The sequence below is a fragment of the Haliotis rufescens genome, unplaced genomic scaffold, assembly GCF_023055435.1.
Source record: "Haliotis rufescens isolate VD_foot unplaced genomic scaffold, xgHalRufe1.0.p SCAF_14, whole genome shotgun sequence".
NCBI classification, from domain to species: domain Eukaryota; kingdom Metazoa; phylum Mollusca; class Gastropoda; order Lepetellida; family Haliotidae; genus Haliotis; species Haliotis rufescens.
The window spans coordinates 3,512,765-3,584,853 of NW_025963824.1; the positions used below are offsets into that span (position 1 = coordinate 3,512,765).

At 41.4% G+C, this 72,089-nt stretch overlaps 1 protein-coding gene across 2 annotated transcripts; it reads right to left on the minus strand.

Annotated features, from left to right (window-relative positions):
• Positions 1 to 26,762: 26,762 nt before the first annotated feature.
• LOC124122186 (neuromacin-like protein) lies at positions 26,763 to 54,059 on the minus strand. 2 transcript variants are annotated; one of them, XR_007220681.1, is made up of 3 exons: positions 53,909 to 54,059; positions 42,906 to 43,140; positions 26,763 to 27,041 (listed from the first exon to the last, which is right to left on the minus strand). XR_007220681.1 is itself a non-coding variant. In XM_048395649.1 (3 exons), exons 1-3 carry the CDS (start codon positions 52,610 to 52,612, stop codon positions 27,035 to 27,037), a joined length of 246 nt encoding a protein of 81 aa, XP_048251606.1. In that variant the 5' UTR covers positions 52,613 to 52,690; the 3' UTR covers positions 26,763 to 27,034. The 2 variants fall into 2 exon arrangements, 1 of the variants encoding a protein (XP_048251606.1); XM_048395649.1 differs by lacking the exon at positions 53,909 to 54,059 and adding an exon at positions 52,609 to 52,690.
• Positions 54,060 to 72,089: the final 18,030 nt, after the last annotated feature.

Genomic DNA, 72,089 nt, shown 5'->3' on the forward strand with positions numbered 1-72,089 from the left:
TCTAATTCACGCTTATAAAAGTGTCCTATTTCCGAGCGTAAAGTGCCAGCGGCTTGTTTCAGGGTCTGTTTAGCGCCGGGGCCATAGAGGTCAGAGGTCAGGGGACCCGGGCTAGAAAGGCCGCAATAAACACATTCCTTGTCGAAAGAGGCGACTAGGGGTCCGGGGATTTGTATGTCATGGTAACCCATGAACGTTGTTCCTGATGTGTCACTGGTCTTGTCCAGACTAGATTACATGCTGACCGTCCTGTCGCTGGAATGATGTTGAATGCGGGGTAAAACAACAGTCAGTTGGGTTTAACTCAGTCATTTCATTTACATGTATATCACGGCGTGTCAAGAGAGTCTGAAATAACCGCATACCCGCCGGCTCGTGGCTGGTAACTTTTCTGTCGGGCTGCATGAAATATTCCACCACCTGCCCGACTGCCTGGCAGATAATTGTTCAGTTTTATTATAAACCCTTGTAGATTCTCAGTAATTGTTTGCATTAGTTATGTCTTATTTTTGTGATTTTTCAATATTTATTATGTCTGAATGTGGGCAGGAATCTTTGAAGATGGACAGGCAACCCTTATTAATAACCTGTCCGGCTGTCTTGTTGGTTTTTAAATTATTTCAAACGCTGCGCGTCAGCTTCATGTGGATGGAAAGCCCGAAGTGATGTAGGTCTCAGACGTTTACCACTTTGGTGGAACCAACGAGCACGGGTATGGTGCTGACAAACCTAGAAGCATAACTGGGGCTGGATTCGAACCCACGATCATGAGTTTCTGGCGTGCTAAAGGAAGGCAATTCTTCACAGCGAGTAGAAACGACTTAGACGACAGGGCCACACTAGGACCCCTCAAACACTAAGCCATGTGGACGTTGATGAAAATAGATTTAAATAAAAATAAACGATCAATAGTGGTAGTAGTGTTCACTGTCCTTGTGGAAATTTTCCGTGAAATGGTAAAAACAGCAATATGTTTTAAATATTTAAATTCTTAACAAGACCGTTGGTTCATGGAAACCGATAACATGTTTTAATATTTATCTTTGTCCAGTGTATTAAGAATGAAAATGTCGACTTTGTTGCTTTTAAGAACACAATAAGAAGTATCTATGACGTTGAATATCATATTGCACGTAGAAAAAATCACTTCTCTGCCTTTCACAGATAATGGGCCTTGTTTACTCAAATTGTAAAATAACGTATTCACTTGATGTTGCAACATAATTTGATGTACCATAAATACCGCACCTTCTTAAATGTATACATAAATATGCCTACATCAGTACCATGCTGTGGATTATGCCTGAGGCCTGCTCCGTACCACATCCTTTTGCGAATTACCGTTATACATGAATTTGTACTGTTATTCGACTATATATGTATCCTGTCGTACATGACTGAATAAAAAAAACGAAAAAAACACCAAAAATCATGTTGTAATAAAATTAAGATTAATCTATTTATCATAAGAGGAAGAACATAGTCTGTGTGAAAGTGCCCTGTTTGGTGTCTTGATAGGAACATATCTCCCAGTCACATCCCCGGTTTGTCCGTGTAACGGTAATCCCCGTAACAACAGACGTGATGGGCGACGATGTATGGAAATCATATCTGTTAAAAAACTACCTGGGAACAGCCTCTACTTGTAGTTCAAGTCAACCAACATATGCAAAATGATATGTTTTATACAGCCTAGCTTGGAATCAATATTAGCACATATAACTTCCTGTGTTGTGTGTGTGAGGGGGGAGAGGCCGGACACGCACCTGTCAATATTGATAGGCCACCGCAGGCCACAACAAAGGGCAGGCAGTATATTTGTACACGCCATCACTTCCTACTTACACTATCACCTATGTCTTTTGTCCTCGTGTCAACCCAGCTTCTGGACCACTGTACGTTCAGGCTTACATTGCCTTACACGTATTTGCTGGAGACTGACTTTCAGTGCTTTAAGTTGTCACTGACATTTACTTCTACTCTGCGTCCATTAGGTCGATCAAGTTTTATTTGCTCTTTTCATTCCTTGGCGCAGAACGGGGCCGTGGAAGGACAGGGTGTGAAATATTTAACGGATAGTTCGTGAAGAGCATGAGATGTGGTTATACGTCTCTGAGGTGTTCAATCCTGCATTCCCATACACACATTTTTGTTCCATATTTACATTGATGTTGACTTCCCCCTGTAATACTGCACTCATTAGCTCAATCAAGTAACATGCAAATTTGCCCTGTGTTTTTCTTTCGTTGAAATCGTGGTCGGATCACGCTGAGACATAAATTCAAGCGATAATATTTATGAGGGAAGAATTTAAATTTTAAAGGCCATGGTTTAAATATTTGACAGTTACGACTTAATGTATGGAGGCCATTGTTTAACATTTGATAGTCACGACTTAATGTAAGAAGTCCATTGTTTAACATTTGATAGTTACGACTTGATGTATGTTGGTCATTGTTTAACATTTGATAGTGACGACTTAATGTATTGAGGACATTGTTTAACATTTGATAGTTACGACTTAATGTATGGAGGCCATTGTTTAACATTTGATTGTTACGACTTAATGTATGGAGGCCATTGTTTAACATTTGATTGTTACGACTTAATGTATTGAGGACATAGTTTAACATTTAATAGTCACGACTTAATGTATTGAGGACATAGTTTAAAATTTAATAGTCACGACTTAATGTATTGAGGCCATTGTTTAACATTTGATAGTCACGACTTAATGTATTGAGGCCATTGTTTAACATTTGATAGTCACGACTTAATGTATTGAGGCCATTGTTTAACATTTAATAGTCACGACTTAATGTATTGAGGACATAGTTTAACATTTAATAGTCACGACTTAATGTATTGAGGACATAGTTTAACATTTAATAGTCACGACTTAATGTATTGAGGCCATTGTTTAACATTTGATAGTCACGACTTAATGTATTGAGGCCATTGTTTAACATTTGATAGTCACGACTTAATGTATTGAGGACATAGTTTAACATTTAATAGTCACGACTTAATGTATTGAGGACATAGTTTAACATTTAATAGTCACGACTTAATGTATTGAGGACATAGTTTAACATTTAATAGTCACGACTTAATGTATTGAGGACATTGTTTAACATTTGATAGTTACGACTTTATGTATGAAGGCCATTGTTTAACATGTGATAGTTACGACTTAATGTATTGAGGCCATTGTTTAACATGTGATAGTCACGAATTAATGTATTCGGCCATTGTTTTGTAAAATGGGAACCATCAACCGCGTCCCGTCAATTGATACTTCCCAAAGTCCCCTCCTTGTATTGAACCCATACGTATATAACTTCGTCTTAACAAATACATATCCAATAACCAGTAATTAAGATTTTTTTCAAAAGCAAATTACGCGTCTAACTCTTGGTAGCCGGTGGGGATCACTGGATTGTCTGGTCCAGACACAATCATTTGCAGGCCACCGTCATATAACTTGAACATATTGGTCTCGTCCGGCAACGATATGGAAGTTCTGCTCGTAGTTACAGCTATCAGCTGGACATCGGGGAATATTGTTCCCGTTAATATCTACCTTATCTTAAAAAAGTAGTTCCTCGTGACCTGTGCATGTTTATCGGATGGGGACACCAAGTCTGTGAGATTGATGTTTCTCATCGTTAACACAATCATCCTTCCTGTGAAAATTGTATTTCAGGGTGACCCGAACTTGATTCCAAACATGGCAATCCTAGCTTTTGTTCGAAGTTCACTTAATTTAATTGATATGAATAGTATGACAGAGCTTTGTATTCACTCGTCACTGTGTTCCGTGTCTCTGGAAGGGTTGGTGACGAATGTACTATGACATCACTCTCCTAAGATATTGATGATCCGTTGTCGTATCATACCACCAGCGTCTATTGACATATCGACGGCGTCTAGTGTCTTATCACCAGCGTCTAGTGTCATATCATCAGCGTCTAGTGTCATATCATCAGCATTTAATGTCATATCATCAGCGTCTAATGTCATATCATCAGCGTCTAGTGTCATATCAGCGTCTAATGTCTTATCAGCGTCTAGTGTCGTATCATTAGCGTCTAGTGTCATATCATCAGCGTCTAGTGTCATATCGTCAGCGTCTAATGTCACATCATCAGCGTCTCATGTCATATCATCAGCGTCTAGTGTCATATCATCAGCGTCTAGTGTCATATCATCAGCGTCTAATGTCACATCATCAGCGTCTAGTGTCGTATCATCAGCGTCTAGTGTCATATCATCAGCGTCTCGTGTCATATCATCAGTGTCTAATGTCATATCATCAGCGTCTAATGTCATATCATCAGCGTCTAATGTCATATCATCAGCGTCTCATGTCATATCATCAGCGTCTAGTGTCATATCATCAGCGTCTAGTGTCATATCATCAGCGTCTCGTGTCATGTCATCAGCGTCTAGTGTCACATCATCAGCGTCTAGTGTCATATCATCAGCGTCTAGTGTCACATCATCAGCGTCTATTGTCATATCATCAGCGTCGAGTGTCATATCATCAGCGTCGAGTGTCATATCATCAGCGTCTAGTGTCATATCATCAGCGTCTAGTGTCATATCATCAGCGTCTAGTGTCATATCATCAGCCCCTCATGACATATCACCAGCATCTACCGCATATCACAAGCGTCTATTGTCATTTTATCCTGTAAAAACACTAGCGCCCCGCAAAACTAGCATCTAAAATTAACAGTACCTAGTCTACTTATACTTTAGCAACAGATCTTATGAAATCATTCAGAGTGTATTTTCACATCGTGTTCATTTAACCTGTAACTTCTCTGGGGACACGCTGACCATCACAATACAGCTGGAAGATAGTTTACAGGGAAAAAAAGGGTTCAAAGATTCTTTTCATAACAGATACCTGGGAAATCTAACCTTTTTTTAAAGGGAACAGAGTCGGCTGCTGTATTTGCGCTTTTAATGTTTCGGAATATTCCGTGTGTCGCCTTCAAGCATTGCGTCGCATGAAGATAAAAGTGTTGCAAGGAGCTCGGAGATTCCTGGTGGAAGCGGGCGCGGCCATGGGTGTTTACCCCCAGACAACACAACACTGCGCTCCGACAAACACCTAGCTGCTGGCCTCACCACAACGACACGACAACGCAAACACTCTGGCCGGTAGCCTTCAGTTGCATCAGGAGCCCAGTCCGGCCGAGAAGACACGGGCCGCAAGGTGCGCTGTTTGTGGTCAACATGGCGGCTGTACATACTGTAACGTTGTGTTGGTGCTGGGTGTGTGTGGAAGTAATAACCGGTCAACAAGCCAGCGGTTTTCGCGTTTCCTTGTTAATAGTTTCAAGGTCAGGGCGAAATTGGTCAGTTGTTGTTGTTGGTGATTACATTAACAAATAGCCAGGAGGCTGGACAAAGCATGGTTTTTTTGTCTGTTGTTTAACGCCGCTCTCGGCAATATTTCAGCTTTATGACGGCGGTCTTTGAACAATTGAATCTGGACCAGACAATCGAGTGATTGGTATCATGAGCATCGGTCCACGAAGTTAGGATACGATGACATGCATCAACCAAGTCACCCGATCCCGTTAGTCACCTTTTACGACAAGCACAGTCGCCTTTTACGGCAAGCATGGGTTGCTGAAGACATATTCTACCCCAGAGCTTCACGGGTCTCATTGTAGCAGGATAGTGGATTTATGCGTCCAATATTTATCAATTAAACATATCTACGGGGAGGGGTGGGAGTGTAATACTTCATCAAAATTACCAGCGAGACTGACCACTCGATGCTCTTACGGCAAGCGTAGTCATAGCATGGGTTGGTGGAGACCTATTTACCCCGGGTCTTCACGGGGCGTGTGGTCAGAGGGTACACGGTTTTCAGGAACTAACCCCATCATCATCTACATTTTCATAGTTGTTGTTTTCACATGGCTTTCTCGTGTTATAAAATTTGACAATGATTAGAGAAATGGTGTGAGTGTGAGTGAGTGAGTTGGGTTTGACGCCGCTCTTATCAGTATTCCGGTATTCGCGGCGTGTCAGCTTAATGCATGAGGAAAGCCCGAAGTGATGCAGGTCTCAGACGTTTACCACTTCGGTGAAACCCACGAGCACGGGTATGGTGCTGACACACCTAGAAACATAATCGGGGCAAAACGGGATTCGAACCCACAATCATAGGTTTCTGGCGTGCCCAAGGGACGCAACTCTGCACAGCGAATCGCGGCGCCTTAGACGACTGGGCCACCTGTTTATGTAGAAACCTTATCAGAAATATGCTGCACGCATCGGATATATACACCAATTATACGATCTACACGTATACACTAATTTTTCGATAGGCATTACTTAGAAGTTGACGGGTGACAAAGCAAACACACTTTATGGACAACAACTTCTTTAATATTGTAAGGCGACGTTTCGGTATAGATCTTTATTCCGTTGTCAAGCGAGACTGGGTATAGATGGTGTTGATTGCCACGTCTCCGTGTAGACGACGGATGCTTGACATCGGTAAAAGGATCTATACCGAAACGTCGCCTTTACAGTATTAAAGAAGTTGTTATCCATAAATTGTGTCTCCTTTGACGTATCCGTAGTTCTCCGTATACAACACGTGTGAGATTAATACAACATGTATCGAATGAACACATCTACATTATACAAAACGCATCGGAGAAATATATCACGCATCATATATACATCTGTGCACCCCGTTTCGGGTGCACACAATATAAACGACATGGCATGCACCCCATATTGTAACAGGATATTTTATATAAAGCTTTCAGGATTAAGGTTTTTCGTTTCAAGCAGTTTTTTTTATCTTTATAAGTTGTAGCATATATCGTCAGGGCTTGTCCATTTTATTAAGGGTAGACAGGTTATTCTATTCCTGTTCCTCTGTCTCAAATCTTCCTTCCGATTCTCAATACAATAACTGTCCTTTGAAGAACCGGGGTAGAATAGGTCTTCAGCAACCCATGCTTGCCGTAAAAGGCGACTGTGCTTGTCGTAAGAGGCGACTAACGGGATCGGGTGGTCAGGCTCGCTGACTTGGTTGATGCATGTCTTCGATCCCAAATGCGTGGATCGATGCTCATGATATTAATCATGGATTGTCTGGTCCAGACTCGATTATTTACAGACCGCCGTCATATAGCTGGAATATTGCTGAGTGTGGACGACAAAGTAGACACAAAACATGGATAACAATAAGTTTACCATTATAAAAAAACAACTTTCTCTCCTCGCGTTTTCACACTGTTTGGTCAAACTACTTAGATCTCCGTACAGACAAGACATTGACAACATGCAGTTCAGGAATGTCATAATCTTGCAGTTATGATGTGGGTTTTTAGACACAGTGCACATCCATGACAGTGTATAACTCCTATATCGCCGGGGTGGGGACAGTCGGTGTTGTGTTTGCTGTCATAGACCGGTCCCTGTTGACGTCACAGCCACAGTTAGGCTACAGAGGTGGGCCGACTGACAGGGTGTGCTCGGCGTTTTGAGCTAATATTGGTAGAGAGGACTTATCATATTCATATTGACTCTGTATTTCCCCTTCCGTTATTGACTGGTGAGATAGAGCTGGTGTGTCTGTGTGTATACACACTGTATCTCCTGTTCTCACTGGCGGCCACACCAGTGTAACAAGGAGAGAGAGAGAGAGGGGAAGAGATTCAAATAAAACTGTTTTCTATAAAATTCGACTCCCCCCCCCCCCCCCCCCCCTTCCCGGCTGACTTCGGCACTGGATCACTGGATAGAGAGGAGAGAGAGCGAGACAGAGAACGACACAGAGAGATGGGGAAAGAAAAAGACGGCAGAGAGACAGTGATAGAGATTAAGAGAGACAGCGATAGATCGAGTGGTAGCGAGACAGTGAGAGTGAGAGCGATAGACAGTGAGTGAGTGAGTGAGAGAAAGAGGATAGAGAACGATAGAGAAAGAAAGAGAGCGAAAAAGAGAGAGAGAGACATTGAGTGAGTACTGGGAGAGAGAGAGGAAGAGGAAAAGAGAGCGAAAGCGAGAGAGAGCGACTCAGAGAGAGAGAGAGAGAGAGAGAGAGAGAGAGAGAGAGAGAGAGAGAGACTCTCGTTCGTGTTTAGTATGTTAACACTGGTCTATAACACCACCCCCAGTCTTGTATCTGTATACACCGTACACACTAGACTCATGTCACTACTATAATTGTGTCCACACTGTGAGTGTCCGATTTCTTGATGGAAGTGGTCAAACACATCTTGTGTGATCTTCGCTGTGGCCCAAACGTTATAAACATCGCCCAGCGCTCGAGTAAAAATTAAAGTTTGAACAAGATTCAAAGTTTTTTTACTTTTTGTTTGCCACGGTTTATCCAGGGAAACCAACTTTTGTTAACATGTATACAAATATTGGGGCACTCATTTAATGGGAAAACTTCCGCTTAAATAGAATGCGTTTTTTCGTACTTCTTTTGTGTTTAACAAATGTTACTTAGCTAAAATTAAACATGGTGCTTTAACCAGGTACTTCCTGCTCCGACGTCATAAACACAACATTAAATTGAACTCTAGAACGTTTTGTGAGATTGATATATTTCTTGATTTTATTTCGTTTATTTTAATGATGTTTATTTATTTATAACCCCGCAACTAATCGTCAGTAAAGTGTTTGAAGAGATGGGCTTGTTATAGTGTATTACGTTGTCACTATAAAACGCCTTGGGACACGTAGAAATACATATATACCACCTAGGGACACGTATATATATAGATATATAACACCTGGGGACACGTATATATACATATATACCAATTAAAGACACGTATATATACATGTGTACCTTTTAGGGACACGTATATATACATTTGTACCACTTAGGGACACGTACATATAAAAATATAACACATGGAGACACGTATATATACATATGTACCACTTAGGGATACGTATATATAGAATCTTAACACCTGGGGACACGTATATATATATATATATATATATATATATATATATATATATATATATATATATATATATATATATATACCACTTAGGGACACGTTTATATACATATGTACCACTTAGGGACACGTATATATAGATATATAACACCTGGGGACACGTATATATACATATGTACCACTTAGGGACACGTATATTTTAGAAGTAAACGACGAGAGGAAGTTGTTTATCGAACAAAAAACACTGCAGGGAGAATAAACCATGAGGGGCGCAGCGACCAGGGGTCATATCTCTACCATTTTGGTGCGACCGTTTGGCCATGGGGAAAAACTCACTAGACAACCCCTTTCAAAAATAACGTCGTCCAATTTACGACGTCGTCAAATTGCGAGCGCATGTTCGAATTTCCAGAAATGAAGTCATAATAGAACAATGTTTTATCGTGAAATAAACCACGCTTCGTTCTTCATTGCTCTTTGCGATTTATCGCGGAGCTATCTTATATATACATATACAACGCTAACATACACGAGTATATTAGTATATAACACTAAGGGACACGTATATATACATATATAACACTAACAGACACGTATATATACATATATAACACTAAGGGACACGTATATATAGATATATAACACTAAGGGACACGTATATATACATATATAACACTAATAGACACGTATATATACATATATAACACTAAGGGACACGAGTATATAAATAACACTAAGGGACTTGGGGAAAATATTTGAAGTTAACGTCACAGAATGATTAACGTGACGTCGGGCTATCCCCATCAACAGACTGTCTCATCTAGAGTCGCCATTTCTAAACAGATATCACACATTTCACATGATAACAAGGCAATGAGTAATAAATACGAGAATAAACAACTCGCAACATGGGATTTCTGTACCTTGAGAAATAATATTGCAAGTTAATTTTATGTTACAAAATTAGTTCGATCGAGACAGACTATCCTACAGTCAGATTACCTCGTAGCTCGTCGAGTATTCACAAAATGGCATCCAGGCTCTTCATCATGTGACACATTACCTTAATCCTTGGCCTAATTGCGTAAAGCAGTCTTAGAGCTAAGATCATCGTAGCTCCCATACTTTAACATTGGCTAAGATCTCTGTGTGCTGTTGGCCCTTGTGTCACAATAGCCAGATCCCTGTCATCACTACATCCTCAGTGTACTAATCTCCTGTTAATCCCATTCGCCTTCGACATAAAAATATTATCTTAATCTTATTCCATCGGCTTCGTCATTATATGATTACCTTTGTTTGTTTGTTGTTTAACGCCACACGCAATATTCCAGCTATATGGCGGCGGTCTGTAAATAATCGAGTCTGAACCAGACAATCCAGTGACTGACATCATGAACATCGACCACCGCAATTGCTATCGGTGACATGCATCAACCAAGTCAGCGAACCTGACCGCCCGATCCCGTAGTCGCCTCTTACAAGCATAGTCGCCTTTTACGGTAAGCATGGGTTGCTGAAGACCCATTCTACCCCGGATTTTCACAGGCCGATTATATTTGTACATTCATCCCACCTTGTGTCATGATTTATATATAGTGAGTGAGTGAGTTTTACGCCGCTTTTAGCAATATTCCAGCGATACACGGCGGGGGACACCAGAAATTGGCTTCACACATTGTACCCATTTTAGGAATCGAACCCGGGTCTTCGGCGTGACGAGCGAACGCTTTAACCACTAGGCTAACCGACCGCCCGAATTATGCATAGTACTCATTTACTAGGCAGCCACCTGATGAAAGAGCAAGCAGTAGCTCTGAAACGCCGTACAAAGAATAAAATAAGTTGCAATCAATACAAAAGTGTCAGGTATCCACGTATGATTTGTTTTCTCTCTACAAACGACACTGTTTGTTGTCATGTATACGTTTCCGGCCGTGCATCGTCGCCTGTATTGTATTTCTGCTACATATTTTGTGAATATGTTTATATTATTCAAAGTGCAGTTGTTTCCAGACAAATATTCAAATAAAATTATTTTTAAACTGAAACTCTAAGTAAGGAACGCAGCACGCGCCGGGACAGCAGGCATTAGAGAAGATGCTCCAGATCTCGCGAGATGATGCGGTCAATTTGTGGACATGCGCAGATCGATGAGGGTGGAGGAGGAAGGACGACGGCAGTCGGGACAAACACACAGGTCGAACATCGTGTACGGGGATGATCTCGTCAAGCGACCATATTTCGGTCAGCGATGAGCATTCTGTCCTCAAAACACGCTGATTGTCAATACTTTCATCTTTCCCACACCGCCGGTGTCAGAGGCATGCTGGCGTTAATATACACACACACGCCGGACTGAATATACACACACTGTAGGGTGAGTGAGTATATTCTTATGCCGCTTTTAGAAATATTCCAACAATATCACGGCGGGGGACACTAGAAATGGGCTTCACACATTGTACCAGTGTCGGGAATCGAACCTGGGTCTTCGGCGTGACGAGCGAACGCTTTAACCACTAGGCTAACCGACCGTCCCTATACACACACTAGACTGAATATACACACACCTGAGTAAGTATAAGCACAGAGGAATCAATATACACCATGTGACCTAATCATGCCCCATTTGTCAGATACCCTAGTTGTTAGACAGTGGAGTAGAGATGGTTTGTCAAACAATATGAGATTTTCATGTTGCTTTTATGAACCAGTCCCAATAAACTTAATGATATGAATAACATCAAGTAAATAAAAACGTTTCTGGTAACGTAACTGATCTTCTGAGATACAATCGGATTATATGGTTTTACTTTCTACCCATATAGATTTAATTAATCAACCCATGCTTGCCGTTACAAGCGACAACGGAATCGGGTGGTCAGACTCACTGACTTGGTTGATGTTTATCGTATCCCAGTTTCGTAGACATATGCTCATGATGTCAATCACTGGATTTCTGGTCGAGATTCGATTATTTACAGACTGCCGCCATATAGCTGGAATATTGATAAATGCGACGTTAGACAATAAACAAACAAACACACAAGGACTATTTAAGCCTAGGCAACTCAATGAAAGTCTTATTATGCTCATGAGGTGTCTGTCAAATAGAGACTGATCGGGACTAATCCTTTCACCACATGGGTAACACACACTGGATCGTGGGAGAACTCAGCCGTGGTATATGTGATTTTAAGGCGACAAATGGTGTGAGACCCCGTTAGTAATAAAACTGCTCCCTGACTTAAAACGTACCCTGCACTCTAAACCTTGCCCCAAGGCTTAAAGTACACCAAACGCCTTGACCAAAATACACCCTGCACACAACACCTTGCGCCCAGGCTTGAAGTACACAATACACCTTGACGTAAATACGCCCTGCTCCCTATTTCAAATTACACCCTGCACACAACACCTTGCGCCCAGGCTTAAAGTACACAATAAGCCTTGACGTAAATACACCCTGCGCCCTGACACAAAATACACCCTGCACACAACACCTTGCACCCGGGCTTGAAGTACAAAATACACCTTGACTTAAATACGCCCTGCTCCCTGACACATATTACACCCTGCACACAACACCTTGCGCCCAGGCTTAAAGTACACAATAAGCCTTGACTTAAATACTCCCTGCTCCCTGACACATATTACACCCTGCACACAACACCTTGCGCCCAGGCTTAAAGTACACAATAAGCCTTGACTTAAATACGCCCTGCTCCCTGACACATATTACACCCTGCACACAACACCTTGCGCCCAGGCTTAAAGTACACAATAAGCCTTGACGTAAATACACCCTGCGCCCTGACACAAAATACACCCTGCACACAACACCTTGCACCCAGGCTTGAAGTACAAAATACACCTTGACTTAAATACGCCCTGCTCCCTGACACATATTACACCCTGCACACAACACCTTGCGCCCAGGCTTAAAGTACACAATAAGCCTTGACTTAAATACTCCCTGCTCCCTGACACATATTACACCCTGCACACAACACCTTGCGCCCAGGCTTAAAGTACACAATAAGCCTTGACTTAAATACGCCCTGCTCCCTGACACATATTACACCCTGCACACAACACCTTGCGCCCAGGCTTAAAGTACACAATAAGCCTTGACTTAAATACGCCCTGCTCCCTGACACATATTACACCATGCACACAACACCTTGCGCCCAGGCTTAAAGTACACCATAAGCCTTGATTTAGATACGCCCTGCGCCCTGACACAAATTACACCCTGCACACAACACCTTGCGCCTAGGCTTAAAGTACACAATACACCTTGATGTAAATACGCCCTTCGCCCTGACACAAAATACACCCTGCACACAACACCTTGCACCCAGGCTTGAAGTACACAATACGCCTTGTTGTAAATACGCCCTGCGCCCTGACACAAAATACACCCTGCATACTACACGCCGCGCCCTGACTTCAACTCTGCCCTGGGCCCTGACTCAAAATACACCCTGTACCCTGGTTTAAAATATCCCCTGCACACTACATACATACAGCACAGTGTCTCCAGATTGCCACAACCAGGGTGAAGTATTATCGCCTTGATGAAACAAAAGTAACAACTGAAAGCTTCGTTTTACTATTGCCATGAAGGGGCGGTCGGGTAGCTTAATGGTTAAAGCGTTCGCGCGTCACGCCGAAGACCCGGGTTCGATTCCCCACATGGGTACAATGTGTGATATTGCTGGAATATTGCTAAAAGCGGCGTAAATCCATACTCACTCACCTACTCACTCATTGTTGCCATGGTTACATGATATAATCAATTCCGATTTTTGTATTTAATTATGCCAACAAAACCAAATGTGTTTCGGCAGAAAGGTATTACGGGATACGAATTAATAAAATGGCTAATCTATATGGATATATATCGTAAGCAGCGCTTAATTATTCTTCATGTGTATATTTCTTGACAGATGTACATAAGCTGTACTTGCCAAGACAATTAATTCCCGGAAGACATATTGACATGCAAACGTATGTGTATTTGTTAATTTGAGCAAACTCACACGCAGTGTTTGACATCAATAACGGAATCCTTCTTTTAACGCAGATAAACATTTGCCATGTTGCAGATCCTGACTGGATCCGCCCTTCCTTCTTCCCTGGCAGGGGGAGATTGATCACGTGACTGCATGGGGGGTCATTTGGGGGAACTAATTGTAAACGATGTAATGAGTTCTGGACCCGGTCCGAGTCATACTTGACGATTCATCTTTCAAACTTTGGTTTTTAAAGATGGAAAGCTTGAAAGCTCTACACTGCTTCCTACTTCTCACTTCCGAAATCTGTTTCGAAAAATAGAAACTTGAAGACTCTACACAGCTTCCCACTTACTTCCGTATAGCGTTTTAAAAGATGGAAAGCGCTGAAGCTCTGGCGCAACTCACTTCCCACTTCCGAGAACGCGTTTGAAGAGATAGAAACCTTACAAATTCAAATGTTCTGCCAATTTTCAACTTTTTAGTTCATAGTTAGGTAATCAAGGATTACGGAGGAGTTTGTTTCGCTTGTTTACTCGCGACTTTTAAAAACGAGAAAGGCGAGAGAGAGAGAGAGAGAGAGAGAGAGAGAGAGAGAGAGAGAGAGAGAGAGAGAGAGAGAGAGATTCTTATTTCCTCCGGAAGTTAATCCGAAGATTATACATAATTAATCAAAAGTATTCACACAAACTCATATTACCTGTACATATATACAATAAAAGACAGTAGCACCATTGTCATGCCATTCACACAGTACAAAAGGTTAGATCAGATGACATAATCAAGGTAAGGCTTTAGTGTAAGTACATAAGCAGAAAATATCAGTATAACAGATTCCCATGTAACTATATCAATACATTGTGAGAAGTGAGTATCAGCACCAAAGAATAATGACAACATATCTTCTTCATCTTGTAATTCCAACTGGACAAAGGTTTCAACTTCAACCAGATCAATAAAAGTTGAAAACAGTTCATTTCTTTCCTGCAGTAGAGCTTCACAATGTAATATGATGTGATTATCATAATCAAAGGCATGCTTGTTACACAATAAACATTCCCTGGAAGTTTTGTTTCGTGATGAAATTCTAACACAAAATGTTAAACTTGACCTCTGTTCTGGGAACATATATGCTAGTTGCCATAATATATGGTGAGTAAGCTTTGTGTGTATTAGCATGAAGCGTGAAAGACCTGTATCGACAGAAACTTTTCTGCGCCACATATTTTCTTCATATTCATGAATGGTTTTATTAACCAGTTGCTTCCAGTTTATCTTTGTAGGAAATACACAACAGCTTACAGTTTACTTAAAGCTTCATAACTGTCGTATTTCCAAAAATATTTACAAAAATAGTTATAAAGACAGTTGGAAAAGGAGACATGAAAGATTGAGATTCATTGTTTCAACTAAAAAATACATGTCCATAGTAGCCTGAATATTGGCAAAAAAACTGATTCTGATTTCAATAACCACAACCAACTCTGATACATTAGATTTTCTCTCCACGGAAATTAAAACTTTCAGAAAAGTTCTTCTTTCTCAGTCATTGTCAGTAGGCATTTTGAAAGCATGACATATACAACAACAGCAGAGTAGTGGAAACTGAATGAATGTAAGGTGTTCGCTGTGTTCATTTTGTGCAGACAAAACTCGATTAGAAGAGATTAAATTTAGGTACAACAGAAATTGAGAAATATCCGTCATACACGTCATAGACAAGACATTATTCTGTCAAGGCATACACACCAAATTTGTCCCTTTCTGTTTCAACTTAGCGCGATTTGATCTACAGGTAACCTATTTCTACATTGAAAATACAGTGTGTTTTCAGTGTAATTAATTTTAAAGTGCAACTGTAGAAGCTGGGAACTGTTTACTGAGCCAACACGTGTGTTTCTCGACCAGGTGTATTCATAATATCATAATAGCTCGGTGGACGTGATTCTTCTGATTGCACACATCTCTGTATGAGGCACATTCCACTTGAACGTGTAAATTCAGCCATTATTCTAATCACGCCGGCTCTATATATTTCTCGGTTACCTCGTCACGTTGTTTGACAAGCAACCGGAAGTGCAACAGCCTTCGTATCATACCCAGGGAACCAGGCTGAAGTGCAGCTGCTTGGTGCTCTTTGACCTCAAGGGAGACAACTCTAATCGTGTTTGTTCCCATAATCCCCGGGTCTACTGTACGCCATTTTCTAAATACCAGGACATGAAAGTCTGACAGGATGGAAGACGGCAGACGGCGATGTTCACGCATCTGGTGTGAACATGAGAACACAGTGTTGACAATGTATCGTCCAGTCGGTGCCGAATGCCACAACAATGCGCGGAGGTCAACACTCGCTGTATAATAGTTTGTATTAAGGAATCACGCATGCCGAGTATCAATAAATATATGATCAACATAACTGGACGGGGTCGTCGCCATAGCATACGGCTTCTATGTGAGGAATGCTCCTAAATTCTGGAATCACCGGCCACATCCGTCCGTGTAGATTGGATTGTCGATCTGACGGGCCTGTAATCTAGATTCACCCTTGTCCCAATGTTGCAGGTCTATACGGGTGACGTTGTCCCCTTCGTGAAGGGAATTCAACACATGTACAAACGTATTGACATATCTTTTAGCTTTTTTCTTCTTTTTTTAGATTAAGGAATTTGTTACAGATTGGAAGTGGATATTAGCAGGTGCTTCGTGTGGTAACACGTGTTCTGAATAGAGTGATTGTACCAAGACTCCCGACGTCGAAATCAGTCTTATGTACACATATGAATATGATATGCACTGTTCACTGAAGCAGAGTGGCATTTAGATGAAAAAAGAATGTTATAAAATTGTACGAAGATGTCAGAATTATTTGGACAGAGTTATACGTCCTTGTTAAAGCTTTCAAACGTTTTATGATAGAAATGTGGAGGACATTTCCAAATTTAGGCAGTGACCAAAGTTATGTCTGATGCAATTCCCCATTTTGCTTTTTACAGGTGACTTGCCTTTGCGTGTATTTGTGACGGGTACTGTTGGGGCAGAACACTTTCATTCTTCAGCGAACACTTGGTATCGGGGGCTGTAATCTATGTTCAGCCTTGTCCCAATGCTGCATGTCTATGCGGGTGACGTTGTCCCCTTCGTGAAGGGAATTCAACACATGTACAAACGTATTGACATATCTTTTAGCTTTTTTCTTCTTTTTTTAGATTAAGGAATTTGTTACAGATTGGAAGTGGATATTAGCAGGTGCTTCGTGTGGTAACACGTGTTCTGAATAGAGTGATTGTACCAAGACACCCGACGTCGAAATCAGTCTTATGTACACATATGAATATGATATGCACTGTTCACTGAAGCAGAGTGGCATTTAGATGAAAAACGGATGTAATAAAATTGTACAAAGAATTATTTGGACAGAGTTATACGTCCTTGTTAAAGCTTTCAAACCTTTTATGATAGAAATTTGGAGGACATTTCCAAATTTAGGCAGTGACCAAAGTTATGTCTGATGCAATTCCCCATTTTGCTTTTTACAGTTGACTTGCCTTTGCGTGTGTTTTTGGCGGATACTTTCATACTTTAGCGAACACCTGGTATCATCATTATTTTATAGTGATTCTTGAACACATGCGCATAATATGGTCGGAATCGTACAACGGGCTCTGCTTTTAGAGATTTCTGAATATTATGGAATATTATGGTCTGTTTTATCAACTGATATGAGATAGCTATGTAATAAATCGCAAAAAGCAATGAAGAACGAAGCGAGGTTTATTTCACGATAAAACATTGTCCTATCACGACATCGTTTCTGTAGATTCGTATACCCTCGCAACTTGATGACGTCATATATTGGACGACGTTATGTTTGAGAGGGAAGTGCCTAGTTAGTTGTTCCACATAGATGTAGCTGGACGCCGCATCCAAAAAAAGGGAGAGATATGACAGTCGGTATTACCAGAAAAGGTACAGACAATTGATGGTAGGATTGTGAGAATTACAGGGAAATACCAATCTTAACCCACCTTTTCATAAAATGGACTTGTCCGACATTGTTGAGGTCGAATTCTATTCAGGGAGTCGTCATTATTGAAAATAAGGTAATTATTTTAAAAGCTTGCACATTCTATCAACAACATTGAAGAGGCTGTTGATATTGCATTTAAGGAATAACCGACTCGTGGTGGTGGTTTATCATACAATAAAACAGGGATAAGAAGCCCATGAGGGGCGAGTGGTTTATTCCCCCCTGCAGTGTATTATTGTACGATAAAAAAACTCCTACTTGTATATTTCTTAAGTATTAATTAATATTTGGAATTTTGTCAGGTCATTCTGTTTTCCCAGATTATCACAGTCGATCACATTACCAGGAATGGACCATTTCAATCTCATTAAAATCAGATTAATGGGATGTCCTCAGATCTTTGTTTAGCGATAGCGAGAGTTAAGATCTGATTTTAATGAGATTGGGAATATTTCAATTAATCGATGGTTCGATCAATCAACCAAATATGGAGGTATTGTAAATCTAACAGTATTACGAGTGTATGGACATATCAGACATACAATTCAGACCTTAAAGTCGCTGAGAGGATGCTACTGCAGCAACATCTCAGCAACTACAACGGGCCATACCGACCAGTGGCCATCAGTCTGTTAGGTGACTGATTGTAACGACAATACTACACAATTAGGGGTCGACCATTTAGTATTTCTGGGAATGGGCTGTAAAAAGGAAAGAGGCAAATCAATTTTTCCTCAGGTTCTCTCCCCTCCACTCACAAAAGTATAAAATAAATACAATCCTTCACTGGAATTACTAATGATATTGTCTTCTGGGTCTAACATATTGTTGAACTCAATCATCAGTGAAAAAACTATTAAGCTTTGAAGGGCTTACTGAAACATCAACACTGTCTCGAACAATTCCAAGACCCGACACACCCTCGAATATTAAATAGTGTCGATCCGCTATCATCAAAATAGATTCATCCCCTCCTCAGTAAGCGAAATTTGGGGGTTTGTAAAACAGCGTCGAAGTTAATGACCTTGAATTTGATCTTTATAAACAGTAAGATCTAGGTTTGAACGAGAAAAAAACATTGATGATGTATTCTTTTAGAAAGTAATAAAGCATTTGCTGAATAAATAGACACAAACACATTGGCATAAAACATATAGAAAGTGATTCAAGCCCCTGACTTTTGTCAGATCAATACAAGAGTGCACACATACAAATGACTGATTTGAAGATTGCTTTGAGTGGCCAGGTCCTTTTTCATAAAGTACACGTGTGAAAAGTCAACAATTGTTGTTATTGACAAGAACGACTACCGCGTTGTAAGTGTATGTTTTTCTGTATGGGTATTGTGACATTTCCGCGGCGCGCAGCTGACTTCACAGTAGGGTTATAAAACCACACAACCCCTAGAGACTTTATCCGCATTCGAAATGTACATTAAACATTGGAAACCTTGACAACTGGATCGCAGCTTCTGTGTGAAGAATAACAGTCCTCCAGCCACCGACTGGCCAATTTGTCTGCGCATGTCATCAGTTTATTATTTGTTATCACCCAGGTGGCGACTCTGCCCGCCTGCAGGGAGTGAGAGCAGGACACTGTGGGCGTTGTTTGTCGCCGTAATCTACCCGTGCTATGACCTTGACGCTGCTCCTCCTGGTGATAATGGCGGTGTTGGACCAGGAGCGTCCAGTAATCCCAGAGATACCTGCCCCTATTGTGTCTGCTGTCCTACGCATTACCTTCTGATAATGTCAACAATGAATAAGTGAAAAAACTCATTTTCTTTATCCAGGGAAATATGTTTTCCCCTCTGAAATCAACTGTTTCATCTACGGCATAGCAACGTCTTAAGTTTTTTAACATTGAGCGGAGTTGTGCAAGTGATGTTTATCCCTTGAGCTTAACAGAGGATTGAACAATTTGCTGATGAATAACAATCGTTCGTCCTTCAATTGAGCGAGATATTTACGACATATTAATGGAACGCGCTATGATAGTTCAACGCGACGCCCCACTTGGACTCCCACAGGCGATAGTTTACCGTTAGAGATTCAGCTATTTGTCTGATTCCTAATACCGACAAACTATTCTTACAAACTAATCCTTCCTGTGGAGAAAAACCTCCACGAGACGGATTAGAGATCTGTATTGGGGCTGATTTGAACCCGAGACATAGCACAGATGTACTTCAATGCAGAAAAATTAAACTTCAAAGTTTTATTTGAATTCAATCACTTGTAACTTGAAAGACAAACGCATAGCGATGTTGCAAAACCAGCAGTGCCATAGGGATACGCGTAGTTTGGGGTCCAACATTGTGAACTCGAGACATGATGGCATCTTGGGCTGTCAAACACCCCCCTCTGTCAAACACCCCCCTCTGTCAAACGGACACACGTATGATCTGATGGTATTTCTTTAAAAGTGAGATTGAGAGATCAGGGCTTTTCTTGCTGAGCAATCATGAACGATTACTTGGGTCATTCGAAAAGGAAATTATTAAAAGTTGTTTAAAAAAATATATAATGTCTTGTGATGTGGTACGCCTGTCCTCATACAGCGAACCCCGTTTATTCGGACTGTCAATTCCCATTGGAAGCGTTCTGATGAACAAATGTATGGGTTACCGAATCAGTGGTACGGGGAACATGTAGATGATGAAAAGATACAGCAATGATCGCAATACAAGCAGGTGTCTGGATGAGCGTGCTCCAGTTGGGTTTAATTGATCGAAAACTAATTACATATCATCTCAGAGAAGGGGCGGTCGGGTAGCCTAGTGGTTAAAGCGTTCGCTCGTCACACCGAAGACCCGGGTTCGATTTCCGATATGGGTACAATGTGTTAAGCCTATTTCTGGTGTCCCCCGCCGTGATATTGCTGGTATTCCTTAGAGTAAAACCGTACTCACTCACTAAAACATCTACCACCGATAAAGTCATACATATAATCACTGGAATGTCTGGTGCATTGTTTATAGCCCTCTGTCATATAGAACGAATAATGTGGCGCTAAAACACAACGAAAACAACAAACAATCAATAAGAAAAAGTACAAAGCTGTGAGGATGAGAATTATCAATCTATCAATTAATGACAAATCAGTTATTCTACGCGTTTTGAATTAAATTCTGAATCAGACAAAAGTAATGGCTTTTAGCGATATTCCAGATACATCACGGGGGGTGGGGGACACCAGAAATGGGCTTCATACACTGTACCGGAGTCGAGAATCGAACCCCGGTCTTCGGCGTGACGAGCGAATGCTTTAACCACTAGGCTACCCGACCGCCCCTGAACTAGAAATAAAAGAAGTGAAACTGCCTCATATTTAGATGTATGTAAAAAGATTGCGTTACAGAAACTTTCTGCACGAAATAATCCTGCAGCTCCAGACATTGGCGTCTTCATTTCACAAGATTGCAATCTGGCGCAGTATTTCTACGAAAAGATCAACGAGCGTCATTCGACTTATGATGAGAACTTGTTTAATCTAATCAGAGCGACAGCATTCAGGGTCTTAGTGATACAGGGTCTAAGTAATACAGAGCCTTAGTAATACAGGCCTTAGTAATACAGGGTCTTAGAAATACAGGCCTTAGTAATACAGGGTCTTAGTAATACAGGCCTTAGTAATACAGGGTCTTAGTAATACATGCCTTAGTAATACAGGGTCTTAGTAATACAGGCCTTAGTAATACAGGCCTTAGTAATATAGGGTCTTAGTAATACAGGTTCTTAGTTATACAGGGTCTGAGTAATACAGAGCCTTAGTAATACAGGCCTTAGTAATACAGGGTCTTAGAAATACAGGCCTTAGTAATACAGGCCTTAGTAATACAGGCCTTAGTAATATAGGGTCTTAGTAATACAGGTTCTTAGTTATACAGGGTCTGAGTAATACAGGCCTTAGTTATACAGGTTCTTAGTAATACAGGGTCTTAGTAATACAGGCCTTAGTAATACAGGGTCTTAGTAATACAGGGTCTGAGTAATACAGGCCTTAGTAATACAGGTTCTTAGTAATACAGGGTCTTAGTAATACAGGCCTTAGTAATACAGGGTCTTAGTAATACATGCCTTAGTAATACATGCCTTGGTAATATAGGGTCTTAGTAATACAGGGCCTAAGTAATACAGGTCTTAGCAATACAGGGTCTTAGTAATACAGGTCTTAGTAATACAGGGTCTTAGTAATACAGGGCCTGAGTAATTCAGGGTCTTAGTAACACGGGCCTTAGCAATAGAGGGTCTTAGTAATACAGGCCTTAGTAATACAGGGCCTGAGTAATACAGGCCTTAGTTATACAGGCCTTAGTAATACAGGGTCTTAGTAATACAGACCGATGTGACGTGAATTTCTAGCTCATTCACTCACTCAACAAACTCATAAACGTACAAAGGCTTTATTCACATACATAGTCACGAGGTCTCCAGTTGGGTGATTCTGGAACATCTGAAACAACGAGGCCATTGATGAACTGCTGGGGCAGGTAGGCATTTGAATGCATAAACAAACAACGGCCAGCTGATGCCATGATGCAGCCTAAGTGTCCGCAGTCAGCCCTCTGTTGTCTGACAGATATCTGACATGCAAAAACATCTCCACAGTGTTTGCGTTGTGCATTACGTCTAACTCCAAACCAAACACTGCGCATGTGCTGGTGTGTTGACCTGGTTAGCACGTGCACATTGACGCGCTGTGACGTGGACAGGCTCTTCCAGAATGGCAGTTGGTATGTGTAGATTCCCCGACGGACTGACTAGAGCAAACTGCAGGCGAGTAAACGAAGCCCCCGCGGTTTTTCCCGACCCCCAGGGCATGCTCTGTCTACCAAAACCGAGGGAAAGTGTTTTTCCATACTTATAAACCGTCTAAATTGATTAAATGTTATAACGAGCATCTATAAATGAGGCGCTTCATTATAGCGCTTCCTTGAAGACGTGATATCATAACTTGCACGTGAAATTCGCTGACTTGCCAGGCGGTCAAGAGCACTTGGATGTGTCAACAACAAAACACAACTAAAATACTTACTTTTAAATGAAAGTTAAATCTTCAGTCTCTTAATGTTTGTGTTGCAACATTCCACTTCTTTTAAACTTTTCAAAACGAAAATTCGCAAATTTAAAAGGTGTCTTTTGCTTTACAAGATTTACGACTTTAAACAATCCAACTGTTTACACAGATGTAGTTGTGACGTAACGGCTAGCAGTTACTTCACGTGCAAATTGTGCAGCATTGATAAGCACTTGTTTAAAAGCACGTGTTTTGAAACCTCGCTGTCCTTTCACCAGAGACTCTGAAGTGGAAAGATGAGCGACGACAACTTTCATTTTGTTACCCAGTCTTCGTTCACTGTACACATGACATTCAATTTTAATTGAATTAAAATTTTGAATTGCTACTTGTAGTCATGTTTTCAGTTACTTGGTTACACCTGGGATTTGAGGTTTTACATTCAAAGTTAAACCTCCAGAACGAAAATAAAACATCTTAATAGGTTTTACTTTGAAAGTAAAACCTCACAATAGGTTTTAATGCCTATAGAAAGAACTCTCTTACTTAATAGAGATCCCAATGAATAGGTTTATAATGGATGAGAAAGGACTGTTGAGAGCTACCTCAGTAAGTCAGTCACAATGGCAGGGCGTCATAATACTTGTACATCAAGTGCAAGACGTCAAAATGGTCGACACGATAAACGCTATTGAATATGAACCTGTTGCGGTTGCATGTGTTGGTCATCATTGATTAACTGGCCGATCATTGAAAGGTGATTACAAAGATGTGTAAGGTAAATTCATAGATTGCTGTAGACGGTCATTGTCAGCCTAGACAGGGATCGAGTCGATACTACGATAGCTTGGATGTACACAATCATCCAATCAATGTGTCTGTCCTTTCTCAATGTATGCAGCAACGCTGAGTTCAAGATTTAAGGGTCTTATTGTTCAGAAACAACGCCCCTGTATGTATGAGAATTCCCACCTCTGTCTCTCTCTCTCTCCTTCCACCACCCACCTCTCTCTCTCTCATTCAAAAACCCAACTCTCTCTCTCTCTCTCTCTCTCTCTCTCTCTCTCTCTCTCCTTCAACAACACACCACTTCCTCTTTCTCACTCTCTAACTCCTTCAACAACCCACCTCTCTCTCTCTCTCTCTCCTTCAACAACCCACATCTCTCTCTCCTTCCACAACCCACCTCTCTCTCTCTCCTTCCACAACCCACCACCTCTCTCTCTCCTTCCACAACCCACCCACCTCTCTCTCTTTCCAAAACCCACCTCTCTCTCTCTCTCTCCTTCCACAACCCACCTCTCTCTCTCTCTCCTTCCACAACCCACCACCTCTCTCTCTCCTTCCACAACCCACCCACCTCTCTCTCTCTTTCCAAAACCCACCTCTCTCTCTCCTTTCACAACCCACTAACCTCTCTATCTCTTTCAACAAACCCCCCCCCCCTCTCTCTCCCCTTCAACAACCCCCCTCACTCTTTTCTTCAACAACCCACCTCTCTCTCTCCTTCCACAACCCACCCACCTCTCTCTCTCCTTCAACAACCCCCCTCTCTTTTCTTCAACAACCCACCTCTCTCTCCTTCAACAACCCACCCCCCTCTCTCTCTCTCTCTCTTTCAACATCCCACCTCTCTCTCTTCTTCCTTCAACAACCCACCCCTCTCTCTCTCAGATGTTAAACAGTTGATGTTGAATGTGTATGATTTCTTTAGAAGTGAAGCAGAAAGAGCAAAGCCTTTTTATGCAATTAATAAATTCTTGAAACGAGCTTCAAAAGCTCTTGGTATGTCCCCTCAGAAACTTAAAACTGTTCTTAGTCGCCGAAATACAAATAGTCAGGCCAAGGAGGTAGGGAACATGTCAAAACCACGCAAGGTTGATAAATTAGACAGTTTTCAGAGGGATCAAGTCAGACGTGCAATTGTTAAACTGCACACAGAAAATAAGTACCTGTCCCTTAGAATTTTGAAGAAACACCTTGAAACTGAACGTGATTTACGTGTTACAAAGTACAAACTATGGCAGCTGTTGCATACATTTAGTTACAAATACAAAAAGATAACTGGAGAAAAAAGGGCTGTGTTGTGTGAACGGTCAGACATTGTTCGTCTCCGAAATCATAACCTTCGTACCATCAAGCAGAAACGTGAAGAAGGATATGAGCCCGTCTTTTAGATGAGACATGGGTAAATGCGTCACACACAGCCAGCAGTCAGTGGGTACCCAGTGGTGACTGTAAGGAGTCTGGTAGAAAGTTACCAATGGGAAAGGGTGAAAGACTCATAGTTCTCCATGCCGGTTCTGCTAGTCAGGGTTTTCTCCCAGACTGTGACCTCGTCTTTAGAGCCAAGGCCAAAGACAACAGGGACTACCACACAGAAATGAACGGCAATGTATTTCTGGAGTGGGTGAAAGATAAATTAGTCCCTGCTTTGCCTACAAAGTCTCTCAGTGTCATGGACAATGCACCGTATCATAGTGTGCAGGATCCAGAAAGCAAGACTCCAACCTCTAATAACCGTAAAGGAGACATGGTTACTTGGCTGCGACGGAGGAACATTACCTTTCCTTCTCGAGCGACGAAACCACAGCTCTATGAAATCATCAAAACTATGAAACGTGACCCCGTGTATAAAGTTGACAGTTACATTATGGGTCAGGGTCACGCTGTCTTACGACTGCCACCTTATCACTGCGACCCGAATCCAATCGAGTTGGTATGGGGCATCGTCAAGGGTGACGTTGGACGATCGAACACAACGTTCAAATTACGAGACGTTGAACAACTCGTAAAGGAATCCCTTGGTCGTGTAACAGTAGAAACATGGAGGCGTTGTGTGGCCACAGTCGTTGACGAGATAGAGCCACGTTATTGGTCACGAGATGGACTACGGCCAGCAACAGTCCAACCTATAATAGTGGCAGTCGGTTCAGGCACCAGCAGTTCCGACGACGAGATCTATGGCATGAGCGAGTCAGATTGCCACTGAAAATATCATGAGACGGCCCCTCTAACGCTTTGTCATTTCCCCTACCACAGAACGTGCAGTACATGCGTGCTTGCGCTGTTCCTTCCACGGTTTGTCCCCCTACGTGTCATGTACACATTTCTATACAAAATTACATGATAGTTTCTTAAAGAACTTCATCCGTCATGGGTCTTAAAATAAACAAAATTCAGATTTTGTTGGGTACAGGGTATTTATGGTCAAGTACCGTATTGATGTTTCATACACTTTTCTGGATTTGGAGTTATTTTGCAATTCATCGTTCTCATTTGGAGTCAAACGGACTGCAGATGGTCATTATTTTTTGGAATATATTATGTTAATTCAGACAAAGGTTTTGACGAATACTTCGCTTTGATGCATTATTCTTTGTAGGTGGCCCAGTCGTCTAAGGCGCCGCGATTAGCTGTGCAGAGTTGCGACCCTTGGGCACGCCAGAAACCTATGATTGTGGGTTCGAATCCCGGTTCGCCCTGATTATGTTTCTAGGTTTGTCAGCACAATACCCGTGCTCGTTGGTTTCACCGAAGTGGTAAACGTCTGAGACCTGCATCACTTCGGGCTTTCCTCCCACATTAGGCTGACACGCCGTGATATGAATGGAAAAGTGTTAAAAGCGGCGTTAAACCCAACTCACTCACTCACTCACTATTCTGTGTACATATACATGTTCGCCAAAGGTTTTATTTATTCCGTATTATATGGACACGTACACGTTTTTAAAGTGATTTTAAACCTTTAATGCCGTTAATGGTGGAAATAAAAGTTCAGTTCAGTTCAAGAAAATACCATTGTTTTGAAACTGGGCCTTTAGCTCAACGAAGATGGCCGCGAAATGGTTGGTAAAAGTCGAGGGACATTAGAAATGTATCAGCAGGACATCAGGTATTTTATGACGCTTCATCGAATTTCCTATTTTGTAGCGTGTGTCCTGTCACGCCGTTTCAATCGGAAGTCAGATGTATGACGTCAGCCTGAAGTTGCACAGCTACCCCCTGGAACAAAAAGCAAGTGCTTACCAAAAAAAGAATAAAAAGTACTTTAGTGTGTTCTTCTTTCAGTCGTTTGTTATAGTTACATGGTGTTTTGTTAATTTACATTGGGCACGGGTGGCCCAGTCGTCTAAGGAGCCGCAATTCGCCGTGCAGAGTGGCGTCCCTTGGCTATGCCAGAAACCTATGATTGTGGATTCGAATCCCGGTTCACCCCGATTATGTTTCTAGGTTTGTCAGCACCATACCCGTGCTCGTGGGTTTCACGTAAACGTCTGAGACCTGCATCACTTCGGGCTTTCCTCCCATATTAAGCCTCGATATAACTGGAATATTGTTAAAAGCAGGCTAAATCTCTCTACCCTTTACCTGGTGTCATAACTGATTTTCATGGTTAGGGTAAGGGTTAGGGTTAAGGGTAGGGTTCAGTGGCCCATCTATATTTTTTTCCCAGCTTACACACTCTGGGTTTGATCACAATAATCAAACTATTTCATACTTAAGATGTGTAAGGTACACAACATGATCAGGGTATTTCCTGATATCTTTATTTAGATATGTTGCACAGGCCTGCTTGTTTTTGTGTTTGATAAAGCGTGAGTGTTTGAGAAAAGTAAGTACTGCAATACCATGGCTTACATTTTAATTCCCCCTTTGCTGAAACCAGCCAGCATGAGTATGGTGCAGTCAAATCAAGCTTTTTTCAGGGCGAATCTCTGATTCGAATCAACGATCTTGATATCTTGCACGTTAAGAAGACGGAAAGTTGGTCAGGACAGACGTTCGAATCCCCCACTCAGACACAGTAGACTGACTCCGAGCCGAGTCTTTCTTATCGCCGCTCAACGCTGAGCGTCAGGCAGGGAAACAACAAGTACCACCTTTTAACGTCAATTGGCATGGCGCGACAGCGGATCGATCCACGGCCTTCCGCTCTCAGGGTGGGCCTGACCACGGAGGCTGTCCAGTCGGATCCAGAAAAGACTGAATACCGCAAGCTCCATGTTGCCCCAAAAACTTGAACTGTACGCTCTTACTGGATCTTAATCGTGATCTCTACTAATACTGTATATTGCCAGTGAGACCACCGTCATACATACTCTGAATATTGTAGCAACGGGACTGTGTTTCTAAACAAGATAGCTACGATTAAAAAAAAGAACAATTAAGAACGAAGCCTGGTTCATTTCACGATAAAACACTGTTTTATTATGACGTCATTTCTTGAAATTCGAACATGCGCCGCAACTTCGTGACGTTGTATATATGACGATGTTATTTTTGAAGGGGGAGTGTCTATTGTGTTGTTCCCCATAGATATAGCTGGGCAACGCAGATACACGCGTTGCATGAACGGTCGAGCCCCTAAGCGGGAAAAGATCGCCTCCGTGGTCTAGTGGTAGAGCGTCTGCCCGGAGAGCGGAAGGTCCGGGGTTCGATCCCCGACCGCGTCATACCAAAAGACGTTAAAAGATGGTACTTGTTACCTTGTCTGGCGCTCGGCATTAAGGGGCTAAAACAAGGACTGGTCGGCTCGGAGTGAGTATACTGTGTCTGAGTGGTGTATTCATGTTAAACTGCGGCATGGTATCTCAGTGAGCTGGCACTATAAATCGGCAACAGTCCGGACTAGTACAAGCAGCCACACACACACGTATATGCACGTCGCTATATAAGTGCAATAATCTTTGACGCGACGTTAAACCCAATTTCACTTCACCTCACCTCACCAAAGCAGGAAAGATGTGACAATCGGTATTGGGAGAAAAGGTACAGGCAATCGATTGTGAGGACATGCAGGAAATACCCACCTGTGCATAAAATGCCGAAGTCGGTGTCATCATTATTTAAATACAGGTAAATACATCTAAAAGCTTGTACATTTTCTCATCATCCTTAAAGACTTCTTTGATAGGCATTTAGAAGTTGGAGTTCTTAGTAAGGATAAGAATACATGGATGAACAACTTCTTTATTACAATTAAATGCGACATTTCGGCGTAGGCTCTATCACCCTTATCAAGCTCTGTATCAGCTGGGGCGGTCGGGTAGCCTAGTGGTTAAAGCGTTCGATCGTCACGCCGAAGACCCGGGTTCGATTCCCGACATGGGTACAATGTGTGAAGCCCATTTCCGGTGTCCCCCGCCGTGCTATTGCTGGAATATTGCTAAAAGCGGCGTAAAACTATACTCACGCTCTCACTCTTTATCAGCTCTATCCTTGACAACCGACGCCACAGCATTCAGTGGGATAAAGTCAAAGCCCTAACCACCAACATCAAAGACTTCAAAATAAGAAAACTACAAGAAGCCATCAACATCAAAAGACTCCAACCGTCAATCAACCGTGGCCAAGGCTATTACACACCCCCGGCGTACCATCAACTCATCAAAGACCCAAATCAGCCGTAGTCCTGTTGTTTATATTACTGGCTTCATTCTTTGTTTATGTCACTGACATCACCGATGATTGTCATCACTACCCTTGTGTGAACATAACAGGCTTCTCTACTCCAGTATAGCAATATCTACTCTAGTGTATAAGCATTGCCTCCTACTGGTATATATCAGTTGCAGTTTGTACTCCAAGCGAGCCAATCAAATTTCAAAAACAAACCAAATTCTTAGGACTTATTTTCGATGAACATCTCACCTGGGATGCTCACATCCAAAACCTAACAACTAAATGCAGTAAAGACCTAAACACCCTAAGATGCCTAACTGGCTCTAACTGGGGAGCATCCAAAGATACCCTCCTCTCTCTCTACATATCACTAATTAGATCAAAACTAGACTACGGCTGCGCCATATACAACACCCTAAACAACTCTCTATCTAAAAAACTTGACTCAATACAATATCAGGCTCTCAAACTAATTACACGCACCCAACATGGCACCTCCTACACCTCACTTCAGGCCTTAACAGGAGAAATGCCACTAAGTCTACGCAGGGAACAGTTAAGCTTAAATTTCTGGGCAGCGTCCCAATCAAACCCTCTCATCCAAAACTTAATAAACCAAAACATCAGCCCCAAAAACCAAGCTCTAGCTCGTAAACACCCCTTACTTACCCCAATATCCCAAAGAATAACAAACTACCTAAATGAACACCAAATTAAAAATCTTAAACAAAACTGCAAACAATCAAATATCTTCACCCCTAAACTTAAAATACCCAAAATAGACACAACACTAGCTAGCCAAATAAATAAACAAACCGACCCAAACATAGCTAAAACTACCACACTAGCATACATACACGACAATTGGCCAAATTGGTGTCACATTTACACGGACGGATCCTCAGATCCGACCTCCAAACACAGGTTTCGGAGTCCATACCACACAACCAACTAAAACCACACAATCCTTCCGACTCCCAAACAACCAATCAATATTCACGGCAGAACTAATGGACATGGCCTCAGCCCTCCATAATCAAGAATCCAAAAACCACAAAAAAATCCTAATACTTACCGACTCCCTAAGTGGACTGCAAGCCCTCCAAAACAAAAATACCAAAAACCGACCTAAATTAATAAATCAAATACTTAAAAGCTCCAACGACCTAACTAAGGCAGGCAAACAAATAACCTTCTTGTGGATACCCGCCCACGTAGGAATATACGGTAATGAAAACGCCGATAAAGCAGCTAAACTATCCCTCAAAATCCCAGAAATAAGCTTAAACTTACCCATCTCAAAATCAGAAATTAAAAGTGTAAACAAGCAAAAAATCACAAAAAAATGGCATAACCTATATCTAAACTCAAATAGCCAAATCAAAAAAGTGCTCAGCAAACCACTAACCAAACCAAAAATTCTCCATCCATCCAAAAAAATCGACAGAGTAATCACTAAACTCCAAACAGGACACACCAACCTAAATAACCACCTAAATTTTTAAAAAAAACACACTACAGGTAACTGCCCACACTGCAAACAACCAGAAACCCCAGAACACGCACTCATCCACTGCACACACTACCTAACACATCGAACCGCATTACAAACCACCCTCAATCTAAACAAGGCTCTAACTCTAGAAGCAATACTAAACCCACAAAATAAACTAGAAAACTTCAAGGCCTTAGGCGTATTCTTAATAAAAACGGAACTAATAAAACGCATCTAAAAACACAATAACCTACCAAATCAAAATCACATAAACAAACAAACATCGACCATACCCAGCTCCCTTAGTTCTCCTCCCCAATCCCATCGGCATCTATTCCAAATCTCAAAATTCCCAAATTCTATATAAGCAACCCCTAAAACCCCCCTCTTGGGTTGCACAGACCACCTTCGCCCCTTTCGGAAACACATTAAATGGCCTGGCCGGGCCCGTGTGCGAAATACGCATCAGTCGGAAAGCGCACGTTAAATCTCCAAAGTAAGTAAGTAAGTAAGTCCAAGCGAGCAACACTTCCCAAGCCAGCACAGAGCATTGCCTGATAGCAAGCCAAGGAAACTCCATCATCGGTAATTATCATGTTATCCTTTCATCCTTATTCACATACATCACTCTCACCGAATTAATCACAAAACCCCTAAATCCTTAAAAACAACAACACTCAACTCTTATAAATAACCAACACCTTATCCTCCCCCATCTCCCTAACACAGCTCGCACTCATTTCTACTCACTACCCACGCCCACCACTCAAACACAACCTTTGACCCAACTCCTAAAAACAAAAAAAACACCTAATCCCCCCTTCTCCTTAACACAACGCACGCTCTTTCCTACTCACCACCCACGCCCACCACTCACATACCTCCACTCCTTCGACTAAATATCTCTTAATCCCCGCTTTCCACTTGTCTCACCTAATCCCAGCCTTCCAGCAACAAAATAAATCTTTAATAATTAATCCATTTCACAAACCCTCCTACTAAAACCAACAACAAATAACCACCGCAACCTCCTCCGCCTCCTAAACACAACTCACCTAGTAAAAACAACAAACCAACTCACCTCCCCAAAACACCACTCCCACTCCACCACCACTTACCCCAACACACGCTCTCCAACTCTCCAACACAACACCCAAACAACATGACTGACACCCGCAACGCCACACTCGCAGACATTCCAGCTCCTTACTCACCCACGCCTGCGGAAGCGCACAACACTTCCGGGAGGTCACTCGAAAACATCGTCCCGACCGAGTATGGCGAAAACACGACACACACCACCCCCACCAAACCAGCTAACTCGCCACCTCAAAACACCAAAAAACGCAAACTCGACGCATCCACTCAACCTCCATCGCCCACACCCTCCCCGGCCGCCTTCCTCACCACCTTCGCCCTCTACTTCTTCTCAGCAGGCTCAGGCACCACTCTCTCACTAGAACTTTCGGCAGATAAAATAGGACTTTGGTTTAAAAGAGAAAAAATAAATTACAACAATATTAAAAAAGCCAACAAAGGATACCAGATAATCTTCCCTAACCGAGAATCTTACAAGGCAGGAAATAAAATAACTCAAATATTCCACGTCACGGTTATCAAACAAACACCTAATTGGCAACAATATACACGAGGCGTAATTAGGGTTAACCCAAGGGAAACAACTGAGGACTTACAATTATACTCTCTAGAAGCTAACCTAAACCAAGACCAAAACCCTCAACCCCTAATCACCAGCACGCGTAGAATAACCTCAACTAGAAACGGAAAAACGGTCCCAACCTCCATTGTCATAAATAAACTTCAAAAAGACCGCTAAATTCCCTGAAGCCCCCAAACACATATCCTTCGGAGCCCACACCAACTTAAAAGTCAAACCCTATATAAAGCAGGTTAAGCAATGTACAAAGTGCCTCAAATACAACCACACTGCCTCCCAATACACATACCGTAAAACTAAATGTAAAAAATGCGCACAAACAGACTGCCCAGGCACATGCACACCCTGGTGCATCCACTGCAAATCCACCCAACACACTTCACTTTCAAACCAATGCCCATACAGACACACACTCACCCAGCAGGCCAACAAACAAATAAACATAGACACGGCTAAAATCCAAACACGAAAATTTGCTACACCTGCATCTAAACCACTCCTCCCTACACCACACCCAAACACCATCCCACAAACAAACGCCACACCCATAACCGACAGCTCTGTCTGGGCCCCCTACCGAGAAACCGCACCCACCTCACACACACAAGCAGCCACTCAACCAACCACGAACCCTCCCACATCTCACATAGCCAAAACATCAACCCCCGCATGCAAAACAAACCTCAAAATGACCACCACAACACGACCCTCATCCAAGCACCCTACAGCCCATATGGTAACAACACTCTCCCACAAGCAAGCACAACAACAAAACACAAACACTAAGAAATCATCAGCTACACCCATCCCACAAACACCTTCACAATCCTCCACATCACATGCCTCCCCCATGGAAACTCAATCAGCTAAACCTAATCTAACCGATGACGAAGATTTCTCCACTAGGAGAGAGAGGAAACAATAGAACTACTCCAACTAAAACAAACCAAACTCCCCAACCAGCCAACACCCAAAACCTAAATAACCTCACCTTACTCCTAGCATACATGCATAGTCAAAACTCACCAAAAGCTAGCATGAAATCCTTCCACAAAGTAGCTTTCAATCTAAAATTAACCGATCTTCCCTTCTTCCTCTTTAACCTCCATCTAAAAGAACTCACCGAATAAAATAAAAACTAAAAACTTAAAACTAAATCACCAATCACCCGAACCCAATATTCGAAGGACTAAATATTTTTCAGTGGAACGCCAACGGACTCACCTCCCACGGCCATGAACTAAAAACTAAATTTAAACTAAATAAAGGCCCTCACATTGCTTGTATATAGGAAATCAAATTCTAAAAAAAATCCAAATTCACACTACCTAACTACAACTCAGTTAGAACTGACAGAGCTAAACCGAAAACAAGAAGAGCCGCAGGAGGACTAATCATATTTGTCAGGGAAGATATAAATTACGAAGAAATAAAAATAGACACGCCAAACTTGAAGCCAACGGCATTAAAATCACATTAAATAACCGAAACATAAACATCATAAATATTTACCACTGAGCGGAACAAAAAGTCCAACCTGAGGATCTAAACAAACTACTCCAAATAAGCGATAAATCTACTATATTCCTAGGAGACTTTAACGCTCACCATCCTACATGGAGCATAGATGATATAATAGATAATCATGGCAAATTAATCTCCGAATGGATAGAAACAAACGACCTAGTACTCCTTAATAGCAACCAACCCACAAGGTACGATAAGATAAACCAAAACATGTCGGTTATCGACCTAACCATATGCACCGCAGATCTAGCCCAAAGTACTCAATGGGAAGTGCACGACGTCCCGCTAGGTAGTGACCACTTCCCCATAAACATAACCATAGGAAATACAAACGTACCAATCCAAACAGAAAACCAAGAACCAAAATTTCATTACAATAAAGCTAATTGGGACCATTTCCAAGATATCTGCAACGAAGCTAACTTAAACGAAATAGAAAATAATGATCCAGAAACCTATTGTAAAAACAGCCTATATAATAAACGCTGCCAAAACCTCCATCCCCTTCAAAACATCTAAGACAGGCAAACCGACGGTACCATGGTGGAATGAGGAAAAAGAACAGACTAGACGAAAACGTAAATCAGCCTTCAATAAAGCAAAACGCGACTACAAATATTTAAACAAAGCCCACGAACCAAACCACCAGGTTCAAAAACTAGTCCAAATAGCCAAAAGTAGAGACTGGAAAGAATTCTGCGAAGGTATAAATAACCGTACAGATGCCAGAATGGTCTGGCGCAAAATCCACGACATCAGAGGCTTAAAACGACATAAAAAAACCCCCTAACATTGACAACTCAACCAACCCCGCCCAAAAAGCAAATAATCTCGCCAACCTCTTTTCGGCCGTTAGCAGTAACACCAACTTAAGTAAAAAATTCCAAGATAAACTTAAAACAGAAAACAAACCCACAAAAGAACCAAACAATAACAATCTAGAAAGAAATCAACCCTACACAATGGAGGAGCTCCTCTACGTAATCCAAAACAGGAAAAAGGGCACAGCCCCAGGATTAGGCCTAACTTCTTACCAAATAATTAAAAAACTCCCCCTAAAACTACTCCAGGCACTACTCAAACTATACAATCTCATCTACCTAAACGGACAGGTTCCTACTCCCTGGAAGCAGGCCCTAGTCACACCAATCCCTAAACCTAATAAACCAGCTAATCAAGCTAACTCATATAGACCAATATCCCTAACTTTAAACTTATGTAAAGTAATGGAATCAATGGCTAAAAATAGATTACAACATTACTTAACCCAAAATAACATCATAAACCCAGATCAAAGCGGTTTCACTCCTGGCCGCTCAACCCTAGATAACCTCGCCCGACTAGAACAAGATATTAAGACAGGACAACTAAATAAACAATATACCACAGGCATCTTCTTAGACTTCTCTAAAGCTTTCGACATGGTATGGCACGATGGGCTAAAACAAAAACTTAAAAAAATAGGACTCAAAGGTCAGATAATAAACTACATCTAGGACTTCCTAAACAATCGTGAAATAACCGTGGGTATAGACCAAACTCTATCGGACCAATGTCCCCTAGAAAATGGTACTCCACAGGGCAGTTTCCTGAGCCCCACCCTCTTCAATATAATGATAAACGATCTATTCGAGGGCCTATCCCCTAAAGTAAACACATCAAAATTCGCGGATGATGGAGCCATCTGGATCCGCACTAAAAGCATGAACATGGTCCAAAATTTACTCCAAAAATCTCTTAATAAAATACAACAATGGGCTGACAAATGGGGCTTCTCCCTTAACTCAGAAAAAAACAACACGAATAGTATTCAAACGTAAAAACATGAAACCCGCCTCCCCAATCCTCCAGCTAAACAATCAAACAATCAAATTTCAAAAACAAACCAAATTCTTTGGACTTATTTTCGATGAACATCTCACCTGGGATGCTCACATCCAATCCAACACCTAACAACTAAATGCAGTAAAGACCTAAACACCCTAAGATGCCTAACTGGCTCTAACTGGGGAGCATCCAAAGATACCCTCCTCTCTCTCTACATATCACTAATTAGATCAAAACTAGACTACGGCTGCGCCATATACAACACCCTAAACAACTCTCTATCTAAAAAACTTGACTCAATACAATATCAGGCTCTCAAACTAATTACACGCACCCAACATGGCACCTCCTACACCTCACTTCAGGCCTTAACAGGAGAAATGCCACTAATTCTACGCAGGGAACAGTTAAGCTTAAATTTCTGGGCCGCATCCCAATCAAACCCTCTCATCCAAAACTTAATAAACCAAAACATCAGCCCCAAAAACCAAGCTCTAGCTCGTAAACACCCCTTACTTACCCCAATATCCCAAAGAATAACAAACTACCTAAATGAACACCAAATTAAAAATCTTAAACAAAACTGCAAACAATCAAATATCTTCACCCCTAAACTTAAAATACCCAAAATAGACACAACACTAGCTAGCCAAATAAATAAACAAACCGACCCAAACATAGCTAAAACTACCACACTAGCATACATACACGACAATTGGCCAAATTGGTGTCACATTTACACGGACGGATCCTCAGATCCGACCTCCAAACACACAGGTTTCGTTGTCCATACCACACAACCAACTAAAACCACACAATCCTTCCGACTCCCAAACAACCAATCAATATTCACGACAGAACTTTTGGGCATGGCCCCAGCCCTCCATAATCAAGAATCCAAAAAACACAAAAAATCCTAATACTTACCGACTCCCTAAGTGGACTGCAAGCCCTCCAAAACAAAAATACCAAAAACCGACCTAAATTAATAAATCAAATACTTAAAAGCTCCAACGACCTAACTAAGGCAGGCAAACAAATAACCTTCTTGTGGATACCCGCCCACGTAGGAATATACGGTAATGAAAACGCCGATAAAGCAGCTAAACTATCCCTCAAAATCCCAGAATTAAGCTTAAACTTACCCATCTCAAAATCAGAAATTAAAAGTGTAAACAAGCAAAAAATCACAAAAAATGGCATAACCTATATCTAAACTCAAATAGCCAAATCAAAAAAGTGCTCAGCAAACCACTAACCAAACCAAAAATTCTCCATCCATCCAAAAAAATCGACAGAGTAATCACTAAACTCCAAACAGGACACACCAACCTAAATAACCACCTACAAAAATTTAAAAAAAACACACTACAGGTAAACTGCCCACACTGCAAACAACCAGAAACTCCAGCACACGCACTCGTCCACTGCACACACTACCTAACACATCGAACCGCATTACAAACCACCCTCAATCTAAACAAGGCTCTAACTCTAGAAGCAATACTAAACCCACAAAATAAACTAGAAAACTTCAAGGCCTTAGGCGTATTCTTAATAAAAACGGAACTAATAAAACGCATCTAAAAACACAATAACCTACCAAATCAAAATCACATAAACAAACAAACATCGACCATACCCAGCTCCCTTAGTTCTCCTCCCCAATCCCATCGGCATCTATTCCAAATCTCAAAATTCCCAAATTCTATATAAGCAACCCCTAAAACCCCCCTCTTGGGTTGCACAGACCACTTTCGCCCCTTTCGGAAACACATTAAATGGCCTGGCCGGGCCGTGTGCGAAATACGCATCAGTCGGAAAGCGCACGTCAAATCTCCAAAGTAAGTAAGTAAGTTGTATATATACTTGTCAACCACACTCTGTATATCACTTGCTTGATAACGGTGTGAGAACCTCGCTCTTAATTGTAATAAAGAAGTTGTTCATCCATGAATTCGTATCCTTACTTGATCCTTAAAGACACTGTACATAATGTTGATGTCTCACATAAGAAAAAAAACAACGCCACACGATGTATGCTACGAAGAGAGCAGCTAAAGATCAGTGTAGGGGAGGTAACTCCTTCCTTGTATATGTGGCGAGTTGGATGTGTGACACGAGGAGAGTAGCTAAAGATCATTGTAGGGGAGGTAACTCCTGCCTTGTATATGTTGCGAGTTGGATGTGTGACACGAGGAGAGTAGCTAAAGATCAGTGTAGGGGAGGTAACTCCTGCCTTGTATATGTTGCGAGTTGGATGTGTGACACGAGGAGAGTAGCTAAAGATCCGATATCCAGTTCGCTGAGCTCCCTATACTATCGCTGCCACCAGTCACAACTCCCCACTGTGACAGGTGGCCACAACCATGCTTGGAGTTCAGCTCGCAACAGAATGACTGTTATGCTTACAAACAAGTGACGACTGTCGCGACGCCGAATTCACTAACCGCTGTTAAAATTCTTTCTTTGTTTGTCAATTCGAATTTCTATTTAATTAAAATCATGTAATTGATATAGTAAGAAAATGAGGGGGAGTTGGTTGATTTTCTGTTAGTCTGCAATCTCGAACTAATCTAATTATACAAACAACAAAGTAAATTCATCTTGAAAACATGGTCAGTCGTAAACCTTTTCAAAATGAAATATGGTGGCATTCCCAAAGACATAAACAAAAGTATGATTGGACTATATTTGGGGTTAGAGGCCAAATTTCATGATTCTTGTAATGGCCGCGCCCACACTGGTGGCAGCGATGTTACCGAGAGTGTAGCGAAGGTGTCACGCGCTGGGAAGGAGCTTGATCAAGATCAGTGTAGGGGAGGTAACTCCTGTATTGTATATGTGGCGAGGAAGATGTATACACGAGGAGAGCATCTCACGATCAGTGAAGGGGAGGTAACTCCTGTCTTGTATATGTGGCGAGGTAGATGTATGACACAAGGAGAGTGAGTGAGTGAGTGAGAACGGTTTTACGCCGCTTTTAGCAATATTCCAGCAATATCATGGCGGGGGACACAAGAAATTGGCTTCACACATTGTACCCATGTCGGGAATCGAACCCGGGTCTTCGGCGTGACGAGCGAACGCTTCAACCACTAGGCTACCCGACCGCCCCCACACAAAGAGAGCAGCTCAAGATCAGTGTAGGGGAGGTAACTCCTGTCTTGTATATGTGGCGAGGTAGATGTGTGACACGAGGAGAGTAGCTAAATATCAGTGTAAGGGAGGTAACTCCCGTGTTGTATATGTGGCGAGGTAGATGTATGACACAAGGAGAGTAGCTCAAGATCAGTGTAGGGGAGGTAACTCCTGTCTTGTATATGTGGCGAGGTAGATGTGTGACACAAGGAGAGTAGCTCAAGATCAGTGTAGGGGAGGTAACTCCTGTCTTGTATATGTGGCGAGGTAGATGTATGACGCGAGGAGAGTAGCTCAAGATCAGTGTAGGGGAGGTAACTCCTGTCTTGTATATGTGGCGAGGTAGATGTATGACACGAGGAGAGCAGCTCAAGATCAGTGTAGGGGAGGTAACTCCTGCCTTGTTTATGTGGCGAGTTGGATGTTTGATACGAGGAGAGTAGCTAAAGATCAGTGTAAGGGAGGTGACTCCTGCCTTGTATATGTGGCGAGGTAGATGTATAACACAAGGAGAGTAGCTCAAGATCAGTGTAGGGGAGGTAACTCCTGTATTGTATCTGTGGCGAGATAGATGTGTGACACAAGGAGAGTAGCTCAAGATCAGTGTAGGGGAGGTAACTCCTGTCTTGTATATGTGGCGAGGTAGATGTATGACGCGAGGAGAGTAGCTCAAGATCAGTGTAGGGGAGGTAACTCCTGTATTGTATATGTGGCGAGGTAGATGTATGACACAAGGAGAGTAGCTCAAGATCAGTGTAGGGGAGGTAACTCCTGTCTTGTATATGTGGCGAGGTAGATGTATGACACAAGGAGAGTAGCTCAAGATCAGTGTAGGGGAGGTAACTCCTGTATTGTATCTGTGGCGAGATAGATGTGTGACACAAGGAGAGTAGCTCAAGATCAGTGTAGGGGAGGTAACTCCTGTCTTGTATATGTGGCGAGGTAGATGTATGACGCGAGGAGAGTAGCTCAAGATCAGTGTAGGGGAGGTAACTCCTGCCTTGTTTATGTGGCGAGTTGGATGTGTGATACGAGGAGAGTAGCTAAAGATCAGTGTAAGGGAGGTGACTCCTGCCTTGTATATGTGGCGAGGTAGATGTATAACACAAGGAGAGTAGCTCAAGATCAGTGTAGGGGAGGTAACTCCTGTATTGTATCTGTGGCGAGATAGATGTGTGACACAAGGAGAGTAGCTCAAGATCAGTGTAGGGGAGGTAACTCCTGTCTTGTATATGTGGCGAGGTAGATGTATGACGCGAGGAGAGTAGCTCAAGATCAGTGTAGGGGAGGTAACTCCTGTATTGTATATGTGGCGAGGTAGATGTATGACACAAGGAGAGTAGCTCAAGATCAGTGTAGGGGAGGTAACTCCTGTCTTGTATATGTGGCGAGGTAGATGTATGACACAAGGAGAGTAGCTCAAGATCAGTGTAGGGGAGGTGACTCCTGCCTTGTATATGTGGCGAGGAAGATGTATGACACGAGGAGAGTAGCTCAAGATCAGTGTAGGGGAGGTAACTCCTGCCTGGTTTATGTGGCGAGTTGGATGTTTGATACGACGAGAGTAGCTAAAGATCAGTGTAAGGGAGGTGACTCCTGTCTTGTATATGTGGCGAGGTAGATGTATGACACAAGGAGAGTAGCTCAAGATCAGTGTAGGGGAGGTAACTCCTGCCTGGTTTATGTGGCGAGTTGGATGTTTGATACGACGAGAGTAGCTAAAGATCAGTGTAAGGGAGGTGACTCCTGTCTTGTATATGTGGCGAGATAGATGTGTGACACAAGGAGAGTAGCTAAAGATCAGTGTGGGGGAGGTAACTCCTGTCTTGTATATGTGGCGAGGTAGATGTATGACACGAGGAGAGTAGCTCAAGATCAGTGTAGGGGAGGTAACTCCTGCCTTGTATATGTGGCGAGTTGGATGTGTGACACGAGGAGAGTAACGAAAGATCAGTGTAGGGGAGGTAACTCCTGTCTTGTATATGTGGCGAGTTGGATGTGTGACACGAGGAGAGTAGCTAAAGATCAGTGTAGGGGAGGTAACTCCTGTCTTGTATATGTGGCGAGTTGGATGTGTGACACGAGGAGAGCAGCTCAAGATCAGAGTAGGGGAGGTAACTCCTGCCTTGTATATGTGGCGAGGTAGATGTATGACACGAGGAGAGCAGCTCAAGATCAGTGTAGGGGAGGTAACTCTTGTCTTGTATATGTGGCGAGTTGGATGTGTGACACCAGCAGAGCAGCTAAAGATCAGTGTAGGGGAGGTAACTCCTGTCTTGTATATGTGGCGAGGTAGATGTATGACACGAGGAGAGTAGCTCAAGATCAGTGTAGGGGAGGTAACTCCTGTCTTGTATATGTGGCGAGGTAGATGTATGACACGAGGAGAGTAGCTTAAGATCAGTGTAAGGGAGATAACTCTTCCTGTCTTTTAGAAAGAGGTCAAATGTTATAAATGTAATGTTTAGGATAACATTTTCTGAGTAAAGTATGGATTCGTGTACTATTTTGGGTTTAGTCCCGTTCGGGATTCAAACCCGTACTGCCAGAGTTAGGCAACATCTCACCGAGGCTTCCACCTAAATGAAAGTCTGACAACTGGTAGTCTGCATCACGTACTTTGTGTATGTACCCATCTGCCATATGTAAGAAAGTGTAATCCCAAATATAACATAAAATATTTGCTACATTTGATCACTTTCTAAATGGCAGTGTGTGTTCAGCACCCTGTAAATACTCGAAATATGTTGGCGTTTTATAAATTGCCAAAGTGAAAATTTCAGTTATTTTACACATTGCACGGGTGAAATCACCAGTTTGTGTTGCCTATCTGTTTCTTAGTGCACATGAATCAGGATTTCTGCTCGGATTGGGAAATTCAAAACAAGGTCATTTGGCCAAGAAGTTCAACTTAAGCTTCAGGTATATCGATGGTCTTGTACGTTCCAGTAGTCAACTTTCCCTTTATGTCGAGCAATATACCTGTAGTTCCAGCCCTCGGTGTCTACATTTCACAACTTTTGAGGTACAATCATGCATGCTCTTCCTTCCAAGATTTCAAAAAGCGTCATAGGACTCTTGCCCAGTTGCTGTTAGTCAAGGTTACAACATCCAAGACCTCAGTAAAGCTTTCAAGGCGTATTTTGGTTGACACAAATTTGACTTAAAAATGATGTATGATCCCGTGATCTTTCAGGTGAACAATTGACTAGACTTTGCACGTGTTTGTGATGTGTGCCAACGGTGGGGCAGGATACGCCCCCCTTTTTCCCGAACACCTGGTATCATCACTATTTGATAGTGATTCATAAACACATCTTACAATGAAGTCTGTTTTGGGCAGATATTTCTTCTGAATATGGAAGGTTTTTTTTCGCTTTGGTGAAAGTGAAAATAGTGTAAACGAAAATCACAGAATACAAAGCAAGTGACTTATCAAATCTTCGTCACCATTACCGATGCTACCCAAAAAGATCCTTCCCTACATGTCCTTGTTAGTTCCAAGACAAAACAGAACTATATTTTGTTATCAATGTGATGAGGTGCCTGTATACTATCAATAAATGTTTAAAAGTTGAAGCAAAACTCAGTATATTATATTGTTATCACCTCTCAATACCTAGGACAAATGTGTTTTATAGCATAAACTACGTTTAAGGAAGAAACAAACGCCATGCAATGTGGTTTAGTTTGTTTTCATTTGAATCGATTGATTGGCTATATTTTTCTCACATTTAGGTACATTGCAATCTCGAACATTACGCGTCGTCATCCGGGAAACTAATACTTCCTTTACCTGCAAACACATCGATAGGCCTGGTCCGTTAAACTGCACTCAGGAGCATCCCTCAGGACACAACTTCCACCAGCATGGCCGAGGTCTTTACAGCGGTCGTTGCAAGATCTCCAGAGGTAGCCAGTCATCGACGAGCTCCAGCCGCTGCATCTGCTCCAGGTTCTGTAGCAATTGCCTTCCCCTTCGGGAAGAACCATCAGAGCTGCCAGCACGACGACAGTGAGGAACATTGTTGCTGAAACATGATGAACATTGTTACTTTAATACATCACACATGGAGGTTGAGCAAACATAAAGTTTAATACATCACACATAGGGGTTGAGCAAACATCTACTTAAATGCACTACACATGGTATCAAAGTATGAGATTACTCAATCCCCATGTGTGATGTATTAAAGTATATGTTTGCTCAATCCCCATGTGTGATGTATTAAAGTAGAAGTTTGCTCAAATCCCATGTGTGATGTATTAAAGTAGAAGTTAGCTCAAATCCCATGTGCGATGTATTAAAGTAGAAGTTAGCTCAAATCCCATGTGTGATGTATTAAAGTAGAAGTTAGCTCAAATCCCATGTGTGATGTATTAAAGTAGAAGTTAGCTCAAATCCCATGTGTGATGTATTAAAGTAGAAGTTAGCTCAAATCCCATGTGTGATGTATTAAAGTAGAAGTTAGCTCAATGCCAATGTGTGATGTATTAAAGTATATGTTTGCTCAATCCCCATGTGTGATGTATTAAAGTAGAAGTTAGCTCAAATCCCATGTGTGATGTATTAAAGTAGAAGTTAGCTCAATCCCCATGTGTGATGTATTAAAGTAGAAGTTAGCTCAAATCCCATGTACATGTATGATCACTGGACAAAATATCATCCATTCCAAAAAATCCAAAACTTGGAAATACCACCATTCCAATTGGAAATATGACCATTCCAATATTTGGCAAGGTCATATTTCCAAGCTTGGATTTGTTTGGATTTGTTTGGATTTGTTTGGAAATGTTTGGAAATATTTGGATACAACATGTCATAATCATATATGTTAAACGTTTTACAACTTTTGACCTTATGTGAGATTAGTATTGACATGAAAGCAAATAATTAAGAGTATTTGGGCATTATGTACCACGAAAAGACCAAATCATGAGCAAATTTAACCTTAAAGAATTTCTGTCATTTAAAGTGGTTACTCTTTATATTTAAATTCTTATCTTCCTTGTCTATAAGCATATGACATTGACTATGAACTTTCAACAATTAAACAAATATTTTGTTTTCCCATACCGACTTACGGTTGTCTGTCGTAGAACAAAGACCGTTTCGAGAATATAGAGGGCCTCATTATTATAATTTGAACTAATATACATATGTACATAATAGTACTAGGTATAAATGAATTTTGATAAGTGTTCGTACAAGAATATGAACTTCGAATTATCTCGGATTTATGCGCAACACATAGGGCACGAAATTTTATAATTGGTCTGGAACTATCTGACGGTAATTCAAAACAGGGAACAAGATTTCGTCAAATGAATCATTGAGCCAGGAATGCAACGATTTAAATGCTGACAAAATGAATAAACATATCTGGAACCGAGTAGACTGTTCATGCGGACAATTATATGCTACGTCTATTGCCAATGAAGTTTATCACCCCATGTTATAGCATTTGTTTCATATGAAAGATAGAAGCCAAATAAATGGGACAATTAGTTGTTATGAATAAGCTTTACCTCTGTGACATATCACGCAACTAAATGTGAATATGTTTATCAAATAATCCATTACAGTAATTAACCTAGTGTCCTTATATATACATAATTTAATTACGTATTGGGGTACAATATATAATACACGTATACACAGAATGATTTCTTATTTTGTCAATTTAATCATAACACAAATCATACAAATCAAAATGTGAAAGTAGTGACTAACTTTATGATCAAGGGTATAAATACTCAATTGTATCTATTAATCCTAATAGTATAACAATAAACCCTGTGTATATACTGAGCATATTTAGATACATCCGGATCTACGACCGCAGCCATATTATCAATCAAGGAAAGTATATTAGATTGAATTACAAATGCGCTATCACTTAAACAACATTTTCCGTTATCCACGTTAGCCTAAACCTGTGAGAAATAAAGTTCTGTTCTGTTCCGAAGACGCCGTCATGCACAGGACCAAGGAGCGTCCATTCCAATTTGGAATGAACGTTGGATTGCTTTGGAAAGATCGCTCATTCCAAACTTTCCAAAGCTTGGAAGGATCGATCTTTCCAGAAAATCCAAAATTGATATGGCAACATTTCCAAACATATTTCCAACACAGGAAATGTTTGGAATGACTTGGAATGGTTTGTAATTGTTTGGAAATATGGTTAGAAGGAACAAGTTAAAATATGTTTTATTAGTAATTTGAACAATAAAAAGACTATGAATTATTTTTTGAGTTTAAACTATATATAATAAATATTAAATTTATCTCAAACATTCACTGCTTGTCTGTCTAGCGAGGGGCTTTTCCCTAAGGTCGCATTCTCCCTAAGGTGAGAGAGAGACCCGCACTTGACTCGACAAGACACTAATAGGTCTCAAGATTAAGTATTCGGCTGCATGGCAGCTGCCATTTAATAACAAAAACAGACAGTCGTCAAGACGGCTCACTTGTAAGTGCGCCGACATGTGCCTAAGATCATAAAATGGACAATCTTTGGTAACATCTAATTTATTGTTGTCTCACTCCAGAGCTGTGAATAATTCTGTTCATTGAACTATTGGAATTCAGGAAGTTATTAATAATTGTTTTACTTAACATAAGATAAGATAAGTTGTTTACAACATAATATTATGATGTCAGGACGTACTACAGTCAAAACCATATATTTTAAAATCAATTTAATGACAGACTATGATTTCCAAGTCCCGATGATCAAATCAATGAGGTATCAGTTTCACCACATGTGCACAGACCGCCTATACTTATATATATATTTTTCATAACTATTCTCCAGTTAAAGTCCTATCCTCTGTGAGAGTGATCATCATTAACGAAACTCATTCTCATCAAAGAATACAGAACAAATGAAGAAACAGATGCATACATTTGTTGCCATGCTTCATTCATCACGAAGTAGATTTACATACATTTGCAAATAGCACTTAAACTGTGATAATGAATTTTACCATTGTCCATATTAACTTAATAATATATACATATATACAAAACAGGAAATGCATTTAATAAATAATTACCATAATATGGATTTCCGAATATATAAATGACTTCAACGTTGATATTTCAGACAAAAACAAAGTTTCCTGTCTTTTAACGTTCAGGGGAAAGGGGTTTGCTTTCACAATTGAACATTTGTTTTCAACAAAGGACAATCAAATCAAGCCAAAAACACGAAAAATACATATATATATATGGTTAGCAACCGTCATTATACAGCGAGGGGGGAAATTCGTCTGCTCTAACTGCCTTCACAAAAACATTCCCGCCCTCAATTACCGAGGCAGCTGTGACGTAGTAGCATTACATTCGCTGCGTTTGCAGCATATAAGATGTGTAATCTGTGGAGTAACTCAAGTAATATTACGGCTGAAATCTTACTTGCATGGTTGTTTTAATAGAAAACTTACGGTTTAAAAACACAATTGTTCTTATATAATGTTTTTAGGTTTGGTTTATAAATACAAGAGAAGATTTTTTATACATATAAAACTGGTCGAAAATACAGCTGAACTATAGAAAAATAATAATACGAGTTGTGAATAGTGACAAATTTTAATTACATCCCCGTGTCAATAATTATTGATTGATTCCGTCAAACAACTGTCAAACCATTTATTGCTATGTACGTACATGTACACAGGAAGTCGGCGCTGTCGGAGGCTCCAGGTAGATAAACATCGTGGTTTTATGACGGGAGATCAGACGAACCGTGAACCAGGGGCATGCGACGTAATTACACCTAAAGGTGGTAGAACCAGGGAATTGTCTCTTGGACTGGCTAATTGACCGTACGTATAATTGGTAAATATATTCGTTTTGACACCCGTGTTTCATGCGCATCCCCGCTCATAAGCAGAATACAGACAAATGAGGCCCCGCGATCAGCGGAGCGTGAACAACATGGATGCCGCCTTTCGGCCGTAACAGTCAAGCTGCGACCTCGGAACTGCTCGCCCGGTTGAATCCAATTGCAAGCGGAGACAAGATTTACTTCCCTTACCCAAACATGATCGTTGCTCAGAAATGTTCAAATCTATCTTCAGTAAATCATGAAATTAATGCGAGCATGACATTTATGCGAAAAATGCGAACGACAGCCTCCGTGGTCCAGTGGTAGAAGGTCCGCCCGGAGAGAGGAAGGTCGGTGGTTCGATCCCCGGCCTCGTCATACCAGAATACGTTAAAAGGTGGTACTTTTTGTTATCCTGCCTGACGCTCGGCATTAAGGGGCTAAAATAAAGACTGGTCCGCTCGGAGTACACTGTTTTTGAGTGGGGCATTCATGATGTGACATGGTATCTCAGTCGACTGGCACTCTAAAATCTCCGGACTATACAAGCAGCCACACACACACATGCACGTGCGGCATGCAGGTCGCTATATAAGAGCAATAATCTTGAAGGCCACGTTAACTCTCACCTCACCTTTCGCCATGGTAGAATAGTTTTGTTTTATTTTGCTTGTTGAATTATCAACAAATAATGAGAGCTACACTGTAAACACCAACCTGGAGATATACAAAACCACTACTGAAGCGCATATCTGATCAAGAGGACACATCCGCTAATATTTCCTTCTTTAGCAATGCCCGTTCCAGGCATTCGAATCATTATATTATACCAGAGACCATAAAATATAGTCTATTCTATTCTCTGATTATACTATGTGTAGTTTAAATGTCGGAGGGTGTTGAATAATATTTTTTGTTTGATTGTTGTTGAACGCCACACTCAGCAATATTCCGGCTTTATGGTCTGTAAATAATCGAGTCTGGACCACACAATGCAGTGATTGACACCATGAGCATCGATTGGGATATGTATCAAGTCAGTGAGTCTGATCACCCGATCCCGTTAGTCGCCGATTATGACACGCATGGGTTGCTTGGAACGTATTCCAACCCGGACCTTAACAGGTATTTTCTTTAAATAATAAGGTATCAAATTTAGTATAAGTAAGTATAGTTGTTGTATATATTTAAATACGTTTGTCATGAACCCAACCTTGTTTAAATTATATGGGAAGATGAGCGGTAGTAATTTATGTCATTATTTCAAATCAGAATGATAGCATTGTTTGTAATAATCTGAAGGAATAACAATGACAATAATATCCTAATTATTTCAAGATATAATACTAATCCTTAACTGAAAACGTCCACTACAGTGTACACTCGGTGAAGGAGCTTATGAACATATGAACTTTTCACATACACTAATGGAAGTTAAGTTTGTGAAGATAGCAAATGATATTATTCGGTCGAACGTCAGCCAGAACTCCTTTATGGAATTCTGAGTCTACAGTCTGGGTGCTATGTACAAGGCTACTCTAATAAAGGTCCTGACGTATTTTAGGCCAGGGGTGGACACTCGCATTAATGTGGTGACTCATCATTGCAATAATTTTCTCAATTTACAGTATTCATGAAGAATATTTTGTATGGGACCAGACGCATGGTGGAATAGAGAAAATTGTGAGGATAGACTTACCAGTAAGTATTTTATGATATGCATGCCAGCTCAAAATAAACTTTGATTTATTTTTATGGTATCCACAAGATAAGCAGGATTAAACTAACATCTTAAGATGACATTAAACTGAATTATATTTGCTGTTCCGAAAATGTTTAACTTACCAATTGTTTAGCCACAGCAAGGCTATTCATTCGTGACATGTTTCATCTGATCTGCTGATTTATTTTCAACACTGTCAAATCTCCTTCCTTGTTTCGAGAGAAGTACTGCGCAGTAAGAGTTGTGAATAATCACTCGACCTTCCGGACATGGCACATTGAAACTTGGAGGTCAGGGATCACACATCCCCTTTCTCCCAAGGAGGGGTGGGGATGTATTCGGTTAGTCATCAACCTGGTGTGTGTCAAGAGTTATGTGCGGAAGATTCAATGTTTAACAACAGCGACGCAGATGGTCTAAATGCAACGGAAACAAATCATTGAAACGTTGCCAGAAAACGACTTAAGGGAAGTCCTGCTCGTCCATTGTGTTATAAATCCAGGGTGTCGAGGTGAGGCCTGTGTCTTGTATGTTTGTTGCATGTATTCATGTAGCAGGATGTTTGTTGTGTATTATTGTGAAATATTAAAAATTGAATTTTTGACAACTGTGACACATATATTCCTGAATATTGACGGAACTTCCGTTGAAACGTAGCCAGTAAACGACCAAAGGGACATTTCACCCTTGCTAAATCAGCCTTTTCGCTGAATATTTGAAGAAAAGACATTTGGAACTATTGCTTAGTACACCCGTACGCAACACAATATCTCATTTCGCGTCTTCAATACACCGGGAATAACGGAAAATCGCTTCATTGTCTTGTAGATTAATGCACTGTAAACGACGACTGATGGCTGGACACTATTATATTTGAACATAAATATCACTTAGATTGGCCTGATCAAGTTTCTATCAACAGATCGTCGCCATATAGCTGGACTATTGCAGGTTGTGGTTCAAAATGAAAACAAATTCAATCACTCACGTATTTCACATATTCAATGCAAGGTGGTGCTTCTACGCGGGTGGTGGGTAGAGGGGGAGAGGTAGGGTGGTTGTTGTTGTTGCGAGACTTGGTTGTGTAGCTGGGGGGAGGGTGGGGGGAGAGGTAGGGTTGTGGCGGTTGTTGCGAGACTTGGTCGTGTAGCCGGTGGGAGGGTGGGGGAGAGGTAGGGTGGTGGTGGTTGTTGTGAGATTTGGTTGTGTGGCTTGAGGGAGGGTAGGGGGATAAGGGGAGAGGTAGGGTGGTGGTGGTTGTTGCGTGACTTGGTTGTGTAGCCGGACGGAGGGTGGTGCGAGAAGGGGAGAGGTAGGGTGGTGGTGGTTGTTGCGAGACTTGGTTGTGTAGCCGGGGCGAGGTTTGGGGAGAAGGGGAGAGGTAGGGTGGTGGTGGTTGTTGCGAGACTTGGTTGTGTAGCTGGAGGGAGGGTTGGGGGTAGAGGGGGAGAGGTAGGGTGGTGGTGGTTGTTACATGACTTGGTTGTGTAGCCGGAGGGAGGGTGGGGGTAGAGGGGGAGAGGCAGAGTGGTGGTGGTTGTTGCGAGACTTGGTTATGTAGCTGGAGGGAGGGTTGGGGGTAGAGGGGAAGAGGTAGGGTGGTGGTGGTTGTTGCGCGACTTGGTTGTGTAGCCGGAGGGAGGGGGGGGGGGGGGGGTAGAGGGGGAGAGGTAGGGTGGTGGTGGTTGTTACAAGACTTGGTTGTGTAGCCGGAGGGAGGGTGGGGGGTAGAGGGTGAGAGGTAGGGTGGTGGTTGTTGTTGCGAGACTTGGTTGTGTAGCCGGAGGGAGGGGGGGGGGGGGGGGGGGGGGTAGAGGGTGAGAGGTAGGGTGGTGGTTGTTGTTGCGAGACTTGGTTGTGTAGCTGGAGGGTGGATGGTGGGTAGAGGGGGAGAGGTAGGGTGGTGGTGGTTGTTACAAGACTTGGTTGTGTAGCCGGAGGGAGGGTGGGGGGTAGAGGGGGAGAGGCAGGGTGGTGGTGGTTGTTGCGAGACTTGGTTATGTAGCTGGAGGGAGGGTTGGGGGTAGAGGGGAAGAGGTAGGGTGGTGGTGGTTGTTGCGCGACTTGGTTGTGTAGCCGGAGGGAGGGGGGGGGGGGGGGGGGGGGTAGAGGGTGAGAGGTAGGGTGGTGGTTGTTGTTGCGAGACTTGGTTGTGTAGCTGGAGGGTGGATGGTGGGTAGAGGGGGAGAGGTAGGGTGGTGGTGGTTGTTGCGAGACTTGGTTTGGTATCCGGAGGGAGGGTTGGGAGAGAGGTAGGGTGGTGGTGGTTGTTGCGAGACTTGGTTTTGTAGCTGGAGGGAGGGTGGTGGGTAGCGGGGGAGAGGTAGGATGGTGGTGGTTGTTGCGAGACTTGGTTGTGTAGCTGGAGGGAGGATGGTGGGTAGAGGGGGAGAGGTAGGGTGGTGGTGGTTGTTGCGAGACTTGGTTGTGTAGCCGGAGGGAGGGTTTGGGGAGAGGTAGGGTGGTGGTGGTTGTTGCGAGACTTGGTTGTGTAGCTGAAGGTTTGTTTCCGGTTACATCAGCTTGTATGTGGAAATGGACTAATCTGACTCTTAGTAAAACAACTGATGCATTCTATTTGGAAGGACATATGAGTGTTGACAGAAAAGTTTTGAGGTAAGGTGATGGGAAATAGGGTTAAATGTCGCGTTAAATAATTGCGTGTTTGTGTGTGTGGCTGTTCGTACAAGTCCTTATATTTTATAATGCTAACCCACCTATATACCATGCCACAGTTGAACATCAATACCCAACTCAGACACAGTATACTGACTCTGAGACGACCTGTCTTTGTTTTAGCCCCAAAGAGTAAGGCAGGGTAACAACAAGTACTATCTTATAATAACGTCTTTTGGTATGACGCGTCCGGGGATCGAACCCCGTCCCATCTGCTCTCCGGGCGGAAGCTCTACCAATAGACCACGGCAGCGATTAGAAACGTTTGGAGCCTCACAAGGAATTCAATAATCTTTTGCTGCGGACATCACATAACGACCAAGTTGCGTATCCTTGTCAATGAAGTGAATTGTTTGATGGTAATTTTATGGACGTTAAACGACTATTAAGTAGACACTTTAAAAGGTGAGGTGAAATAGGGTTTGCTTGCACGTCCAATATTATTGCACTTATATTGCGACGTGCTTGCACGTGTGTGTGTGGCTGCTTGTACTAGTCCGGACTGATGTCGCTTTATAGTGCTATCCCACTGAGATACCATGCCGCAGTTTAACATGAATACCCCACTCAGACACAATATACTCCTAGCCGACCAGTCCTTGTTTTAGACCCATAATGCCGAGCGCCAGACAGGGTAACAACAAGTATCATCTTTTAACGAAGTTTGATTTGACGCGGCTGGGAATCCCCGAACCGTCAGCTCTCTGGGCGAACGCTCTACCACTAGACCATGGAGGCGGTCCCAATTAAAAAAAATAATTGTTGTGAATAGTATACTCAACATCAAAAGTTCCTGTTACACCAATATATCAGTGTATTTTTCAAAACAAGTAAAGTTTGGTTTTCAATATTGTAGTACATGTATGGAATCAAGTCACAAAATCGCAACTGCTACAGAAAAGTATGCATTCCATGCAAAAGTTGACTTTTAAGCAAGCCCCATGCATTTCACTACCTAAGAATCGGTATGAAAACATGTGCGTGAACGGGATTCCATATGCATTGTTAAGCATCGTGCTGACAACCACTCAGAAAAACAACAAAATTACGCAATTATTCAACATTGCGAAATGCCACGCCTGTCCGAAAATGAGCGTCTTCGACCAATTGGAATTCTTGAAGCAGGATCAAGTCAACGCGATGTTGCAAAACACCTTAATCTTCACATCTGATCTGCACGGGTCTCAATAGTACGGATAATCTCTGTTATTTTTGTTGATATTTCAAACGTAGAACATTGGATAGCATACGTCGAGTGAGTGACCTACCCATAAATCTTCTGTTGGAGATCGTCTCACACGAAACTTTGAGTGTCAAGGACGAAGAACTATTGAAAGTTGTGCTGTCTCCTACACTAAAAAAAGAAGGCAGCAAAGACTTTGATATCCTATTCAACATCCAATACTCCGAGGCTCTTGCGGCGTCAACACACATGATCTTCGAAGGACAAGGTCAATCTAAAAATCTGACATTCAATAAAATAAAGTTCTTCAACTGCATCGAAGTTTGCTCAATCCCCATGTGTGATGTATTAAAGTAAATTTATGTTCAACCACTAGGTGTCATGTATTAAAATAAATGTTTGCTCAATCCCTATGTGTAATGCATTAAACTAAAGTTTACTCAATCCCCTTGTTTGATGTATAAAAGTAGAAGTTTGCTCAACTTCAATATGTAGTGTATGAAACTATAAGTTTACTCAACCCCCATGTGTGATGTATTAAAGTAGAGGTTTGCTCAACCCCCATGTGTGATGTATTAAAGTAGAAGTTTGCTCAACTTCAATATGTAGTGTATGAAACTATAAGTTTACTCAACCCCCATGTGTGATGTATTAAAGTAGAGGTTTGCTAAACCCCCATGTGTGATGTATTAAAGTAGAAGTTTGCTTAACCCCCGTATGTGATGTTTTAAAGTATAAGTTTGCTCAATCCCCATGTCTGATGTATTAATGTATAAGTTTCCTCAACCCCCATGTGTAGTGAAACTGAGTATAAGTTTGCCTAATATGTCGTGAAATTAAGGAAGCGCTTAATCTACCCCTATGTGTATATGAAATAAAGTAAATGATGTAATCATCCCATTTTTCCGCTTCGTTTCACGTTGATAGACTGTTATTGCCTCAGAAAGGCTTTCGAACTCGATTTCATTGTCTGCGGTTTTAATTCCATCTCTGAGTCTATTTCCATTTCTGACCCCATCGTTTACTTGAGTGACGTTAGCTGTGGTTGGTAGCTGTGATTAAGCCTTCTGGGGAGTTGACTGTGCCTGACCCTGACCCATCTGAATGGTGGACTGTGGCGATTCCTGACCGTTCTTATGTTTCGTTTTTTGTTTATCTTCTTTTCATAAGTTCTGCCCCAAATATTTCCATCAGTATGTGGATGGGGGATATGCTTTTATTATCAAGATATTGTCACACTTATATTATACTTGAGTATACTTCTTTACTTATTTTATTGGTATTGGTTAACAAGGAAGTTAAATGTCTCCTTCACAATAAATCTACTTGAATACACAGCAACCAGCTGTAGGTTTAAAAGCGCGGTTTGACAGTAATTTGCTTACCTTGAAGAAATAAGAACTTGGTGTCCTCAAAATCCACAGGTAAAGGTCAAGGAACCCTGTCTTTGTTTCACGTGAAACCTACTCGAGTAAACAAACCAAGGTGTGTTACTCCAGACGACAAACAAGATGGCTATATATCGTGACATCTCGTGACATCACGAGGTTTGACAAGTTGAACGTTTTCGATTGGATAGAAACTGTTGTACGTCGACGCCCTCACCATACTCATGTGAATCAAGGAAATAAATATTGGGACGCATGGCGTAATGCAGATGAACTTGTATTGTTTGAAAAGAAAAGAAAAGATAGCACTGTAGGACAAAAAGCGTTTTCTGTCAGAAACAAATGCATTAAAAACAGACATTTAGTATATAAATGATATGTTAAAGATCTTAACTATATTCTAAGATTATTTCACTATTTGAGCTATTTATTCAGAAACTGTTTTTTTTATGATTCATATGAATTTATTACGCTCAGATTTTGTCCTGTTTGCATCACCTTGATGGCGGTGCTGCTGGTGGGTCAGAACGTGTTACCCTTTTTCGAGCACCTGCTGTTATATCTGGTTCTCGGTGATTCGTTCTTATACTTGTCACTGCAGATTTATCTTCCGCATGAGGTTAAGTTTGTGTCGGCGGGCGGCCGGGACTACTTTGTTCTCTCGCGATGGCGTTCTTAGATCCTGTTTTCCCACTGCAGGGTGACCTACATATTTTGTTCACTGATTTTCAGTGTCCTTTTATATGGCCATGTTCAATGTGGTGATTGTATGTGTCCTGACAACTGACTGCTCCCTATGTAATGACAACTGACTGTTCCATGTGTACTGACAACTGACTGTTCCCTGTCTACTGACAACTGACTGTTCCCTGTCTACTGACAACTGACAGTCCCCTGTGTACTGACAACCGACTGTTTCCTGTGTAGTGACAACCGACTGTTCACTGTGTAATGACAACTGACAGCCCCCTGTGTCAGGACAACTGACTATTCCCTGTGTACTGACAACCGACTGTTCCCTGTGTACTGACAACCGACTGTTCACTGTGTACTGACAACTGACTGTTCCCTATGTACTGACAACTGACAGACCCCTGTGTACTGACAAGTGACTGTTCCCTGTGTACTGACAACCGACTGTTCACTGTGTACTGACAACTGACTGTTCCTGTGTCCTGACAACTGACTGTTCCCTGTGTACTGACAACCGACTGTTCACTGTGTACTGACAACTGACTGTTCCTGTGTCCTGACAACTGACTGTTCCCTGTGTACTGACAACTGACTGTTCCCTGTGTACTGACAACTGACTGTTCCCTGTGTACTGACAACTGACTGTTCCTGTGTCCTGACAACTGACTGTTCCCTGTGTACTCACAAATGACTGTTCCCTGTCTACTGACAACTGACTGTTCCCTGTGTCCTGACAACTACTGACTATTCCCTGTGTCCTGGCAACTGACTGTTCCCTGTGTACTGACAACTGACTGTTCCCTGTGTCCTGACAACTGACTGTTCCCTGTCTACTGACAACTGACTGTTCCCTGTCTACTGACAACTGACTGTTCCCTGTCTACTGGCAACCGAATTTTCCCTGTCTACTGACAACTGACTGTTCCCTGTCTACTGGCAACCGACTGTTCCCTGTCTACTGACAACTGACTGTTAACTGTGTACTGGCAACCGACTGTTCCCTCTGTACTGACAACTGACTGTTCCCTGTGTACTGACAACTGACTGTTCCCTGTCTACTGGCAACCGACTTTTCCCTGTCTACTGACAACTGACTGTTCCCTGTCTACTGGCAACCGACTGTTCCCTGTCTACTGACAACTGACTGTTCCCTGTGTACTGACAACCGACTGTTCCCTGTCTACTGACCACTGACTGTTCCCTGTCTTCTGACAACTGACTGTTCCCTGTCTACTGACAACCGACTGTTCCCTCTCTTATGACAACTCATTGTTCCCTGTGTACTAAGAACTGACTGTTCCCTGTGTACTGACAACTGACTGTTCCCTGTCTACTGACAACTGACTGTTTCCTGTGTACTGACAACTAACTGTTCCCCGTGTACTGACAACTGACTGTTCCCTGTGTACTGACAACTAACTGTTCCCTGTGTACTGACAACTGACTGTTCCCCGTGTACTGACAACTGATTGTTCCCTGTGTACTGAAAACTGACTGTTCCCTGTGTCCTGACAACTGACTGTTCCCTGCCTACTGACAACTGACTGTTCCCTGTCTACTGGCAACTGACTGTTCCCTGTCTACTGACAACTGACTGTTCCCTGTGTACTGACAACTGACTGTTCCCTGTCTACTGACAACTGACTGTTCCCTGTCTACTGACAGTAGAGTATATTGTGGATGTAGATAACCACACCCACAGCTCTGACGTCATACTGACGTCATCTGACCTTTCCTTGACCTATATTGAATAGGTATTGAATAGGTATTATCCTTACGTCAATAGTGGGTTGAATAGGTATTGTCTTTATGTCAACAGTGAGTTGAATAGCTATTTTATCCCATACTGACATCATCTGACCTGTATTGAAATAGGTATTGTCTCTATATCAACAGTGAGTTGAATAGCTTATTGTACCCACCGCACCTGCGTCAATAATGTATTGAGACCGAATTGAATAGCTATTGTACGACGACCCCATGTTGTACCTATCGCACCTGCGACAATAATGTATTGAGACCGAAATGAATAGCTATTGTACGACGACCCCATCTTGTACCTATCGCATTGGGACAATAATGTATTGAGACCGAAATGAATAGCTATTGAACGACGACCCAACCTTGTACCGAGAGTGTGATGAATGAACATTATATCTCATCCACACCTGTATCATTGAGACCAAATTGAATACCTATTGTACGACAACCCCCACCTTGCATCGATACAGTTTAGTTGAATGGGTAAGGTAGCCACCCTTCCCACCTGGTGGTATTGTTACTGATTTAAATAGATCACACCTACACATCAATAATGTATTGAGACTGTAAAGTGTATATTGAATAGACATTGTAATGGTTCCCACGTTGTACCCGACAGTGTGTTGAATGAATATTCTATTCCATCGCACCTGTGTCAATAATCTCTTGCGACCTGAATGGAATAGCTATTGTACAACGACCCTACCTTGCACCAACAGTGATTCGAATAGTTATTATAGCCCATCCCACATGTGTCAATAAGGTATTGATATTGATTTGAATAGATCACACCTGTGTCAATAATGTATTGAGACCCATTGGTATTTGTATCATGGTGACGCCTCACCGACCACTCCTCGTCTTTCATCAACAATGGGATTGAATAACTGGTCCCCGTCTTGTATCAACAGTGAGTTGAATAGACATTTGTCTTTGATATTTTGAAAAAGCTACCCCAAAATGGTATAAAATGGAGGGTTTCAGCAAAATCTTAACACTACTACTTCTCCTACTACTACCTCCACTACTACGACTACTACCACTACCCATCAACTTTGCTGAAGTCTCAGAAACATTCTTCCGAAGAAGTAAATGATAACATCGTGGAAAACAAAATTTTCAAACACAAAGTGACCAGTCTTTCCCGACATGACCTGATGAAGAATGTTGATGAGGATGGACAATCTTCCAGCTGTCGAGTGAGTGACCTACCCATAAATCTTCTGTTGGATATCGTCTCACACGAAACTTTGAGTGTCAAGGACGAAGAACTATTGAAAGTTGTGCTGTCTCCTACACTAAAAAAAGAAGGCAGCAAAGACTTTGATTTCCTCCTCAACATCCAATACTCCGAGGCTCTTGCGGCGTCAACACACATGACCAAAAGTTTACTCAATCCCCTTGTTTGATGTATAAAAGTAGAGGTTTGCTGAACCCCCATGTGTGATGTATTAAAGTAGAAGTTTGCTCAACTTCAATATGTAGTGTATGAAACTATAAGTTTCCTCAGGCCCCATGTGTGATATATTAAACTATAAGTTTGCTGAACCCCCATGTGTGATGTATTAAAGTAGAAGTTTGCTCAACTTCAATATGTAGTGTATGAAACTATAAGTTTCCTCAGGCCCCATGTGTGATATATTAAACTATAAGTTTGCTCAACCCCCATGTGTGATGTATTTAAGTAAAAGTTTGCTCAAGAAGGCAGCAAAGACTTTGATATCCTCCTCAACATCCAATACTCCGAGGCTCTTGCGGAGTCAACACACATGATCTTCGAAGGACAAGGTCAATCTAAAAATCTGACATTCAATAAAATAAAGTTCTTCAACTGCACCGAAGACAGCTTCAATGAAGAAGACAAGGAGGACGAGAAGAACGCATAACCGATGATGCAGAGTCTTAGGTGACTAGTACGAATCACATTGATTTTTCACTGATATGTATATCTCTTTTTTTCACCACAACCATGTGTGTGATGCAAGTGTAATGCATATATTTTGTTATGTTTTGTAAGCATTTTCGTTTAACATAAATATGACTAAACAATGACAAATATGTTAGAATATTTATCTTGTGTGAAAATCAGTTTTTCCTTGGTACAATTGCACATCAGATAATAAAATGTTAGAATAAAATTAATGTAATTTGCTAAGTTTAAACGAATCACTAATTATTTAACGACTTTGTTAGTGTAGAAAGAAAGTGTGTATTAACGATGTCATATGCAGCGAATTCTAAGCATTATTTTTCTAATACAGACTATAATCAAATCCTTGCGCGAGGTTTAACGCTCCCCGCCTCCTTTTAACATTAGAGCCCCTCGCTGAAAAAGTTATAGTCTGTTTCTACAAAGTGAATGCATTTTTTGTAAACTTACGTTATATTTATATCATATTCCAGGGACAAGTCTACGTGCACGCCTCATTGAAAAGTACAATGGGAAAACGATGAAGTGTACTTACTTAAGTCTTTATTAAAGTGAGATAAAGTAATGTTTTGTTGTGTTATTGCTATTTTCACAGCGGGAAGATGGTTAGGTTAGGTTAACCCACTCCCCAGGCAGCATTACACAATTGGGCTGAGCGTTACCAGTATCGCCAGTGCCGGTGTCACGAAATATATTCGCCCCCAGAATAAAATCTCTCCCCGGCGAATTTATACCGGTACAGTTCCGCCCCTCTCGAAATAAACTCGGTGGTATTTGTTTATTTTTAGTTTTTTTATTGATTTTGAGGGTGTGGAAGAGGGTTGGGGGGGGTCCAACCTCTCCTTTCGTTTTTCTTAATAATATATTTTTAAGTTGTATATAACGTATGAATCCCTTCTCAGATTACTTTATCTCAGTTCTATATGACGTACTATTTTACTTCTCTGTGTCGTTCTTGTTTTCTCTTCAGTGTGAGGTTAAGCTGTATCATTTTTACTATTTTGATATTTTGCAATATGTTGTGGGCATCAGTTATGCAAATCAGTTTCGGTGTGTCTTTTTAACAAGATGTTCTTCATTAATATTCAGCGCCAGCCCCATTGTAACTTTTACATGTACACTTTGCTTTGACGATGCCGGTTGATGTTGTTCAATACAGGTGTTTTTGAATCTATTCTACATGCTAATCATTTCGGGAAGATGATACACATTTATCTATATTTTGGGTTACTTTGCTTATAAAGATTATACATAAAAACGTACGCAGTCTTAGTAGATTTTAAAGATTTAGAGGATTAATAAGATTTCTGAAATCAGTTACATCAGTAGTTCCGGTGTCAGGAAATATATTCGCCCCCAGAATACCCACCCACCCCACCCCGGCGATTTTATACCGGTACAGTTCAGCCCCTCTCAAAATAAACTCTCCCCCACCCTACGAAATAAAATCTCCCCCCAGAATAACTACCGCAATATGTGACAATAAAGTGGTATATAGGTAGATATAATACTAGTCGTTAGATATAAAGAATGTTTATTAACTTTAGAAGTTCTAGCACAGTTATTAACACGTGTCATGTCAGCCCTATGATATTCGCGATTTTCCACTTCCAGAACACAACCTGTGTTGGTTTAACATTTACAGGTTAACTAAGGGATGCCCAACACGTTAATTAACGAAAGTAGAGTAGTCAAAACACTGTCATTTCCTGCCCAGGACATCACACCCCTACACGCTAAGGCCGGTGAGAAACATTCTCATCAAAGAAAACACACAGTCAAGACACTGACTTTTCTACGAGGACTCACGGAACATTTTCTCCCCCGAACTATATATTTATATAGACTTGTCATGCAATTCAACAATTGTAATTGTGTAAAACTGCTTTTGCTATGTGGTGTCTTTGTGGTATATTTTGATGGAGAATATCAGCTTCTGAACAAGTTTTACTTGCGTGCACGTATAAATTTAAGTGAGTTAGTTTCGGGTTCAGTGGATTTCTTGTTTTTGTAAGCAAAATCAGTATTGAGGCATTTGACTGGATCCTAAACTTAAAACGGTACTAACTAGAGGTATTAAAATTAAAATGGCAATTAAGGGAATGTAAGTGGTACAAAAGTGTTCTCCTATTTGTAGATTTTTAGCTACCAGCCAACCCCCCCCCCCCCCCCCCCCCCCCCCCCCGATTATTTATACAGACGTGTTATGCAGTTCAATAATTATAACCTAAAAACTAGATAAGGAAATGTATGTGGTAAGAATGTGTTCAGCTGTTTGTAGATTTCCGTCGTCTAGCTGCAAATCCTGTGATGTATTAATGGTTGAAGAATTATGAACTGAACTGTCCAAAAGTTTATATCTAACATTTTGGAATTGAAGACAGTGTTAAAGTCTTATATAAATATGTGGACTCATAAATATTGGTTTTATGTTTTAACGGAGATATAATATTTTCTGATGAAATATCGCGTAATAGTGTAATTTGCATGTTCTACCATTCATTGTACCATTCTAAACCATGTGAATGTTGTATGTCAGTCAATCGGGTGGGAAAACAAGCCTATCCTCGCTCTATAAAGGACTATGTCAATCATTTTGCAAGTTGAAATGACCCCTGATACTTTATGAATACTTTATGACAGTTTATAGAGTGAAATTCAATGCTGATTAGTCAAACCGCTATGTTGGGCTGACCATGCGGTTCAAGATAATCGAGCACTGTTCTACTTGTTTTTAGCCGAGCGGGTCTAACAGCGCCAATGGAAATACTACACCATAAATGAACTGTTTCGATTTGCCAATGGAAATACTACAACATAAATGAACTGTTTTGATATGCGCGGTTTCACCAACTGCTATCCCCTAGCAGTTTGCAGTTGGTGAAACCGCGCCTAACCGCGCACAATCGAAACTAAGTCGCCGAACTTTTAAGCATAGTTTTTGTATATGGCATTTCACCCGCCTTCCTAAACGTGACCCAAACCGCGTGGCAAACCGCGCACATGGAAACTCAGCCTAAAGGGCGGCGGCTTTTACATAAGCCAGTAAAGCTTGTTTGTCAATCCCCATTCATATATTTAAAAATCTGTTGAAACAAAATACATTGAAAAGTCTGGTTTGTTTGCATTAAAATCAAAACAACGTAATCTGTAATTAAAATGTGTAAGGTGTAAAAAGCTTTTACATAAAAGAGCATAATACATGGGGAGAATAAATACATAATTCTATATAATTTTCTTGAATGGAGCACATTTGAGAAAAAAAGATAATCCAAGCATATGCGATATTACCGTGTTGAAAGAATTTATATCAGTCATATATTTCTAACTTAGATCACCGGTATGTAACCCAGGTAAAGCATGCATATCGGGGAACATTGTAATGTTGTTACAGTTTATCATGTCTTCGGCTTTAGCATTACACATTGGCTTTTCATATTCCTCAAGATTTTAATGTTTATTTGTTTATGTACTTTTTATTAATTTTTTTTCTCTCCTTTAGTTTTTCTGGGTTAAATATTTATCTAAATATACATAGAGGTTATCACGCAATTGTGTTTGGGGATGGTAAATATCCTGCATTAGGAATAAACATTGTATTTAGCGAGCCTTGGCTCGCTAAATACAATGTTTATTCCTAATGCAGGAAATTTACCATCCCCAAACACACAAGCGTGATAACCTCTTTATCATATAATGTCATTCTTTAATTCTGTGCTTCAAAATCGCTTTCCCTCTCTCACAAACATTACTGAAACATTGCGAGTTTTACTGGAATGCGCGCATTAATATTTATTACGTCACAGGGTATAAGTGATGTGTCAGTCGGACAGTGACAGTAGCCAATATAATTCCAACTGATATCTGTTTCTTATACAGTGGCGAAGCAACATATACGCAAAACAACAATTGTTTTAATTGTCTTTCGCGGCAATCAATCGGTCTGTCCGCTAGAGTAACTGCCCCTTGTCAAAGGGAAGCTACTCTAACCCTAGTCTAGGAGATGTCACTGCCACGGTCAGGCGTTGTTGATAGTCGGTCTGTCCTGTCATAACGTTAAGAAGTGTAGTCAGATGTACACACAGCGACAAAACGAAACAAGGTAACAATTCAAACATATTTCGGCCAAATCCAACTATTTTAATTTGTGGAGAAGGTTTCAAGCCGCAGATGTCTACAAGCACAGATATGGCTTCTGATCCCACTTGGCAAGGCCTCGTGCCCTCGCAAAATTGTTTCCGAAATTTATATCTCCAAAGTTGCCAAAACTTATAAAATGCCTTAGCTACGTCACAGTTAGACACTGATTTTCAGTATATTAGACTGTTATTTTGATGATGATAGCAATTATTCCTGTAGTTTATCCAGATTCCCGATGGTTAATTGTGACTCGATCGCTGAATGACAAGGGCGACGCCATGTTTGTTATAAACAGTGAAAGTAGTCCCTACTTGACCTTTGAAATTTGCATCTCTATCCGCATATGACCCCAACGGATATCGTTTTTATCTGTTGGCTTTATCCTGCCGAGAAACCTACCCTTTGTATGATAAATTTAGTTACTTGTATGTGTTGGGGTTTTTAACAGAAACCTGGTTGCACCATGATATTTTAGCCACTGATACCATTTTTAAATCGTATAGCCTGTATTAAGGAATATACTTTAGAGCTTAAATCAGAGTATAACAGACAGCCTGAGCAGGAGGCGTGCATGGATATGTTGACAGTTTTTAAGTAGTTAGTGTTAAAACCGAATGTTTAATAACATTAAAAGGATTAATAAGATTTCTGAATTCAGTTACAACAGTAACCGTACGTACATGTATTTGTTACATTAAGTCATTTCATTCAAATTTGTTTGGTATGATATATATCTTATACTTATTTTAGGATGGAAGGTACAGTTACCAAATAAAATATACTGAAATATCAATTCATTATGACCATATTTCATAATCTATTTTTTAAAGCAACCCTCCTTACATTAAAGATATCTGTTTAAAGAATATAGTACTTAAAGACATTGCAACAAACCAAATAATCAGGGGGGAGACTTTATACTGAGGGGGGCGCGAAATATATCCGCCCCCGGGAGATATCATTTCAGAACAGATTCACCGGGGGAGAATCTGTACCGGTATAAACTCTCCGGGGGCGGAGGCGGTCCCAATTAAAAAATATAATTGTTGTGAATAGTATACTCAACATCAAAAGTTCCTGTTACACCAATATATCAGTGTTTTTTTCAAAACAAGTAAAGTTTGGTTTTCAATATTGTAGTACATGTATGGAATCAAGTCACAAAATCGCAACTGCTACAGAAAAGTATGCATTCCATGCAAAAGTCTACTTTTATGCAAGCCCCATGCATTTCACTACCAAAGAATGGGTATGAAAACATGTGCGTGAACGGGATTCCATATGCATTGTTTAGCACCGTGCTGACAACCACGCGATGTTGCAAAACACCTTAATCTTCACATCTGATCTTCACAGGTCTAGATAGTACGGATAATCTCTGTTATTTTTGTTGATATTTCAAACGTAGAACATGGGGTAGCATACGTCGAGTGAGTGACCTACCCATAAATCTTCTGTTGGAGATCGTCTCACACGAAACTTTGAGTGTCAAGGACGAAGAACTATTGAAAGTTGTGCTGTCTCATACACTAAAAACAGAAGGCAGCAAAGACTTTTATATGCTCCTCAACATCCAATACTCCAAGGCTCTTGCGGCGTCAACACACATGATCTTCGAAGGACATGGTCAATCCAAAAATCTGACATCCAATAAAATAAAATTCTTCAACTGCATCGAAGTTTGCTCAATCCCCATGTGTGACGTATTCAACTAAAAGTCTGCTCAGTCCACATGTGTGATGTATTAAAGTAAATTTAGGTTCAACCACTAGGTGTCATGTATTAAAGTAAATGTTTGCTCAATCCCTATGTGTAGTGCATTAAACCAAAAGTTTACTCAATCCCCTTGTTTGATGTATAAAAGTAGAGGTTTGCTGAACCCCCATGTGGGATATATTAAACTATAAGTTTGCTCAACCCCCATGTGTGATGTATTTAAGTAGAAGTTTGCTCAATCCCTATGCCTGGTGTATTAAAGTAGAAGTTTGCTCAACCCCCATGTGTGATGTATTAAACTGCAAGTTTACTCAACCGCCATGTGTGATGTATTAAAGTAGAGGTTTGCTAAACCCCCATGTGTAGTGTATTAAAGTAGAAGTTTGCTTAACCCCCGTATGTGATGTATCAAAGTAGAAGTTTGCTCAATCCCCATGTCTGATGTATTAAAGTATAAGTTTCCTCAACCCCCATGTGTAGTGAAACTGAGTATAAGTTTGCCTAACATGTCGTGAAATTAAGGAAGCAGTTAATCTACCCCCATGGGTAAATGAAATAAAGTAAATGATGTAATCATCTCATTTTTCCGCTTCGTTTCACGTTGATAGGCTGTTATTGCCTCAGAAAGGCTTTCGAACTCGATTTCATTGTCTACGGTTTTAATTCACTCTCTGAGTCTATTTCCATTTCTGACCCCATCGTTTACTTGAGTGACGTTAGCTGTGGTTGGTATCTGTGATTGAGCCTTCTGGGGAGTAGACTATGGCTGACCCTGACCCATCTGAATGGTGGACTGTGGCGATTCCTGACCGTTCTTATGTTTCGTTTTTTGTTTATCTTCTTTTCATAAGTTCTGCCCCAAATATTTCCATCAGTATGTGGATGGGGGATATGCTTTTATTATCAAGATATTGTCACGCTTATATTATACTTGAGTATACTTCTTTACTTATTTTATTGGTATTGGTTAACAAGTAAGTTAAATGTCTCCTTCACAATAAATCTACTTGAATACACAGCAACCAGCTGTAGGTTTAAAAGCGCAGTTTGACAATAATGCTTACCTTGAAGAAATAAGAACTTGGTGTCCTCAAAATCCACAGGTAAAGGTCAAGGAACCCTGTCTTTGTTTCACGTGAAACCTACTCGAGTAGACAAACCAAGGTGTGTTACTCCAGAAGACAAACAAGATGGCTATATCTCGTGACATCTCGTGACATCACGAGGTTTGACGAGTTGAACGTTTTCGAATGGATAGAAACTGTTGTACGTCGACGCCCTCAACATACTCATGTGAATCAAGAAAATAAATATTGGGACGCATGGCGTAATGCAGATGAACTTGTATTGTTTGAAAAGAAAAGAAAAGATAGCACTGTAGGACAAAAAGCGTTTTCTGTCAGAAACAAATGCATTCAAAACAGACATTTTGTGATGTATATAAATGATACGTGAAAGATCTAAACTGTATTCTAAGATTATTTCACTATTTGAGCTATTTCTTCAGAAACCGTTTTTTTTTATGATTCCTATGAATTTATTACGCTCAGATTTTGTCCTGTTTGCATTTCATTGGTGACGGTGCTGCTGGTGGGTCAGAACGTGTTACCCTTTTTGCGAGCACCTGCTGTTATGTCTGGTTCTCGGTGATTCGTTCTTATACTTGTCACTGCAGATTTATCTTCAGCATAAGGTTGAGTTTGTGTCGGCGGGCGGCCGGGACTACTTTGTTCTCTCGCGATGGCGTTTTTAGATCCTGTTTTCCCACTGCAGGGTGACCTACATATTTTGTTCACTGATTTTCAGTGTCCTTTTATATGGCCATGTTCAATGTGGTGATTGTATGTGTCCTGACAACTGACTGCTCCCTATGTAATGACAACTGACAGCCCCCGGTGTCAGGACAACTGACTGTTCCCTGTGTACTGACAACCGACTGTTCCCTGTCTACTGACAACTGACAGTCCCCTCTGTCCTGACAACGGACTGTTCCCTGTGTACTGACAACCGACTGTTCCCTGTCTACTGACAACTGACAGCCCCCTGTGTCCTGACAACCGACTGTTCCCTGTCTACTGACAACTGACTGTTCCCTGTCTACTGACAACTGACAGCCCCCTGTGTACTGACAACCGACTGTTCCCTGTCTACTGACAACTGACAGCCCCTGTGTCCTGACAACTGACTGTTTCCTGTGTACTGACAACTGACTGTTTCACTTTGTTCAGACAACTGACTGTTCCCTGTGTCCTGACAACTGACTGTTCCCTGTGTCCTGACAACTGACTGTTCCCTGTCTACTGACAACTGACTTTTCCCTGTCTACTGACAACTGACTGTTCCCTGTCTACTGGCAACCCACTGTTCCCTGTCTACTGACAACTGACTGTTCCCTGTCTACTGGCAACCGACTGTTCCCTGTCTACTGACCACTGACTGTTCCCTGTGTACTGGCAACCGACTGTTCCCTGTCTACTGACAACCGACTGTTCCCTCTCTTATGACAACTCATTGTTCCCTGTGTACTGAAAACTGACTGTTCACTTTGTACTAAGAACTGACTGTTCCCTGTATACTGACAACTAACTGTTCCCCGTGTACTGACAACTGATTGTTCCCTGTGTACTGACAACTGACTGTTCCCTGTGTACAGACAACTGACTGTTCCCTGTATACTGACAACTGACTGTTCCCCGTGTACTGACAACTGACTGTTCCCTGTGTACAGACAACTGACTGTTCCCTGTATACTGACAACTAACTGTTCCCCGTGTACTGACAACTGATTGTTCCCCGTGTACTGACAACTGACTGTTCCCCGTGTACTGACAACTGACTGTTCCCTGTCTACTGACAACTGACTGTTCCCTGTATACTGACAACTAACTGTTCCCCGTGTACTGACAACTGATTGTTCCCTGTGTACTGACAACTGACTGTTCCCTGTCTACTGACAACTGACTGTTCCCTGTGTACTGACAACTGACTGTTCCCTGTCTACTGACAACTGACTGTTCCCTGTCTACTGACAGTAGAGTATATTGTGGATGTAGATAACCACACCCACAGCTCTGACGTCATACTGACGTCATCTGACCTTTCCTTGACCTATATTGAATAGGTATTGAATAGGTATTATCCTTACGTCAATAGTGGGTTGAATAGGTATTGTCTTTATGTCAACAGTGAGTTGAATAGCTATTTTATCCCATACTGACATCATCTGACCTGTATTGAAATAGGTATTGTCTCTATATCAACAGTGAGTTGAATAGCTTATTGTACCCACCGCACCTGCGTCAATAATGTATTGAGACCGAATTGAATAGCTATTGTACGACGACCCCATCTTGTACCTATCGCACCTGCGACAATAATGTATTGAGACCGAAATGAATAGCTATTGTACGACGACCCCATCTTGTACCTATCGCATTGGGACAATAATGTATTGAGACCGAAATGAATAGCTATTGAACGACGACCCAACCTTGTACCGAGAGTGAGATGAATGAACATTATATCTCATCCACACCTGTATCATTGAGAACAAATTGAATACCTATTGTACGACAACCCCCACCTTGCATCGATACAGTTGAGTTGAATGGGTAAGGTAGCCACCCTTCCCACCTGGTGGTATTGTTACTGATTTGAATAGATCACACCTACACATCAATAATGTATTGAGACTGTAAAGTGTATATTGAATAGACATTGTAATGTTTCCCACGTTGTACCCGACAGTGTGTTAAATGAATATTCTATTCCATCGCACCTGTGTCAATAATCTCTTGAGACCTGAATGGAATAGCTATTGTAAAACGACCCTACCTTGTACCAACAGTGATTCGAATAGTTATTATAGCCCATCCCACATGTATCAATAAGGTGTTGATATTGATTTGAATAGATCACACCTGTGTCAATAATGTATTGAGCCCCATTGGTATTTTTATCATGGTGACGCCTCACCGACCACTCCCCGTCTTTACATCAACTATGGGATTGAATAACTGGTCCCAACCTTGTATCAACAGTGAGTTGAATAGACATTTGTCTTTGATATTTTGAAAAAGCTACCCAAAAATGGTATAAAATGGAAGGTTTCAGCAAAATCTTAACACTACTACTTCTCCTACTACTACCTCCACTACTACGACTACTACTACTACCCATCAACTTTGCTGAAGTCTCCGAAACCTTCTTCCAAAGTAGTAAATGATAACATCGTGGAAAACAAAATTTTCAAACACAAAATAACCAGTCTTTCCCGACATGACCTGATGAAGAACGTGATGTACTGACAACTGACTGTTCCCTGTCTACTGACAACTGACTGTTCCCTGTCTACTGACAGTAGATTATATTGTGGATGTAGATAACCACAACCACAGCTCTGACGTCATACTGACGTCATCTGACCTATCCTTGACCTATATTGAATAGGTATTGAATAGGTATTATCCTTACGTCAATAGTAGGTTGAATAGGTATTGTCTTTATGTCAACAGTGAGTTAAATAGCTATTGTATCCCATACTGACATCATCTGACCTGTATTGAAATAGGTATTGTCTCTATATCAACAGTGAGTTGAATAGCTTATTGTATCCCACCGCACCTGCGTCAATAATGTATTGAGACCGAATGGAATAGCTATTGTATGACGACCCCATATTGTACCTATCGCACCTGCGACAATAATGTATTGAAACCGAAATGAATAGCTATTGTACGACGACCCCATCTTGTACCTATCACATTGGGACAATAATGTATTGAGACCGAAATGAATAGCTATTGAACGACGACCCAACCTTGTACCGAGAGTGAGATGAATGAACATTATATCTCATCCACACCTGTATCATTGAGAACAAATTGAATACCTATTGTACGACAACCCCCACCTTGCATCGATACAGTTGAGTTGAATGGGTAAGGTAGCCACCCTTCCCACCTGGTGGTATTGTTACTGATTTGAATAGATCACACCTACACATCAATAATGTATTGAGACTGTAAAGTGTATATTGAATAGACATTGTAATGGTTCCCACGTTGTACCCGACAGTGTGTTAAATGAATATTCTATTCCATCGCACCTGTGTCAATAATCTCTTGAGACCTGAATGGAATAGCTATTGTACAACGACCCTACCTTGCACTAACAGTGATTCGAATAGTTGTTATAGCCCATCCCACATGTGTCAAGAAGGTATTGATATTGATTTGAATAGATCACACCTGTGTCAATAATGTATTGAGACCCATTGGTATTTTTATCATGGTGACGCCTCACCGACCACTCAACTATGGGATTGAATAACTGGTCCCCCCCCCTTGTATCAACAGTGAGTTGAATAGACATTTGTCTTTGATATTTTGAAAAAGCTACCCAAAAATGGTATAAAATGGAGGGTTTCAGCAAAATCTTAACACTACTACTTCTCCAACTACTACCTCCACTACTACGACTACTACTACTACCCATCAACTTTGCTGAAGTCTCAGAAACCTTCTTCCAAAGTAGTAAATGATAACATCGTGGAAAACAAAATTTTCAAACACAAAATGACCAGTCTTTCCCGACATGACCTGATGAAGAACGTTGATGAGGATGGAATCTTGGAAGAACAATCTTCCAGCTGTCGAGTGAGTGACCTACCCATAAATCTTCTGTTGGAGATCGTCTCACACGAAACATGGAGTGTCAAGGACGAAGAACTATTGAAAGTTGTCTCCTACACTTAAAAAAGAAGGCAGCAAAGACTTTGATATCCTCCTCAACATCCAATACTCCGAGGCTCTTGCGGCGTCAACACACATGATCTTCGAAGGACAAGGTCAATCTAAAAATCTGACATTCAATAAAATAAAGTTCTTCAACTGCACCGAAGACAGCTTCAATGAAGAAGACAAGGAGGACGAGAAGAACGCATAACCGATGATGCAGAGTCTTAGGTGACTAGTACGAATCACATTGATTTTTCACTGATATGTATATCTCTTTTTTTCACCATAACCATGTGTGTGATGCAAGTGTAATGCATATATTTTGTTATGTTTTGTAAGCATTTTCGTATAACACAAATATGACTATACAATGACTAATATGTTAGAATATTTATCTTGTGTGAAAATAAGTGTTTCCTTAGTACAATTGCACATCAGATAAAACAATGTTAAAGTAAAATGTAATTTGCTAAGTTTAAACGAATCACTAATTATTTAACGACTTTGTTAGTGTAGAAAGAAAGTGTGTATTAACGATGTCATATGCAGCGAATTCTAAGCATTATTTTTCTAATACAGACTATAACCAAATCCTTGGGCGAGGTTTTACGTTCCCCGCCTCCTTTTAACATCGCTGAAAAAGTTATAGTGTGTTTCTACAAAGTGAATGCATTTTTTGTAAACTTACGTTATATTTATATCATATTCCAGGGACAATTGGGCCAATGCTGGCTGAGCGTTGCCAGTATCGCCAGTGCCGGCATCGCTCTCGCAGCACTGGCCCATCCATCAGCGGGCCAACGTGTGCCAGCCAATGCCAGATAACAACTCAGCTGGGTTCCGCTCACACCCTCGCCAGGCGACAGTAGCCCCTTACAGTGCCACGCTCTTATCCGTAATCTGCCCTGAACACTCAAAGTTGATATGAAATATCATCTTTTATGGAATGAAAAACATATATACATATAAATTGTTTGGTTATGAGTACTGAAATAAGGAATATATGCCTCTGGTAATTATTAAGGGACTCACATTATTATAATAAGGAATAAAAATGTTTGTGTATCACTTTACCGCGGATCAGGCTTAACGGTTACTTTCCATTCAACAAGTGGGTCATTCTTCCTGTTGATATCTTCGTCTCTGAATTTGCACATTTCAACAAAAGTAAGTATGATTTTCATCACTCTACATATCTCCTCCTAACAGATAACCACTTTGGTGTAAAATAAGTATCATCTCGTTAATGATCTGAACGGAGAAAGAGTTATACTGGCCACATAAAGAAACTGTGCACGGAGAAAATATATTCTGGATTGAAATACAACACAGCAAGAACAAAATAATGCAGACGCTGTAGCAGCTGAATGATCGGACCATAAGAAAATGTCAACGGGACTTGAACAACATCTGTTACGATGACGTCAGAAGATCAAAATGGAGTAGGGGGTCAAACAACAAAGTCACAAAGTCAATAACGGGTATGACCACCCTGTGCGTGAATCATAGCAGTGCATCTGCGACGCATGGAGTCCACCAAATGGGCATGGAAGGCCTGGGGAATGGCCTGCTATATCCTCCTTAAATCCTGTGCCAAGTCACGGACGTTATCTGGAGGATGTGGAAGACGACGCAGACGGCGCTCCATTTCATCCCACACATGCTCTATTGGGGAGAGATCTGGAGAAATTGCAGGCCATGGCACTAACATGACATTGTTATGGTGAAGGAAATCCATTGCGACCCTAGCCGTGTGAGGACGAGCATTGTCCTGTTGAAATGTCAATCCCGGGCCATGACGTTGCAGGAAAGGAATGACCACAGGCCTCAGAATCTGATCTCTGTAGCCAACACCGGTGAGATTGCCCTGAACAACCACCAAGGGGGTTCGTTGCCGTGCTGTTATCCCACCCCAAATCATCACAGAGCCACCTCCAAAACGATTCCTCTCCACAATACAGTTGCGTGCATAACGTTCTCCCAAACGCCGGTAGACACGTTGGCGCCCGTCACTGTGGGAAATGTTGAACCTCGATTCATCTGTAAAGACAACAATTCTCCACCATATTCGAGGTTGGCAAACACGATTTCGACACAATCTTAGACGAGTGACTCGATGACGGTGTGTCAGAACGGGAAGTATGGCAGGGCGTCGTGGTCGAATCCCGTACTGACGTAAACGATTCCTGACAGTGTTGGG